The sequence below is a fragment of the Salvelinus namaycush genome, chromosome 1, assembly GCF_016432855.1.
Source record: "Salvelinus namaycush isolate Seneca chromosome 1, SaNama_1.0, whole genome shotgun sequence".
Classification (NCBI taxonomy): domain Eukaryota; kingdom Metazoa; phylum Chordata; class Actinopteri; order Salmoniformes; family Salmonidae; genus Salvelinus; species Salvelinus namaycush.
Genome location: NC_052307.1, coordinates 78783478 through 78855566, shown reverse-complemented (window position 1 = coordinate 78855566; position 72089 = coordinate 78783478). Strand labels below are relative to the sequence as shown.

Genomic DNA, 72089 nt, shown 5'->3' with positions numbered 1-72089 from the left:
AACAGTTCAACATCTCCTTTACAGAGCTCTTCAACATCTCCTTTACAGAGCTCTTCAACAGTTCAACATCTCCTTTACAGAGCTCTTCAACAGTTCAACATCTCCTTTACAGAGCTCTTCAACAGTTTAACATCTCCTTTACAGAGCTCTTCAACAGTTCAACATCTCCTTCACAGAGCTCTTCAACAGATCAACATCTCCTTTACAGATCTCTTCAACAGTTCAACATCTCCTTTACAGAGCTCTTCAACATCTCCTTTACAGAGCTCTTCAACATCTCCTTTACAGAGCTCTTCAACAGTTCAACATCTCTTTTACATAGCACTTCCACAGTTCAACATCTCCTTTACAGAGCTCTTCAACAGTTCAACATCTCCTTTACAGAGCTCTTCAACAGTTCAACATCTCCTTTACAGAGCTCTTCAACAGTTCAACATCTCCTTTACAGAGCTCTTCAACAGTTCAACATCTCCTTTACATAGCACTTCCACAGTTCAACATCTCCTTTACAGAGCTCTTCAACAGTTCAACATCTCCTTTACAGAGCTCTTCAACAGTTCAACATCTCCTTTACAGAGCTCTTCAACAGTTCAACATCTCCTTTACAGAGCTCTTCAACAGTTCAACATCTCCTTTACAGAGCTCTTCAACAGTTCAACATCTCCTTTACAGAGCTCTTCAACATCTCCTTTACAGATCTCTTCAACAGATCAACATCTCCTTTACAGAGCTCTTCAACAGTTCAACATCTCCTTTACAGAGCTCTTCAACATCTCCTTTACAGAGCTCTTCAACAGATCAACATCTCCTTTACAGAGCTCTTCAACAGTTTAACATCTCCTTTACAGAGCTCTTCAACAGTTTAACATCTCCTTTACAGGGCTCCTCAACAGTTCAACATCTCATTTACATAGCTCTTCAACAGTTCAACATCTCCTTTACAGAGCTCTTCAACATCTCCTTTACAGAGCTCTTCAACAGATCAACATCTCCTTTACAGAGCTCTTCAACAGTTTAACATCTCCTTTACAGAGCTCTTCAACAGTTCAACATCTCCTTTACAGAGCTCTTCAACAGTTCAACATCTCTTTTACAGAGCTCTTCAACAAATCAACATCTCCTTTACAGAGCTCTTCAACAGTTTAACATCTCAGTAAAGAACCTTCTAGGCCAAGAACAATAGCACACTCACCAGCCTTGACATTACACACACACACACACACACACACACACACACACACACACACACACACACACACACACACACACACACACACACACACACACACACACACACACACACACACACACACACACACACACACACACCACACACCACACACAGTGTAATGCTCTAACAAGCCTTGTAATGGCACCATTGGGACTAATGTCCCTCCCCAACCGATCCCCTATAACATACACAGACACTCTTCTAACACACACACACACACACACACACACACACACACACACACACACACACACACACACACACACACACACACACACACACAAAACAGATGTACACACCGCACCCATCCCTCTTCATCCAACTCTGATACAATGATCAGATTGTCAGCCGCATCTCCAGGGCTATCGCAGTCACAATGATGAGATTGTCAGCTTCTTGTCTCCAGGCCGATCTATCCCAGCATGCTCTTTCCTGTCCAGCCACATCAACAGGGTGGGCCGTATCCCACATCACACACACTGAACGTCATCAGATCAGATTTCAGATTTCAAACTCATCAAAAACCTTCTGTAATCTTCACATGCAGATGTAATTACAGGCAGACACACACATAGCAACCCACACTTTTACCTCAATACGCTGTTCATCAACGCATGGCTCTACTTCAACTGCTGCACCTTAAATGGCTTATTTATCTGATGTCACCAACCACATAGACCTAGAGAAGAGAGGGGAGGGGAGGTCACCAACCACATAGACCAACAGAAGAGAGGGGAGGTCACCAACCACATAGACCAACAGAAGAGAGGGGAGGGGAGGTCACCAACCACATAGACCAAGAGAAGAGAGGGGAGGGGAGGTCACCAACCACATAGACCAACAGAAGAGAGGGGAGGGGAGGTCACCAACCACATAGACCAACAGAAGAGAGGGGAGGGGAGGTCACCAACCACATAGACCAAGAGAAGGGAGGGGAGGGGAGGTCACCAACCACATAGACCAAGAGAAGAGAGGGGAGGGGAGGTCACCAACCACATAGACCAACAGAAGAGAAGGGAGGGGAGGTCACCAACCACATAGACCAAGAGAAGAGAGGGGAGGTCACCAACCACATAGACCAAGAGAAGAGAGGGGAGGGGAGGTCACCAACCACATAGACCAAGAGAAGAGAGGGGAGGGGAGGTCACCAACCACATAGACCAAGAGAAGGGAGGGTAGGTCACCAACCACATAGACCAAGAGAAGAGAGGGGAGGTGAGGTCACCAACCACATAGACCAAGAGAAGGGAGGGGAGGTCACCAACCACATAGACCAAGAGAAGAGAGGGGAGGGAGAGAGGGGTGAGGGGTGAAGGGCTGGTGAAGTCCTCGTTGAGATGAAGAGGGGGAGAGGGGTGAGGGGTGAGGGGATTGGTGACGTCCTCGTTTTGTGTGTGTGTGTGTGTGTGTGTGTGTGTGTGTGTGTGTGTGTGTGTGTGTGTGTGTGTGTGTGTGTTGTAGGTCTGTGAGAAGCTTTTATTCCTCCCCCAGCGGGAACCATTTAAAGTCTGGTAAGCAAATGTTAGTGCAGTGTTCAGGAAGGAGCTGAGAATAGAACACTGGGGACTGAACCTTTTCAATCCCTTCCTCACAGCACCACTACAGACTCATATGACATCACAACCTGATAAAGACCATTATGACCCCAAAACACACGACTAGCTCAATGAAGACCGTGCCAGACAGCACCAGACGGAGTCGGAGAAAGTTGCTCCTAAGATGATCTAACATCATGTTTTACATTTTCACCCTTAATGGTTAAGGTTATGATTTGAGGATGGTAATCTGATTCTAGATCTGTGTCAAAGGGCACCTTCCACCTGGAGCGTAGGTAGCAGGCAGTGAGCAGACATTCACTTTCCTTTCATTGCCGTAACAGAACAGGTCCATGAGGAAGAAGGTGCTGGATGTCTCCTATCTCCATGAACAGGTTAATGTGTCCCATTCATGTCAAACACAGCTTCCCTCTTCGGACGGCACTCAGACAACACAATATCCTGTACCACTTGGAAGGTTTTGCATATTACTGATGTAACCAATGAACTATGTTGTAACAGGCACTGTCCAGTCACTACAGCTGTTTGACAGACAGCTGATAGCCTGAATAACAGCACAACTCAGGATAAAATAACAATAAAAGATCTTAGCCTGACATGACCATCACAGCATGGTTGATAACCTGACATGACCATCACAGCATGGTTGATAACCTGACATGACCATCACAGCATGGTTGACAACCTGACATGACCATCACAGCATGGTTGATAACCTGACATGACCATCACAGCATGGTTGATAACCTGACATGACCATCACAGCATGGTTGATAACCTGACATGACCATCACAGCATGGTTGATAACCTGACATGACCATCACAGCATGGTTGATAACCTGACATGACCATCACAGCATGGTTGATAACCTGACATGACCATCACAGCATGGTTGATAACCTGACATGACCATCACAGCATGGTTGACAACCTGACATGACCATCACAGCATGGTTGACAACCTGACATGACCATCACAGCATGGTTGATAACCTGACATGACCATCACAGCATGGTTGACAACCTGACATGACCATCGCAGCATGGTTGATAACCTGACATGACCATCACAGCATGGTTGATAACCTGACATGACCATCACAGCATGGTTGATAACCTGACATGACCATCACAGCATGGTTGATAACCTGACATGACCATCACAGCATGGTTGATAACCTGACATGACCATCACAGCATGGTTGATAACCTGACATGACCATCACAGCATGGTTGATAACCTGACATGGTTGATAACCTGACATGACCATCACAGCATGGTTGATAACCTGACATGACCATCACAGCATGGTTGATAACCTGACATGACCATCACAGCATGGTTGATAGCCTGACATGACCATCACAGCATGGTTGATAACCTGACATGACCATCACAGCATGGTTGATAACCTGACATGACCATCACAGCATGGTTGATAACCTGACATGACCATCACAGCATGGTTGATAACCTGACATGACCATCACAGCATGGTTGATAACCTGACATGACCATCACAGCATGGTTGATAACCTGACATGACCATCACAGCATGGTTGATAACCTGACATGACCATCACAGCATGGTTGATAACCTGACATGGTTGATAACCTGACATGACCATCACAGCATGGTTGATAGCCTGACATGACCATCACAGCATGGTTGATAACCTGACATGACCATCACAGCATGGTTGATAACCTGACATGACCATCACAGCATGGTTGATAACCTGACATGACCATCACAGCATGGTTGATAACCTGACATGGTTGATAACCTGACATGACCATCACAGCATGGTTGATAACCTGACATGAACATCACAGCATGGTTAATAGCCTGACATGACCATCACAGCATGGTTAATAACCTGACATGACCATCACAGCATGGTTGATACATACACCATAGACCAAAAGTATTGGGCACCGTATGAGAGATATCAACTGAATAGATGTCAAACAGAGGGAGATTAAGCTCAATTGGTAGAACATGGTGCTTGCAACACCAGGGTTGTGGGTTCGATTCCCACAGGGGACCAGTATGAAAACTCACTAGTGTAAATTGTGTCTGCTAAATGACTAAAATGATTACGTGAAAAACAAAGAACCTACAGGCTGATATTGATGACAATGTAATAGCAGCCTAATGCAGGCCTGGAAAAAGACATGAGGGTGAAATACAATTACACAGGATTACAAGACATTCATTGGTTTAACACCCAGAAAACCCCATTACTGGATAAATTACTGTAAACTGCATTAGAGTGGAATCCTTCATTTGGGGGTTAAGAAAGCGGTATTAGAGGGCGACCATCTGGAAAACCCGTCTGGGGATCCTGGTACAGTAATCCGGATCTGCTCAATGTCAGCATCACTCGAGTTGAGGAGTTCACGGGGTCGATCTGCGGATGAAAACAATCCTGGGAATCGGAATGGTCTGTCACCTCGGTTTTCCCGCCCCGACTGAGACTGGAGCCAGTTTGCATAGCTGTCGCCAAACATTCCACGTCCCCTCCCTCCCTCCCTCAGTCCCCAGCTCTCCTCTCGCGGGCGCGTTGCATCAGGTGGGAATTCGCTGTATTCGGTCAAGGGCAACAGAGAGCGGTGTGTTTGCACACCATGCAGGTAAATAATCCCAATGGGAACAGTATCACCCAAATGGAACGTGTTGACTGGTAGGGGAGACTATCTGCTGTAGCCGTAAATGCACCTATTGGAAAGAATTAGGCTCAGGTAGAATACCTTGGAGTTTTACATGATTATTTTCATGGTTTTACTTTTTTTATATAGCCTATTAAGAAGGAGATTTCGAAGAATGACAAAAAGCAACAGGCATCAGACAGAAAGTAAACTAGGCTTGGTTCTGTGACGTTCATTCCTTCACGCGCTCAGACTAGTCACAACTGATAGAGCCCGAAGGAAAATACTAACGTACATCTAAAACCCATGCAGTTTGAATTTGAGTCTAAATACCTCTCACTGCAGATTATGCCTATAGTCTACAAGAGCTGAGAAACTGCACTGCCATAAATCATTGGGATCGGAAATACTGTTGTTCCTCCGAAGAAAAAAGACCCTCAAAGTAGCCTAATAATGTATGTAGCTATGGTAATGAATTAATTATTTGAAAATATGAACTGTTTATTGTCACATTAGGAAACAATATATAAAATGTTGAGCAATTACAGGCTATATAGTCTAGTTGACTGGGATGTGACCCATCTATGTTACACCTAAAAACGGAGCCATAGGACATTTCAACTATAAACCATTTGGATCTATTCAGCTCCATGGCCTAAACACTTATGTACTGACACATTCATTGAAACTGTAGCCAAATCAAATCACTTTCTCTAACATTTTCTGATAGGCTTATTGGGAAACGAAACAAAGGCTGTGACATGATTTCGTAATAATAATAAAAACATTTCAAAGTTATCATAAAGGATTAAATATATTATTAGGCCTACCTCGTGGTTTGTGCAGCATGAAAAAAAGTTCCCGGAGCGCTAAACGGCTACCTCTCTTTTCCACGGTATCATTTGGCTCCTGCTACTAACGTCTGTCCTCTTGCTATCTCCAAAGTTCCTTCTCGCACCACAGTGACGCAACTGCAAAGTCGACCCGAAACCGCCTCGCTCGCTACAAGTTATTCAGGACGATTACAACGTGAAATAACGCCTCCACCTCCAACCTCATTTACATGATAAGTATTTCGCTTTTTAGACATTTAGAATATGAAAAGACCGAGAAGATTTTTTAAAGTGTTACATTTCCCCCGTAATCTCTCTGTCTCCCCCTCTTGGTCTCTCTCACACTTTCGCGCGCGCACACACACACCATTCATTTTATAGGTTTCAAATTCTTTAACAGAGACCAAAGGTTTATACACTTCAGCTGTTTACATGTTCTGAATTGACATCTTACATTTAGCCTGTCACATGTAAATTACAGGGACATGTTTGATCAGCAGTTAACCAGGCAATAAACTATTGTTAGGCTACCTCCTAAAGAATTCCCACCAGCATGACTCAGATCTGAAAACATCGGAGATGAACACCGTGGTTGTATGAAATTAAAGATTAAAATCACAGCTATAGCTAGCTTCAGTCACATTCAACCAGTGAACCACATTCACTCGTCATGGGTATTCTTTGGTTATGACACCATAAAGGCAAACCATTCAAATGGCAAAAGACAGAGGCAAAATCTGTGCAGAGGTTGTCTACAGTCTCCAGGCTCTGTGGTGCTCCCGCTCCCAGCCTCACCTTGTTAAACATACAGTAGAAAACCGCTGATAGCAGAGCAGCTGATAGAAAGCAACCACTATTTTTCTTTGACGGAGCGTAGGGTGGAGAGCGGAGGCATGTGAAACAGTTGGATGTCAACCTGCTCTGTGTGTTTTTATAAGGCCATTTACTTCTACTGAGTGGAGAGAGAGACAGACAGACAGAGAGAGAGACAGACAGACAGACAGAGACAGAAAGACACAGAGAGAGAGACAGAGAAAGAGAGAGAGAGACAGACAGAGAAAGAGAAAGACACAGAGAGAGAGAAAGGAAAATAATGCATGGAAAAGACAGAAGTCCTTTTTGATTTATTCTTATTTAACCAGGCAAGTCAGTTAAGAACACATTTTTATTTACAATGACAGCCTACCGGGTAACAGTGGGTTAACTGCCTTGTTCAGGGGCAGAACAACAGATTTTTACCTTGTCAGCTCGGGAATTCGATCCAGCAACCTTTCAGTTACTGGCCCAATGCTCTAACCACTAGGCTACCTGCCGCCCCAGGTCCTAAAGTCCTAAGGTCTTGGGTTGCTGACTGAGTGAGAATGACCCCTTATTCAGACCGTCCAAATGTAAATACTGTGGTAGATGATTTATGACTACCACAGTCATAATATTGTAGCAAATTTGGGCAGTAGCCCCGACCGGGAATCGAACCCCAGTCCAACAACTGTCAACCCAACACCTTGGTCAACAGATCTGAACCTCTCGACGAGGTCACCAGGGGTTGGGTTAAGGTCCCTCCACACTTCTCTATACCAAGTCCTTCACATGCAGACGTAGCTAGGTGTTGGGTTAAGGTTGATACGATATGATATAGTCCTATAGGTGATGTGAGGTTTGAGGTCAGAGTGTATTAAGGAGGCATCGTAACAAGCTGGTTACAATGGAATTGCCTCAGCTTTGTGTTATTATGACGTCAGTAACAGATGACTGTCTCTATAGCCCACTTCATGTCCTCTTTCTCTCATGTCAATCATTCTCCCTACAACCCTTCTACAAGCTACTGCAGCCATTTCCTGTACACCTTTATGCTGTTGACATCAACAGTTTCTAACATGTGGGGTAGGTGCCAGGGCTGAGTGGTCACCCAAAGTAACAAGTTACTGAAACAGAACCAGCAGTCTCATGCATAAAACAGCACACACACACACACACACACACACACACACACACACACACACACACACACACACACACACACACACACACACACACACACACACACACACACACACACACACACACACACACACACACACACACACACACGGAGAGAGAGACTATTTGCACATCGTTACAACACTGTATATAGACATAATGACATTTGAAATGTCTTTATTCTTTTGGAACTTCTGTGAGTGTAATGTTTGCTGTTAATTTCACTTTTGTTTATTATCTACTTCAATTGCTTTGGCAATGTTAACATATGTTTCCCATGCCAATAAAGCCCTTGAATTTAATTGAATTGAGAGGCAGGAGGCGCCGAGGACACAGATCTGAAACTTAACACCTGTGCACAGACGCCCTCAGGTGGCAAAGCCTCCATAATGATGTGACTAAACACAGCCCCCATGTTGTCTACAGTTTAGTAAACATCCATTGTGATCGGAATCTCATGATTGTTTGGCAACTTGTCAGAGGCCACACAGACTCACTCACGCTCATGCAGGAAGCAGGCACGCACGCACACACAACACACACACACTTCATCCAGTCTGAAGGGGATAGATCCATTCTGGAGGGGATAGATCCTGTCTTAAGGGGATAGATCCTGTCTGAAGGGGATAGATCCTGTCTGAAGGGGATAGCTAGTCTGAAGGGGATATATCCTGTCTGAAGGGGATAGATCCTGTCTGAAGGGGATAGATCCTGTCTGAAGGGGGTAGATCCTGTCTGAAGGGGATAGATCCTGTCTGAAGGGGATAGATCCTGTCTGAAGGGGATAGATCCTGTCTGAAGGGGATAGATCCTGTCTGAAGGGGATAGCTAGTCTGAAGGGGATAGCTAGTCTGAAGGGGATAGATCCTGTCTGAAGGGGATAGATCCTGTCTGAAGGGGTTAGATCCACAGACTGAGATCCTCACTGGAGAAGCCCCCATTTCTATAGAAATATAATCCATTGTCATGGAAATAGAAATGCATAAAGGTGATACATTGAAGTCAAGGCGTATAGTCCGTCATGAGTACTGAAAGGAAGAGTGAACATTACAGATCATCTCTCAAAGACACAATGCTGTAGAAGAATAAAGAAGGCAACCTGGAAACCGGTTTGACAGAGGATGGTTACATTCTCCAACATTATGTGTGTGTGTGTGTGTGTGTGTGTGTGTGTGTGTGTGTGTGTGTGTGTGTGTGTGTGTGTGTGTGTGTGTGTGTGTGTGTGTGTATGTGTGTGTGTGTGTGTGTGTGTGTGTGTAAGAGAGGGTGTGTGTGTGTGTGTGTGTGTGTGTGTTGGAGTGTGTGTGTGTGTGTGAGTGAGTGTGTGTGTGTGTGTGAGTGAGTGTGAGTAAGAGAGGGTGTGTGTGTGTGTGTGTAAGAGAGAGAGATAGAGAAACAGAGACAGAATGTGTGTGTGTGGGGGGTGCATTTGCTTGAGGCTCCTCCCTGTCCCTGTCACCTAAATTCCTAGATGATTATAGATTAAAAATAAAAATTTCTAGAGAAGAGAGAAAGAATGTTTTGAGAACTTCCAATGAAGAGAAAAATGAAAGGAGGAGAAACATTCAGAGAGATGGATGTTTAAGACAAGTAAAACACTCCAAAGAAGAAAGAGAAAAGATACATTCAGAGACACACATCTTTAGACATTCTCCAGAAGCACACATTCTGGGAGGTCACATTCAGAGGAAACAGTTCCCAGAGCAGTAACTGTTAACCCCTAACCATAAAACCCAATGTAACACGCCTATAAGCAGAACAATACAGACTGCTCCACGGTGTGACTAAATACAGACCAGAGAGCAGGTGAACTCACATGAAAGACAAAGCTCAGGACGATGTCAAACGCTCTAAATGAAATTCCACAACTCCTCCGGAAACTAACAACAGATACCCAAATAGGACTCAAGACAGTGTTATGTTGACAACATAGAACTAAAACTCACAAAGCATGTTGAGAACATAGAACTAAAACTCACTAAGCATGTTGAGAACATAGAACTAAAACTCACAAAGCATGTTGAGAACATAGAACTAAAACTCACAAAGCATGTTGAGAACATAGAACTAAAACTCACAAAGCATGTTGAGAACATAGAACTAAAACTCACAAAGCATGTTGAGAACATAGAACTAAAACTCACAAAGCATGTTGAGAACATAGAACTAAAACTCACAAAGCATGTTGACAACATAGAACTAAAACTCACAAAGCATGTTGAGAACATAGAACTAAAACTCACAAAGCATGTTGAAAACATAGAACTAAAACTCACAAAGCATGTTGAGAACATAGAACTAAAACTCACAAAGCATGTTGAGAACATAGAACTAAAACTCACAAAGCATGTTGAGAACATAGAACTAAAACTCACAAAGCATGTTGACAACATAGAACTAAAACTCACAAAGCATGTTGACAACATAGAACTAAAACTCACAAAGCATGTTGAGAACATAGAACTAAAACTCACAAAGCATGTTGAGAACATAGAACTAAAACTCACAAAGCATGTTGAGAACATAGAACTAAAACTCACAAAGCATGTTGAGAACATAGAACTAAAACTCACAAAGCATGTTGAGAACATAGAACTAAAACTCACAAAGCATGTTGAGAACATAGAACTAAAACTCACAAAGCATGTTGAGAACATAGAACTAAAACTCACAAAGCATGTTGAGAACATAGAACTAAAACTCACAAAGCATGTTGAGAACATAGAACTAAAACTCACAAAGCATGTTGAGAACATAGAACTAAAACTCACAAAGCATGTTGAGAACATAGAACTAAAACTCACAAAGCATGTTGAGAACATAGAACTAAAACTCACAAAGCATGTTGAGAACATAGAACTAAAACTCACAAAGCATGTTGAGAACATAGAACTAAAACTCACAAAGCATGTTGAGAACATAGAACTAAAACTCACAAAGCATGTTGAGAACATAGAACTAAAACTCACAAAGCATGTTGAGAACATAGAACTAAAACTCACAAAGCATGTTGAGAACATAGAACTAAAACTCACAAAGCATGTTGAGAACATAGAACTAAAACTCACAAAGCATGTTGAGAACATAGAACTAAAACTCACAAAGCATGTTGACAACATAGAACTAAAACTCACAAAGCATGTTGAGAACATAGAACTAAAACTCACAAAGCATGTTGAGAACATAGAACTAAAACTCACAAAGCATGTTGAGAACATAGAACTAAAACTCACAAAGCATGTTGACAACATAGAACTAAAACTCACAAAGCATGTTGAGAACATAGAACTAAAACTCACAAAGCATGTTGAGAACATAGAACTAAAACTCACAAAGCATGTTGAGAACATAGAACTAAAACTCACAAAGCATGTTGAGAACATAGAACTAAAACTCACAAAGCATGTTGACAACATAGAACTAAAACTCACAAAGCATGTTGACAACATAGAACTAAAACTCACAAAGCATGTTGACAACATAGAACTAAAACTCACAAAGCATGTTGAGAACATAGAACTAAAACTCACAAAGCATGTTGAGAACATAGAACTAAAACTCACAAAGCATGTTGAGAACATAGAACTAAAACTCACAAAGCATGTTGAGAACATAGAACTAAAACTCACAAAGCATGTTGAGAACATAGAACTAAAACTCACAAAGCATGTTGAGAACATAGAACTAAAACTCACAAAGCATGTTGGGAACACAGAACTAAAACTCATAAAGCATGTTGGGAACACAGAACTAAAACTCATAAAGCATGTTGGGAACACAGAACTAAAACTCATAAAGCATGTTGGGAACACAGAACTAGAATGATTATATTTCTATGGATGAGATTAACTGATCACGTTGTGCTTTTTTCCCCAGGTGGAAATGCACTAGGTTGAAATACACAAGTCCTCAACTGGCAGCTTCATTAAATAGTACCCGCAAAACACCAGTCTCAACGTCAACAGTTAAGAGGCGACTCCAGGATGCTGGCCTTCTAGGCAGAGTTCCTCTGTCCAGTGTCTGTGTTCTTTTGCCCAACTTAATCTTTTCCTTTTATTGGCCAGTCTGAGATATGGCTTTTTCTTTGCAACTCTACCTAGAAGGCCAGCTCTTCACTGTTGACGTTGAGACTGGTGTTTTGCGGGTGCTATTTAATAAAGCTGCCAGCTGAGGCGTCTGTTTCTCAAACTAGACACTCCTTGCTCTTGCTCAGTTGTGCACCGGGGCCTCCCACTCCTTTCTATTCTGGTTAGAGCCAGTTTGCACTGTTCTGTGAAGGGAGTAGTACACAGCGTTGTACGAGATCTTCAGTTTCTTGTTAATTTCTCACATGGAATAGCCTTCATTTCTCAGAACAAGAATAGACAAGTTCTTTGTTTTTGGACATTTTGAGCCTGTAATCGAACCCACAAATGCTGATGCTCCAGATACTCAACTAGTCTAAAGGCCAGTTTTATTGCTTCTTTAATCAGATGGTTACTGACAATGGGCCTCTGTACGCTAATGTAGATATTCAAAAAAAATCTGCCATTTCCAGCTACAATAGTCATTTACAACATTAACAATGTCTACACTGTATTTCTGATTAATTTTATGTTATTTTAATGTTCAAAAAATTTGCTTTTTTATTTTATTTTTATTTTTAAATTTTATCCCATTTTCTCCCCAATTTTCGTGGTATCCAATCGCTAGTAATTACTACCTTGTCTCATCGCTACAACTCCCGTACGGGCTCGGGAGAGACGAAGGTCGAAAGCCATGCGTCCTCCGAAGCACAACCCAACCAGCCGTACTGCTTCTTAACACAGCGCGCCTCCAACCCGGAAGCCAGCCGCACCAATGTGTCGGAGGAAACACCGTGTACCTGGCCCCCTTGGTTGGCGCGCACTGCGCCCGGCCCGCCACAGGAGTCGCTGGAGCGCGATGAGACAAGGATATCCCTACCGGCCAAACCCTCCCTAACCCGGACGACGCTATGCCAATTATGCGTCGCCCCACGGACCTCCCGGTCGCGGCCGGCTGCGACAGAGCCTGGGCGCGAACCCAGAGACTCTGGTGGCGCAGTTAGCACTGCGATGCAGTGCCCTAGACCACTGCGCCACCCGGGAGGCCGCAAAAAAAAAAAAAAAAAAAAAAAAAAAAAAAAATTTGCTTTTCTTTCAAAAACAAGGACATTTCTAAGTGACCCCAAACTTTTGAACAGTAGTGTACCTATATAGGTATATAATATATTGTATGCTAATGAGAAACCTTTATACACACACAAGATTACCTATAACATAATCTAATAGACTAACTCACCACAAATGTGCTACTCCAAACAGCGGTATCAAAAGGTCCAAATGTAGTTATAGGAGAATATTACACTTGAATTCAGAGCTGTCTCTTTTCCTTACTGGCTGTCAACGTCAAGCCCGCAGCGTGAAAACCATGCAGGTTGGCATTTATTGGGATGACTCATGTCATGGAGGCAGCTCTGCAGAGTGGTCACTAGCTGGCACAGCCACAAAGTCATAAAATCAGATTTTAAACCTTACCCTAACCTTAACCACACTGCTAAACCTAATAATGGCTAACCCTAACCTTAAATTAACACCAAAAAGCTAATTTTAGTTTTCATGAATTTTTACAATATCGCCAATTTTGACTTCGCCGCTGGCCAATCTAGCAGAAACCACTCAGTGCTGCCTCCAGGGCAAGACTCATGACAATAAATGTCAACCTGCGAAAAACATCCACATAAACTGGTTCTACTGCACTCCTTAGCCCTGTTTATACCTGATGCTAACATGCATCCTATGTCCTGATCTTGTCCAAATTCTCATTGTCACCCCATTTACAGGTGTAGGCGATTAAAAGACACATTCATCAGATTGTGATCAGATCTTCCTGACCTCCGGATCTGGATGGTCAAACCATTTAAATTATCATTATACCAACCACTAAAATCATTGACAGTAAGCACCATTGACCTAAGTCTTATGGCACCAGTAATTGCCTTAAAGTAAATAAATTCATAATATTTTGAAAGAATTTCTGTCAAATATCAGGTCACAATGTGGACACAGTGGACGGATGAGACACATTTTAACACCAAGTGTAGACGCAACAAAACTTGATCAAAAAGGCATTGGATCATATTCATCAGATCACAAAACTCACATGTTAGTGCAAGGTGTAAACGAGGCTGTTCAGATGTAATTGTGTTTCTTAAACCAGCCATCAACACTGACTGTACAAAACATTAGGAATACCTTCCCCCCATTTGCCCTCAGAACAGCCTCAATTAGTTGGGGGCATGGACTCTACAAGGTGTCGTTCCACAGGGATGCTGCCCATGTTCACTTCAATACTTCCCGCAGTTGTGTCAAGTTGGCTGGATGTCCTTTGGGTGGTGGACCATTCTTGATAGACACAGGACACTGTTGAGCGTGGAAAAACCCAGCAGCATTGCAGTTCTTGACACACAAACCTGGCATCTACTACCATACATCGTTCAAAGGCACTTAAATCTTTTGGCTTGCCCATTCACCCTTTGAATGGCAAACATACACAATCCATCTCTCAGTTGTCGCAAAGCTTGAAAATCCTTCTTGAACCTGTCTTCTCCCCTTCATCTACAATGATTGAAGTGGATTTAACAAGTGACATCAATAAGGGTTCATAGCTTTCACCTGGTCAGTCTATGTCATGGAAAGAGCAGGTGTTCCTAATGTTTTGTACACTCAGCGTATCATAGCTGCAAAACAGAAGACATTTCTCACACACACACACACACACACCTCCCCTCTCTTTCACACACATCATGTGTACACACACATGCACACATACACCTGTGCTGAAATGTCACCAAACAGCTCTTTGGTTAACACACTTAGAGAACTAGTCCACAAGGTGAACGCAATGTTGGCTCTCCTCTTTCAGTTCCTGTTCTGGGAAAATGAACCAACTTTATTTCCTTCACTTTCTCCTTCAAACTTATCACGCATGCAATGTCAGAGGAGAATGATTGCTTTAGGGCTGATGTGGTTATTAATTAGCTAAATGTATTTGGTTAGCGATTGTTCCTGGTATAATGGGTGGATTCAGAGGAGGCTGGTATGAGGAGCTATCGGAGGACAGGCTCATGTAATGGCTGGAATGAGAACCATGTGTTTGGTACCGTTCCATTTATTCCATTCCAGCCATTACAATGAGCCCATCCTCCTATAGCTCCGCCCACCAGCCTCCTCTGGTGGATTGCAGTCTACTCCCTCATTCAGTGTGAGGACAGATGATCTAGATGGACGTCACTGTTTATGACCAACATGAGTCTCTTCTCTATTAGGATACAGTGTTCCCATGACACAGTGCGTACACGGGACATCATCCGCACATCATCAGGCTGGCATCTCCATGTAAACAAATTCCCATTGGCATGGAGACATGGAAACCAGCTCAGTCTCACCCAGTCTCAATGGATTCCACTCTGTTCATCTCCCACATATCAAACTATGTATCAATATTCATATGCTTTTCAGCTGTAGGTCTAGAACAGTGGTTTGTGTTCCACAAGCCCGGCGTCTCTCCCAGTGATGCCCGCACTGGAATCCCAAACGCCCCACACCCCACCCCTGCCCAGAGGACAAGTGACAGGGCCCTCCTTCATAGGGCCGTGGTGGGAGAACAGGGGTGCTTTTGTTTTCGGGAGGGCACAGGGGAACGTTTTCTGCATTGTGGTCATCCGGACAGTCATATTTTATTCAACAGGCCGTTGGCTCTGGGCGGAGGCTAGGCCACAGGCCACAATGTCAGCCGTCTATTGTCAGAGGGAATAGTCTGTTCCAAGACAGGGTGAGCAGCATCACAGTCTGATCTTCCTGCCTCAGTGTGTGCTCTTTCTGTAAGCACCACAACATCTGTCACATAGTGGACACGCAGACAAAGACAGACAGACACCATATTCCCCTTTTCTCCCTCCCTGGCTCTCTATTTCTCTTCCTCACACACATCACAGGGAAGGAGCAGTGCTCTCCGCTTTTAGAGGTTTTCAGTACGTAGGTGACTTACACAAGCAGAAGTAATTGTCCTCCGCCACAGGTGGCTACAGCATGTTTTATGAACAGGTTAAACACCAACCGGCCTCTCCCTGTGTGGTTATGAAAGTGAAGTGTGTTGCCAAGGGAAACCTCTCACTCTCATCTCGATAGTCAAACTCAGATCCTTTGAAGTCTCTGTGGTATTGAAGAGGAACTGAATGGGTACACTAAAGGTCTAAGTGTGACGATGGCTAGAGATGCCAATCACAGTGCTTTTAGGTAGTTTCCTTTCCAGATTTCCATGGCAGGTGAAAAGGGAAATTCTAGTCTAATAACCTTCACACTGTCGAACACAGATTTATTACAAAGGTGAGATAAGATGAGTTTTTATGTATGACTGGGACTGGGACAATACAGTGGAATTATTAATCTACCAGCCAGACCAGGAAAAACAGTCAAACATGCCGTCAAACTGGCCTTTAAATCATGGAGTCAAACTGACCCTTTAAAACATGGAGTCAAACTGACCTTTTAAAACATGCCGTCAAACTGACCCTTAAAAACATGCAAACTGACCTTTAAAAACATGCAAACTGACCCTTAAAAACATGCAAACTGACCTTTAAAAACATGCAAACTGACCCTTAAAAACATGCAAACTGACCTTTAAAAACATGCAGTCAAACTGACCTTTAAAAACATGCAGTCAAACTGACCCTTAAAAACATGCCTTTCTTGTCAGAGATGTGGTTCTAGATTAAATGTAGATTGACCGGTTAAGTGTGCATTTCCAGTAAACGGACCGGTTAAGTGTGCATTTCCAGTAAACGGACCGGTTAAGTGTGCATTTCCAGTAAACGGACCGGTTAAGTGTGCATTTTCAGTAAACGGACCGGTTAAGTGTGCATTTTCAGTAAACGGACCGGTTAAATGTGCATTTTCAATAAACTGACCGGTTAAATGTGTATTTTCAGTAAACGGACCGGTTAAATGTGCATTTTCAGTAAACGGACTGGTTATGTGAATTTTCTTTTTTTCATCCCTTTTTTTCTCCCCAATTTTGTGGTATCCAATTGGTAGTAGTTACAGTCCTGTCTCATCGCTGCAACTCCCGTACGGACTCGGGAGAGGCGAAGGTCGAGAGCTGTGCATCCTTCCAAAACACAACCCAACCAAGCCGCACTGCTTCTTGACACAATGCCCATCCAACCCGGAAGCCAGCCGCACCAATGTGTCAGAGGAAACTCCATACACCTGGCTACCGTGTCAGCGTGCACTGCGCCCGGCCCGCCACAGGAGTCGCTAGTATGCGATGAGACAAGGATATCCCTACCGGCCAAACCCCCCATAACCCGGACAACGCTGGGCCAATTGTGTGCCGCCCCATGGGCCTCCCAGTCACGGCCGGCTGCGACAGAGCCTGGACTCAAACCCAGAATCTCTAGTGGCACAGCTAGCACTGCGATGCAGTGCCTTAGACCACTGCGCCACTCGGGAGTCCCCTTAAGTGTACATTTCCAGTAAACGGACCGGTTAAGTGTAACATTTCCAGTAAACGGACCGGTTAAGTGTGCATTTGCAGTAAACAGACCGGTTAAATGTGCATTTTCAGTAAACGGACCGGTTAAATGTGCATTTTCAATAAACGGACCGGTTAAATGTGCATTTTCAGTAAACGGAGCGGTTAAATGTGCATTTTCAGTAAACGGAGCGGTTAAGTGTACATTTTCAGTAAACGGAGCGGTTAAGTGTACATTTTCAGTAAACGGAGCGGTTAAGTGTACATTTTCAGTAAACGGAGCGGTTAAGTGTACATTTTCAGTAAACGGAGCGGTTAAGTGTACATTTTCAGTAAACGGAGCGGTTAAGTGTACATTTTCAGTAAACGGACCGGTTAAGTGTACATTTTCAGTAAACGGACCGGTTAAGTGTACATTTTCAGTAAACGGAGCGGTTAAGTGTACATTTTCAGTAAACGGAGCGGTTAAGTGTACATTTTCAGTAAACGGCCTGTCAGAGTACTAGTGTGGTACGTGAAACATTTACCCACCATGTGCAGCTCATAATGCCAGTCTCCTGTCATATGGCCTTGTCATAGCTAGACAAAAACCCTGTCTTCTTTACCATAGCGTCTTCTTTACATGTGAAAGGGGTAGGAGGTAAAACATGTTAAATGAAAGCCCGCCACAACACCTAGTCATGGATTGAATCCTGTTTGTTTTAACATGCACTGACATCTCAATGACATCGCAGTACCTTGATGTAAGTAAACAGACACGTACAGATTCATTAAACCATTTCAATGTCCATGTTTAGTAGGAAATGTATTTTCACATCAGAAAAAGAATCGGTGTCTAACACAGCTACACTTGAAAAGAAAAAAACGATTTAAATGTGGTCTGCATAAATCTGTTCAAAATGGAGGCAAACCCTTAAAGAAAAATGATCTTAAAACCCCAGTGCAGTCAAAAATGTGATTTTTCTGTGTTATATATATTTCCACAGAGGTTGAAATAATACTGTGAAATTGTGAAAATGATTATAATGCCCTTTTAGTGTAAGAGCTGTTTGAAAAGACTGCCTGAAATTTCCGACCGTTTTGGTGGGATGGAGATTTGACCTGCTCAAAAGACCAAGACTCATTCTTATTGAACCTAGGTTACACAAAGTTCCAAACCACTCTGCCAATAACAGCTAGTTTTCAGTTTTCCCTTCCCCACTCAGATCACTCCCAGACAGTCCTAGGAACATTCTTGATTGATAAATTGCTCTTTGCTAAGAAGCCATCGATTTCATTTTGACCATTTTAATTGAAAATAATCACAGTAAGGTACTTAACTGTTACCCAGAAATGATTTGATATTGAGACAAAACAGCTGCATTAGACCTTTGAGATATATATATATATATATGTAAGTATACAATATGTAATCGAAATAAACGCATAAGGAATCTTCTCTGAAAAACAATGAAAAGTGCATTGCAAGGTGTAATGAACAAGAAACAATTATGTCCATCATTTTCTTCTGTGAAAAATACATCTATAAGTGAGATCAAATGTACATTTGTAAAGAAAAACACAAGTATAAAGGCTTTTCTTATTATTATTTTACCTCAGATACAGCAGTTAAGGTAAAAGCATTTCATTAGAATAAAAGACAAAAAGCAGTGTTAGAAGTGCACCAACTCTGTTCGGATCCACAACTCATGAGAAAATGACTTTTTGAAGCACAAAAGGTAAGTATCTATATTATATAAAATTCTTCCTGGAAAGAATCAATGTGACAAAACGGCTCTTTTTACAAAATGTACATTATATGTATATAAATTTGGCGATCCATTGTGAGAAAACATGTTTTACATATATATCTATGAATAGAAATTTATATAATAACCCCTGCCCCTTTATTTACTCATCAAATATCTGACTAAGGACTTGATTCAATCTGTAGTGCTGAAGACGATAGAAATTTAAAAGCGATGTTCCCGTGTTGGCGGAGACTGCATTCACTGTAAACTCTGCATGTGTCGGCTCAATCAGTATTTACCTTAAATTGCGCCACCGCTGATCTTCAGCGCAATCGATTGAATCGAACCCAAAAGTTTGCTGTAGGTAGTCAAGGGTCTGCTTTCTGATTGGCTGTCCTCTATTTCCTATGCTAATCTCTGCCTATCTAGTGCATGCTCATTGGTTGCGATCTTTCATGTTTGCAAAACAAATACAAAACTACATAAGAAAAATAAGTCTATGAAAAGGTCCACTAGCAGTTTGCTAGTTAGTTATATGTATATTATTTTTACTACAAAACCCAGATTGTCCTCCTACTCTGTGGTTTCAGAAGTGTCTAGCCAATCAGGAAGTGCTGAAATGCTGGACCCTCCTCTTCTCATCATGGTGACAGCGCTGATCTCCAGACACCTCTGCTTCCTCTGGTCATCCAGTTAGTACATTAAAACAGGAGGGTCAGAGGTTGATGCTCTCTGTCAGCTGACTACTCCCCTGCCGCTCTTGTCTGTGCAGGCTATAGGCAGGCCTCTTATTCCATCTCTCTGGGCTGTAGGAAGACATCGCTCTCTCTCTCTTCACTATAGACCCCTTCCCATCTCTCAGTCTCTGTTTTAGGCAGACCTCCCCCTTTCTGTCCTTCACTCTGTCTCTCTCCCTCCATGCTATAGGCAGGCATCTCTCTCCCTCAATCGCTCTGTCTGTGCTATAGGCAGGCCTCTCTCCCTCCATCTTGCTCGCTCGCTCACTCCCTCCATCCATCCATCTATCCCTCTGTCCATGCTATAGGCAGGCCTCGCTCTCCCTCCATGCTATAGGCAGGCCTCTCTCCCTCCATCTCTCTGTCCGTGCTATAGGCAGGCCTCGCTCTCCCTCCATGCTATAGGCAGGCCTCTCTCCCTCCATCTCTCTGTCCGTGCTATAGGCAGGCCTCGCTCTCCCTCCATGCTATAGGCAGGCCTCTCTCCCTCCATCTCTCTGTCCGTGCTATAGGCAGGCCTCTCTCCCTCCAGCTCTCGCTCTCTCCCTCTTAGTCTGTGCTATAGGCAGGCCTCTCTCCCTCCAGCTCTCGCTCTCTCCCTCTTAGTCTGTGCTATAGGCAAGCCTGCTGCACCTGGTTGAGGAGCTCTCCGAAGCGGTCGAACAGGCCCTCCACCCAGGCTCCGTTCCTCATGCACAGCTGCACCGTCTCCTCCTGCCCCATGTCCCCAGCCTGTACCCGCAATGACGCAATCTGCAACACAGCAACCACAAAACCCACACGTCAACCACAAAACAACCCACACGTCAACCACAACACAACCCACACGTCAACCACAAAACAACCCACACGTCAACCACAACACAACCCACACGTCAACCACAACACAACCCACACGTCAACCACAAAACAACCCACACGTCAACCACAAAACAACCCACACGTCAACCACAACACAACCCACACGTCAACCACAAAACAACCCACACGTCAACCACAACACAACCCACACGTCAACCACAACACAACCCACACGTCAACCACAACACAACCCACACGTCAACCACAAAACAACCCACACGTCAACCACAAAACCCACACCAGCGTTTCTGTACAGCACTTTGTGACGGCAGCTGATGTAAAAGGGGCTTTATAAATACATTTGATTGATTGACGATTGTTGGACTCCCGTCTGCAACAGGAGTCTCACTCCTCAGGCCGTTCTCTTCCGTTTCGTGCCAACTAAACAACCCTGGTAGCACACAACAGTTTTATGCCTGTCATGGGTTAGAGTTGTGCAACTAAACCATACCCATGCACTCAGTGTATGCCAGGGCCCTCACTGCCAGGGCGTGACGTATTGCCTGACAAAGGCACAAGCCGCAAACAATTACACATACAGAGGGGTTGTTAATGAAGAGATAACCTAGGTTCAAGACTATTCTAATCTGAACATGACACTCTGTGGTCATTGCTGATACGGCGTCTCCGTTCTGCAGTCAAAACATCACGTTGGAGGTTAGACCGAGGGCAATGTGGACCAACTAGACAGCTGGTTAGGGTGTATTGTTTAGACCGAGGGCAATGTGGACCAACTAGACAGCTGGCTAGGGTGTATTGTTTAGACTGAGGGCAATGTGGACCAACTAGACAGCTGGCTAGGGTGTATTGTTTAGACTGAGGGCAATGTGGACCAACTAGACAGCTGGCTAGGGTGTATTGTTTAGACTGAGGGCAATGTGGACCAACTAGACAGCTGGCTAGGGTGTATTGTTTAGACTGAGGGCAATGTGGACCAACTAGACAGCTGGTTAGGGTGTATTGTTTAGACTGAGGGCAATGTGGACCAACTAGACAGCTGGCTAGTGTGTATTGTTTAGACTGAGGGCAATATGGACCAACTAGACAGCTGGCTAGGGTGTATTGTTTAGACTGAGGGCAATGTGGACCAACTAGACAGCTGGTTAGGGTGTATTGTTTAGACTGAGGGCAATGTGGACCAACTAGACAGCTGGCTAGTGTGTATTGTTTAGACCGAGGGCAATATGGACCAACTAGACAGCTGGCTAGGGTGTATTGTTTAGACCGAGGGCAATGTGGACCAACTAGACAGCTGGCTAGTGTGTATTGTTTAGACCGAGGGCAATGTGGACCAACTAGACAGCTGGTTAGGGTGTATTGTTTAGACTGAGGGCAATGTGGACCAACTAGACAGCTGGTTAGGGTGTATTGTTTAGACTGAGGGCAATGTGGACCAACTAGACAGCTGGCTAGTGTGTATTGTTTAGACTGAGGGCAATGTGGACCAACTAGACAGCTGGCTAGGGTGTATTGTTTAGACTGAGGGCAATGTGGACCAACTAGACAGCTGGCTAGGGTGTATTGTTTAGACTGAGGGCAATGTGGACCAACTAGACAGCTGGTTAGGGTGTATTGTTTAGACTGAGGGCAATGTGGACCAACTAGACAGCTGGTTAGGGTGTATTGTTTAGACTGAGGGCAATGTGGACCAACTAGACAGCTGGCTAGTGTGTATTGTTTAGACTGAGGGCAATGTGGACCAACTAGACAGCTGGCTAGGGTGTATTGTTTAGACTGAGGGCAATGTGGACCAACTAGACAGCTGGCTAGGGTGTATTGTTTAGACTGAGGGCAATATGGACCAACTAGACAGCTGGCTAGGGTGTATTGTTTAGACTGAGGGCAATGTGGACCAACTAGACAGCTGGCTAGGGTGTATTGTTTAGACCGAGGGCAATATGGACCAACTAGACAGCTGGCTAGGGTGTATTGTTTAGACCGAGGGCAATATGGACCAACTAGACAGCTGGCTAGTGTGTATTGTTTAGACCGAGGGCAATATGGACCAACTAGACAGCTGGCTAGGGTGTATTGTTTAGACTGAGGGCAATGTGGACCAACTAGACAGCTGGCTAGGGTGTATTGTTTAGACTGAGGGCAATGTGGACCAACTAGACAGCTGGCTAGGGTGTATTGTTTAGACTGAGGGCAATGTGGACCAACTAGACAGCTGGCTAGGGTGTATTGTTTAGACTGAGGGCAATGTGGACCAACTAGACAGCTGGCTAGGGTGTATTGTTTAGACTGAGGGCAATATGGACCAACTAGACAGCTGGCTAGGGTGTATTGTTTAGACTGAGGGCAATGTGGACCAACTAGACAGCTGGCTAGGGTGTATTGTTTAGACCGAGGGCAATATGGACCAACTAGACAGCTGGCTAGTGTGTATTGTTTAGACCGAGGGCAATATGGACCAACTAGACAGCTGGCTAGGGTGTATTGTTTAGACTGAGGGCAATGTGGACCAACTAGACAGCTGGCTAGGGTGTATTGTTTAGACTGAGGGCAATGTGGACCAACTAGACAGCTGGCTAGGGTGTATTGTTTAGACTGAGGGCAATGTGGACCAACTAGACAGCTGGCTAAGGTGTATTGTTTAGACTGAGGGCAATGTGGACCAACTAGACAGCTGGCTAGGGTGTATTGTTTAGACTGAGGGCAATATGGACCAACTAGACAACTGGCTAGGGTGTATTGTTTAGACTGAGGGCAATGTGGACCAACTAGACAGCTGGCTAGGGTGTATTGTTTAGACTGAGGGCAATGTGGACCAACTAGACAGCTGGCTAAGGTGTATTGTTTAGACTGAGGGCAATGTGGACCAACTAGACAACTGGCTAGGGTGTATTGTTTAGACTGAGGGCAATATGGACCAACTAGACAGCTGGCTAGGGTGTATTGTTTAGACTGAGGGCAATGTGGACCAACTAGACAGCTGGCTAGGGTGTATTGTTTAGACTGAGGGCAATGTGGACCAACTAGACAGCTGGCTAGGGTGTATTGTCCACAGACACACTCCTGTACATTGTCTTCCACTACAGACACACCGGGGCACACACAGTGCACATGCATGCCCCCACTAGGGGGCAAATGTGGGACAACGGGATGACTTTGCGGGACAGTGCAGCCTGGTGGGAGTGAGTTGTTTTAATCTGTTGATAAAATGTGGGACATGATTGTTTGCTTGCAGGACAAAGGGCCAACATGCAGGGACATGTGGTCACACTAGGCCACTCACAGAGACACAGAGTGCTGTCTCACCTCATCCTTACACATGAGGTATGTGTGGTACTTGTAATGCTGTAGAGAATGGTAGAGGGAGAACCACTGTGGTTTCTGCTGGTCCACTGTGTATTCCTAGAGACAGAGAGAACACAGTTCATTACACTACATTTTCCTAAACACTCCACACAGACTTCACAGTTTGGTCTAGTAAGCATAAAAAACTATATGCAGTCACATCAAGCAGTACTTACAAAAATAGCAGTCACAGAATCAGAGACACAAACTGAGTGCAGGACGCCCTCTACAGGACAAAACCAGAAAGTGCTTCTTCTTTCCCTCTGGCCTGCACTGTAAATAGCAGTGTCAACATAGAGCCTCTTACCAGGGGCAGTTTGCTGGGGGACTTGGAAGGCTTCATGTTCTTCCTGTTGTAGGCCTTCCCACTGAGCCGCACCTTAAAGGCTGGGGTCTCCCCGTCCTTCTTGAGCTCTGTTACCACCGAGATCTCTGGGAAGCTGTCCAGCGCCGTCTAAGGACAGAGACAACGTGAGAGGTACTCAATAAATGTTTGTTGAGGAAGGCAGAGGCCTATATTTCTTTTCAGGAGAATGCTAAAAGGCAAACCTTAAAGAGTTGTCCCACTCGTAGTCTGGGCAGCAGGCGTCTCCTGTTGTCCCACATCATCCTGTCCACTCTCTTCATGTGGGGCAGCAACAGCTCATCTGATCCCCAGAAACAATGTGATCAGCTTCCTACATTCTACAAACAACTATTCCCCTCCCTTCCCCTCTCTCTCTCTCCTCAGGTATGCCCAACCTGATTACTCCTCCGTGAATACACCTGTCCCCTTCCCTAACCCCCCTATGGCAGTCGTTCCCAAATCTTTTTTTAAAGGAACTCAGTCCGGCTTTCATGTTACTGTTGAAACAGTAGAATGCAGAAGGTGTCGTTTAGAAATTGGGTATTGCATCATCAGTTCCTCTTGGCATGTTAGTCATTATATACCTTAGAGAGATATTTATAACTTGGTAGAAATGTCTAGAATAACTAGCCCATGTCAGCTAACGTTTTATAGCCCATAGATAGTTGTCATTTTTTTGTCACTCAAATATCACATACACATTAGACATGGCAAAATGTATAGAATTGCAAGAAATGTTGATTGAAAAACACACAATGTTCTTTGCACCCCATGACAATGTGTAGAAATGCCGGAAATAAGCTTTAAACCTACAAAATGTTCTCTCCACCAACAAGAGGGGTGTGAACAGCGCTTGTCATGAACAGCGCTTGTACCCATAGAAATAGATGTGGCGGGTGCGCGGGATGTTCCCCAATGCTGGAAAGAGGGCCCCCAAGGTGAAAAAGTTTGGGAACCCTTGGAAGGGTACCAACCATCCCCCTCTCCCCCTCTGTTGGGGGTATACCCACCGTTCTCCCTCTCCAGAGCGCTCATCATGTCTGCATCCAGGGCAACGCTGATCAGCAGCTCTACAAAGCTCTTAAACGTCTCCTTCATGGTCCTGGTGTTGAGGAACCGAGAGGAAAACGGCACTGGAGGAGGGAACTCTGAGACAGAGAGAGAAAAGAGAGAGAGGGAATTAACAAAGGGAACGAGAAGAACAAGAGATAAAACAGAGCATAACAGAGGAAGTTGCAAAGCTCCAAGATTTAGTTGCAGAGCTCCATCAAGCCATCAAACCCATGGGAATGAGACTAAATGAAGGCCCTCTAAAGCATCAACCCTCACCATCATCTTCAGCCTCATCCTCAGGAGAGGACTCGGAGGGAGACGGAGAGGACTCCTCCTTCCACTTCCTCCTCTTCTTGGGCGGGGGCTCTGCCTTGGTCTTGGGCTGCTTGGTGCGAGGCTTGGACTGGGACTTCTGTGATGTGGGCGTGGCGAGAGGGTCAGAGTTCACTGAGCGGGGAGGAGTCTTCAGACCGAGCAGTGTCTTCGCCTGAGAGCCTCTGGAGGAGAGAATGAAGGTAGAAATGAAGTAGATTTAGAATGATGAAGACAGATGCAGGTAAATAAGTACTGGAACAGATATCAGTACCTCATGGAGGACATGGGCTTGCAGCGTGGTTTGCGGTTGCAGACACGGACGTACTCCTTCTTGTTGACCGTGTCCAGGAACTTGACATACACCCTCCTGTACATGGTCTTAGCGTCACCAAAGTAGCCCAGATACTAGGACGGATGCATACACACACACACACACACACACACACACACACACACACACACACACACACACACACACACACACACACACACACACACAGTATTGTCATCTGAACAACAGAGTGGATTCATGTTACTCTGCTTACAGAATAATGTTAAGAATTCAAACTCTATGGGGATTTATACACACACACTAATCATCATCTGTGAGTGTGTGTGTTCATGAGTAGTGTGTGTATGTGTATGCATAGGTGTGTGTGTGTGTGTGTGTGTGTGTCTAATCATATGTACACCTGTCCTTACACTGTTAGTGGCTGAGAACACTCTCTTGCTGTCCCTCAGCTCAGGGACAAACTTCTGCAGCAGAGCTTTCTGGACCTTCCAGATGGCTGGGGGTTCCTGTCCAGCTGTCAATGTCACCTACACAAACCACCACATACATACACACACACACACACACACACACACACACACACACACACACACACACACACACACACACACACACACACACACACACACACACACACACGAGTAGAACAAGTCTCAGCATGGATCAAAAGAACAAACCAGACAGACACAAATATGTTTTATATATCTGGACTAACTCTATAAGACTGACTGGCCACAAAAATGGAATCTCAGCCAAGGTCTGCTTTCACACAAATCCCCTCCCATCCCTCCCACCTTCAGGCTCCCTGTGTCCTCGTTTTTGACCACAAACTCGTCCCTCTCGCGGTACATGCCCTCTCCCCCGCTGTCCGACAGTTCTTCGTCCGTCAGTCCTTCTATGGCCACGCTGGTCAGCTGGACGGCCAGCTGGCCTGGGGGCGCCGGCTTCGCCCCCTCCTGCCCCGACGACCCAGTCACCGATGATGACGAGCCGGTTGTCGAGGACTCCTTCGGTGCAGCCGTCTGCTGCTCCTGGGATTTGGAGGCTGAGTGAGGCATGCTGGGAGCCTGGTCTGGCTTCAGGAGAGAGTTGGAGAGTCTGTTGTCTGTTGATGGAGAGAAGAGATGGAGAGGAGAGAGGGGATAGAGGTTGGGCTATTAGATATTAAATAATATGGGTACTAATGAATGCCATATTTTCCTTGATTTATGAAAATGGTTTTGAAGATAAAAAACAAAGCATTTTATTTAAATGATATCCATTCAGGGCACAATGCTGTCTCACACTACACTGATAACTAACAAACGAGATGACTGAATCCTAAGGGCTTGTAAGGGCAGCCTATCCATGTTTACCAGCTTTGTGTGTCCTGTCTGAGGGCTCGTCCAGGGCCGACAGGGCTGAGCTGATGCTGTTCTGGAGGGCCTGGTTCTTTCCAGCGCTGCTCTCATCCTCGTCCGAGCTGAACGATGGCAGTGTCTCCAGGTTCTTCTGGAGCCCTTCCTCCAGACGCCTCTGCTGCTGCTGAGAGCTCCCCGCAACCCCAAGGCCCTCATCGCCTATCAATGGGGCTGATGGAGGTTGTATTTTCAGAGGTAGAGGCGGTATGGCGCACAGGGGCCGCTTGGACGAAGCCGAGGGCTTGCGGGAGCGACTGGGGGTCCGTACGGGGGGCGAGGAGAAGGGCTGTTTGGGACCTGACTTAAGGAAGTCCAGAAAGGAGCCGATGAAGCCTGTTTTGACCTCTGGCTGTTGCTCCTCCACCTCACGGATCTTCTGCCTCATCCTCTCCTGCTGCTGGTAGCTGTCGTAGACCGCCTCTGAGGTGGAGGGGGAGCTGGTGGGGTCGCTGCCCCGGGAGTTCTGCCTCTTGGCCTGGACTGTCTTTTTCCTTTGTTGGATGTTCTCTTCCTCTGGAACGGGTGGCTTGGCCGAAGCCTTGGAGCGGACCCTCTTTTTGGGGTTGACAAAGCCGTCAGAGGGACACTCGTCAAGGCCGTCTTCTCTCTTGATGACTTTGGGCCCTTTGGGGTTCTGCTTATTGGCCTTGCCTCTGTTGAGGTTCCCTGAGGGGTCGTACCCCAGGCCAGCCAGGTGGTACTCATTCTCAGAGTGGCCTCCGTTGGGGTTGCCATCGGCTCTGTTGCTAGGGTAAACAGACTGTCCTTTGGGCGAAATGTTGTTTGTCTCGTCTCCGGGCTTCCGTAGCAAACCATTGTCGGCGCCCATGTCGTGCCTGGGGTTGACTACAGTGGTGTGTGAGTGTGACATTGAGTACTGTTGCCCCAGATGCCCATCCCCTTTAGGGAACTGGTGTCCGTCTGAGGTCATAGGAGAGCCATTGAGTGTCAGGGTCATGGTGTTATGGGAGTTAGTGTTGGTGATGATGGAAGGCTGGGAAGATGAAGAGGAGAAACGAGGTGACTGGTGTCTGGTGTCCCCAGTCTGGAAATGACCCTTGGGGTCGGCCATGTCGCCCTCAGCTGCGCCGGACGTGGCTTTGACAAAGTCCTGCGGCGTGACACCGCAGGCGGCTGCCGTGGCAGCCAGGATGTCGTCCACGTTGGACAGGATGTTCCTCTCGTCCGCCAGCAGCATGGACTCTGGGAAGCAGATGGAGCTCAGGGCGAAATGGTGCTTGGCGTCCTGCGACTGCTGCTGATTGGTCAACTGGCTGTAAGGGTCTTTTGGCGAAGAGAGGTGCAGTATGGAGGAGTCCGTGATGGTGTTCTGTCCTACTGCCCCAGGCTGGCTCTGGCTGCCATTGAGGCTAACGCTGATCAGATGATCTCCCTCCATGTGAAGGTACTGGACCGGGACCTGGCCTGACCCCGGGGTCAGCTGCACCTTGGAAGGGTTGAGACCACAGTGGATGAGAGGCTGCTGGATCAGGACCATCTGCTGGTCCCGATTAGGCTCCAGTAGAACCTGAGAGTTGGGGACCCTGATGTACTGGTTCTGGGTGTTGGTCAGGGCAGACTGGGCGTTGGCCTGGTGATTTTGTTGCCGTGGCTCGGGCCCTTTGAGCAGGAGCGAGTGCTGTTTCAGCTCCTCATGGGAAGACATGAGCTGGGCGTTAGTTCTAGTCTTTGGGCCCATGAGCTGGTCTTCGGCTCGCGAGTTGCTCCGGATCACACTCTGAGTGTTGTAACGGTCATCCATTTTGGAGACTACGTAGACCACATTGTCACTGCCCCCCAGGCTGGAGGTTTCTAAAGAGACCTGCTGGAGAGCCTGGAGGTCCTCGATGGGGATCTCTCCTTCCAGTTCCAGTTTGCAGTAGGCTGGCTTTACGTCCTGCACTGAGGACCTGCAGTTGTTCTGGAAGGCGAGGGGAGAGGCTGAAGAGAAGGGGGTGTAGCCCTGGCCTGATATTGATGTGGGTAACCTCTGGGCGCTGGCGGAGGGGTAGGGGGCGCTGAGGGATTGTCCTGCGGCGTAGCTCTGAGACTGAGTGACCGAAGCCTGCCCCTGAGACAGGTAGCTCACGTTAGGGGCACCCTGAGAGTGGCTGGCGGGGGAGCTCTGAGAGGGGTTGCCCAGACACAGGCCCTGAACCTGGGCTCCATACTGGCCCACATCCTCCTGGCTCTGCCCAGGGCTGGAGCAGTAGACCAGGGACTGACTGACAGACGCTACATTGCCTGAATGGCCAGAAAAGGAGGGCAGAGTCTTATAGAGGGAAGGCCTGAGGAGGTCTGAGGAGGAAGAGGAGTAAGCCTGGGAGGTGATGTAACTCTGAGAGTGGCTGAGAGTGGACAGCAGACTGGGCAGCGGGGCCGATGTGTACGGCTGAGTCTGTTGGCTGGCAATCACCGAACCATGCTTCAGCCCTGGCCCCTGGCCTGGGGAGGTGTAGCTCTCTGGAGATTCACCCTGTGACTGGGGGTGACCCTGTCCGCCATCTGGGGCTAGTTTGGAAGAACAGTCTTTAGTCTTGGCACCCGTGGAGGACGAGCAGTACCCAGAGGGGGAGGGGATGGAGGAGGGGTAGGCCTGAGATTGCACACCCGTCTTGGGCTGCTGCGCGCCGTTGACCCCCTGGGAGGAGTCCGTCCCCATGGAGGTGCTGCAGGGCACTGGGGTCTGCCTTGAGGGGTCCTGCTGGAAGGAGCCATCCCCCTCCCCGCTGCCTGAGCCGAGGTAGCCCTGTAGGGAATGCTGCATGCCAGGCAGCTGCTCCGAGACAGCGTGGCTGCTGCTAGAAGGCCTCTGGTGGTGCTTGATCACACTACATTCCCGCTGAAGTGCTCTCTCGATGGAGCCCGAGAAGACGGGCACCGCGTAAGGCTGGGGGGCTAACTGGGTAGCCAAGGGCAGTAGCCCAAACTGGGGCTGCAGGAGGTGGGGGGCCGACTCCTGGGCCGAGCGATATGTGGATGACTGGGGAGGGAGGGCGGCGCCCAGGGAGGGGGTGGGGAGGCGGTCGAAGGCCAGGGAGGTAGGTAGCGTGGCCTGGCTGGGTTTAAGCTGCAGCAGGGGGTCGAGGTGGGAGGAGAGCAGGCCGTTGGTGGAGGTGCTGAAGGCGTGGTCCTGGAGGGCCAGGGAGGGGGTGGTGGCGTAGCTCCGCGAGGGGAAGGCACCAGGGTGCTGATAAGAGGAGAGGGGGGCAGGGTAGGGGAATGTGGCGCTGGTAGGCAGGGCACCGGTGAGGAACAGCTCTGTGGTGGGGTTAGCGCCTAAGGGAAAAAAGAAAGATGAATAAAGATAAATCTTCGGGCAAGTACACATCCAAACAAAATACAAAACCATGGACAAAAACAAGCCGCTAACATGACAGATGAACAAAACATGAGAGAGGTAGAAAGAGAACAAGGCCAACGATGTCTAATATATGAACTGAGTGGAATGGATACAGCCCTCATTTCCCAATTGAAATCAGCATGGTGCCTCAATTCAAAATGTAATTTTCTTTGGAATTCATGACACAGAACAATTCATAAATCGACAACAAATAATTCACAACACTCAAGAATGAGTGTGCAAAACGGCAGCCATTTGGTGTGTGTATATACTGTGTGTGGCCTCACCGGTCTGCCACGTGGTGGTCCTAAAGGGGGGGAGCAGAGAGGCCCCGACAGGACCAGCCTGCTGCAGGGCTCTAGACTCCATGGCCGACAGGAAGTTCATGACAGAGGTCTCAGTAGTGTTAGTGCCTGAGTCAAACCCCCCCGACAGACCTGGGAGAGGTGGAAGAAGGGGGAGGCGGTAAAGAGAGACAGAGAACATGTCATGAGGTTACTGAGGTTTTGTCTAGAAGGGATACAGATTGTGTCAAAAATGTACTTTTCGGAGCAGGTTAGGTGAATTAGGTTAAGAAACGGGTTCGCTAAAAAAAATGTCAATTTGACAAAAGTTGTATCCATCTAGACATGACCGGTTACTGAAGCAGGCACAGTAACATTCTCCTAATGGTCTTCCTACAATAACAACACAGTGTGAGTGGCAGCCCTCTACAGTTAATTAAACAAGTCCAAACTCTTAGTCCTTTATTAAAGCACCATCTTACCTGTAGGGTGATGGGTAGTGGTGTAGGTGGGCAGCTGGGTGCAGGCGTAGGTCTGCCGATGGAGGAGCTCTGACTCCAGGTGTGTGGCACAATAACTGGCACTGCGGAAAGGAACACACACACACACACATTAGGACACGCACATTTTGCACCTTTACTGTGCAACCTCACCATGCCTGAGGCACTAAACCAGACAAGCTTATTCCATACATCAACAACACGGTGTGACCACCATCACAACAGCACACTGTGCCCCTGTCAGTCCCCTGGACCTTGCCCTGTCAGTCCCCTGGACCTTGCCCTGTCAGTCCCCTGGACCTTGCCCTGTCAGTCCCCTGGACCTTGCCCTGTCAGTCCCCTGGACCTTGCCCTGTCAGTCCCCTGGACCTTGCCCTGTCAGTCCCCTGGACCTTGCCCTGTCAGTCCCCTGGACCTTGCCCTGTCAGTCCCCTGGACCTTGCCCTGTCAGTCCCCTGGACCTTGCCCTGTCAGTCCCCTGGACCTTGCCCTGTCACACAGAGACCCAGACGGTATTTATAGGCCCATGATGCAAGCTTACAAAAGTGTGTCAGGCGCAATGGAGGCCATTAACAATGTGGTGCAGGACAGGTCTCAATCAATTGATATATAAAAAATCTCTCACCCATTGATAATTTTACAATTGACAGTCACATAAGAGCTTATTGTTTTTTTTTTAGCATTAGAAACAAAGTTAAACAGATTATAAAATGATATACGTTGACAGAACTCAAACATAACACGTCCTTATTTTTATAGAAACACTAGTATTGACTATAACAGGGCGTCAGATGAGCTCATATGAAGACTGCTGTACTAAACAGGGGTCACACACAACATGAGAGCAGACACACTTGTTGTTCCCTGCTCACAGCTTAGCTACCACAGGGTAACATGCAGCACGATCAACCTGCACTGTCATGAATAGTGTCACTGTAGCTAGACAGCCAGCTGGTGCTCTCTCATGCCCTTTCCACAGCCCCCCAGAGTGACACAAAGAGACTGGCATCGCCAGAGGTGAATTATTCATGTACACTGTACAGGGGAACCCAAGCAGGGTGAGGAAAGCAAGATGGATTGTTACAAGTCATAACAGGGTTATGAGCTGTGGGATATTTTTATGTCGGCCTCAGTCTTGAAACCTACAAAGGCCTAACCCACACACAGAAGCAGAGGCTATATGAAAGAAGAACAAAGAGCAATGGACTTTTTAAGAGGACAGACTACCTTATGAACCTTGGGTTATATTTGCATCCAATTAAACTTTAATTCCGCACTTTACAATTCACTGGTGCATCAAAACAGCCTTGTCAGTATAAGAACTTGAGAATGAAAGGCCCTGTACAAACAGCTAGCTAGCTACTGCTTTCCATCAAAACATGTGGTAAAAACAACTAGGGCCGGTACGCTACCAGTATCGCAATACTCATTAGTATCTTCACAAAGAAACAAAACCCGAAGCGGACTTAACTTTTTTTTAGGAAAACAGTCCTAATGTTGGAAACAAACATTATGTCATCCTGAGTCACATATTTATTCATTTTCCATCTGTAGCTCACAATATTTTACATACAGCAGGTTTTTAAAGTACCAAAGAGTTGTCTGCTTCGTGTTTTCATTTTCGCTATCAAAGAAATATTGTTATACTGATATCGTCACAGCCCCCCCCCCCCGCCCAAAAACCCCCAGAACGAGTCAGTCTGTCCGGCTCCATTTTGTTTCCATGTGATGAACATGTCCCATTTCCTATTATTCAGATAATACGAAACGTCTCGGTGCAATGAACACAGAGCAGACTGACTGATGTTCTAGTCAGGAGACAAACAGCTGTCTGGGGGGAACGCACAGCTGGAAGGGAGTCATCTCATCTGCTTCTCTCTCTGTCCCTCTGTTTCACTAACACATCCCTACTAATCTACAAAACAAGGGTGAGGGAGAGATAAGCTAGCGCTAGTCACAAACTAGGACCCAAGTCAAAGCTAAATCCCCTGAGTTGATTCTCACTGTGATCAGCTTGGAGGAACCAACCAAAACGCTGATTCTCACTGATCAGCTTGGAGGAACCAACCAAAACGCTGATTCTCACTGATCAGCTTGGAGGAACCAACCAAAACGCTGATTCTCACTGATCAGCTTGGAGGAACCAACCAAAACGCTGATTCTCACTGATCAGCTTGGAGGAACCAACCAAAACGCTGATTCTCACTGATCAGCTTGGAGGAACCAACCAAAACGCTGATTCTCACTGATCAGCTTGGAGGAACCAACCAAAACGCTGATTCTCACTGATCAGCTTGGAGGAACCAACCAAAACGCTGATTCTCACTGATCAGCTTGGAGGAACCAACCAAAACGCTGATTCTCACTGATCAGCTTGGAGGAACCAACCAAAACGCTGATTCTCACTGATCAGCTTGGAGGAACCAACCAAAACGCTGATTCTCACTGATCAGCTTGGAGGAACCAACCAAAACGCTGATTCTCACTGATCAGCTTGGAGGAACCAACCAAAACGCTGATTCTCACTGATCAGCTTGGAGGAACCAACCAAAACGCTGATTCTCACTGATCAGTTTGGAGGAACCAACCAAAACGCTGATTCTCACTGATCAGCTTGGAGGAACCAACCAAAACGCTGATTCTCACTGATCAGCTTGGAGGAACCAACCAAAACGCTGATTCTCACTGATCAGCTTGGAGGAACCAACCAAAACGCTGGTGCTTTCACACAGACAAGAGAAAGTGAAAAGGTCAGGAAGACATTATCGCACTCAGGGATGATGAGGAGGAGGTGATCTCCACCTCCTCCCTGAGTGGGATAGTCTATTTTCTAGAGTGAAACCACCGTTCTCTCTAAAGACAGACACTGGCCAAGTCCTTTTTCCTGGCGGTTACAACACTCACAGGGACAATGAGCAGTTGGAGAGAGAACTCAGGAACAGGCATGTTCAGTCTAGCCTACTTTCATAATGTAATGACATAGTACTAGTACTAACAGCTTCACCATAAAACAACTACAAACTGCTTTAAAACCCACCTGTCTGATATGCTACCTTCACTGATTTAACTTACCTACCCCTAAAACTGTTCAACTAAACATCTGCTGGTGAGTAGGTTAAAACAAGACCCCACGCACCCCCCTAAGTGTGTCAATCCCAGTTTCCCTCCATAACCTGTGAAGTGACTGATCTCTAACCAGCCCCTTGCTCTCCCTTTACTTCTCCCTCTCTCCTCTGACCCTGGGGGTGGAACGAGGAGGGTGGGTGGCAGTCTGCTCCGAGGCACTGTGTGGGGCTCCACAGTTCATGTCTGGACAGAGATTCCCACTCACACCACTAACGAGGGCTCCTCTCTTCATCCAGATGGAAATGAGTTGAAGAGCCCAGTCTGCCAAGACGAGAGACATGATGCTGTCAAATGTGTTTAAACGTAATGTCAGAAAACAGGTAGTTATGGTTTAGCTAAAGACTTAACCTCAATATCCACATATCTGATCAACTGTTATGGCACGGACTAACTTCCTTTTGTCTCTCGCTGTGTGTCTGTACTCAGCAGATACCATAACTAGGGCAGCTGGTGTCCCACATTTTCAGCGCTATCCATTTATAAAACAGGATATTTTCACAGGCAATTCAGGTTAACTCCACACAGAGAGTGGAACAAAAAAAATACACATTATCAACCACACCACTGAGCCTCCCAAATATACGTGTGACAAGCACGACTTTCACATTCGTCATTTTGTTCAACGGTCAATGACAGCAATGCTCTGAAGAAGTAAACATTCAGAGTTGCCCACGATGTAGACGTCAGACAACTGTCAACAAACTGTACAAAACACCAGTCTTTCTGTGACATCTCTTTCAGTCAAAACAGAATCCAAACAGTCAGGCTACTTCCTAAAATGTGAGACCATGTCAATGACCAGTTTATCTGCGAATTAAACACCTCCGATTTGACAACCTTACGCGCAACAACGTATCTAGCTAGCTATGCAAATATACCCGTACATCAGTGTGATTAAGCGGATCTGTCTGGTGACTTCTTTCCTAGTTAAAGATGGTTCATTCTACGCGATCGAATAATTGATTGAACTATTCGACATAATTGCATTCTTGCATGTAGATAGTTAATGTGCATATTGACAATTAACGTGCAACATAGCTACGTAGCTGATGGCGTGCTACAGATTGTAGGGGTGTCCAACATTTCCAAAACACTGTTCAATGAGTGATCAGTAACTTTCTATTCATACGTCAAGCCCTCGACCCAATTGTTCCATAACACGACGCGTTAACTTTAAAAACTCGTCACATTTCTGTTTGTTGTGCTAGGCCTTCCATCACCGGAATTTTCCGTGAAAGGTGACCCGCCCTCTCCTTCATCTCATTTACCTTGGCTTTATGCTTGCGGTGCTCCGCTCATAGGCCCAGGCTACGGTCTGTGCTGGTGGGGCCAGCGGGTCTGCGAAACTGGAATTCGGGTAATTCCGGTCCATCATCCGTCGAAGGCTGGGAGTGATGCACTTCCCCGATGGCGCTTTGTGAAGCAGTAGGCACACATACGAGCGCGGCGCCGGACAAAACAATCACATTCTCCCGGACCATAGATTGCTAGGCGCCGTCAAGTTCAGCTGTTTAGTCCTGCAACTTTTTAACCGCTTCTCTTTAGCATGAGGTTATGATGATAATCATTGTTCGTTTTCCTTAATCAAAAACTGTGCAGGCACTGCATGGTGGTTTGGTACTTGGATCAGGTCCCCATGTTGGTTTATTTCCCATGATGCACCGCCAACCCTGCTTAAATTGGAAGAGTTCTTTCTCATAATTTTCCTTCAGTATAATAATGGAGCAATATTTCTTTGTGTGAAACGTTTTATACCTGTCTGAAATGGCATCAATAGTCAGTCATATCACTGATCATATATTTATTAACACGACCTTTGCACAGACTTTTTTTTTTTACCTTTGCACGGTCACAGAATTATGTAAGAATTCATGATATAATTTGCAGACAATTTAATGATCAAAATAATGATAGCCTTTGGTTTTGCTGTAAACATTAACACTTCACCATTCAAACATTCTTCAGAGAGACAAGACAATCATTAAAATGTCAATTTATGAAATTATCCTTTCGGACAGTTAACATGTTTCATAGACTTAAAGTACACAATCAGTCATACCAAGCATCACCAGCACACATACAGTACATTGTCCCATGATGTCAACCTCACTATTGACATCATTCATAGATCTAAAATCCAAAGACACTATACCTCCTAATCCTTACAGAAGTCATGCTCAGATGTGAGCAGTATTAATTCAATATCCTATTTTACAAATGAATGGGTAAAGAAACAGCCCACTACTCAATAGTGTCCAGAAATAGAAACATAATTATCCCAACCTGTGGTTGTAAAACCCTATAAAAAAGAAATGTGCACCCTGTTATGACAATTTAACAGGCACTTCATTAAATATCATGGATAGGTTTCTTCTTCATTAATGAATGGAGCTTCAGAAAAGAGCATAGACTTCCTGGGACACTCATAATAGCATGTGATCAGTGCTTGACGTGGGCAGGAGCTCACCGGAACTGAGTACTGGCACCACAAATGTCCTACTGCTTCAGTTTCTGCACCGCCTATAGAATATTAGCTCAAATGTATTGCAGAGTTCCTGCACAGACATACATATATATAAAATATAATATAAATTATATTATAAACAACAGTACAGGTAAATGAGTACCGGCACATACAGTATTTCAGTCCAAGTCAAGCACTGAGTGTGATGTCATCAAACTCACACAGTCTACTTGAGCAGTTACAACACATACAGTGAGTGCCAAAAGTATTGGGACAGTGACACATTTTGTCTATGTACTTTGGTTTTGAAATGATACGACTAGGAGGTTAAAGTGCCGACTGTGATCTTTAATTTGAGGGTATTTTCATCTATATTGGCTGAACCGTTTCGAAATTACAGCACCTTTTGTACATGCCCCCCCTCCTCCCCCTATTTTAGGGGACCAAAAGTATTGGGACAAACTCACTTATATGTGTATTAAAAAGTTAATTATTTGGTCCCATATTCGTAGCACTCAATGAATACATCAAACTTGTGACTCTATAAAATGTGTTGGATTTATTTGCTGCTTGTTTTGGTTGTGTTTAAGATTACTTTGTGCCCAATAGAAATTAATGGTAAATAATGTATTTTCTACTAATCACTTGTTTTTTTCTTAACTTCTTAAAGCATTGTTGGTTAAGGGCTTGTAAGTAAGCATTTCACTGTAAGGTCTACACCTGTTGTATTCGGCAAATGTGACAAATAAAATTTGATTTGTGTCATTTGGGAGTCACTTTTATTGTAAATAAGAATATAATATGTTTCTAAACACTTCTACATTAATGTGGACGCTACCATGATTAAAGATAATCCTGAAGGAATCGTGAATAATGAAAGTTACAGATGCACAAAGATCATACCCCCAAGACATGCTAACATCTCACCATTACAATAACAGGGGAGGTTGGGGGGAGGATGATATTTGTGCATCTAACTTTCTCACAAAAAAAATTGTCACTGTCCCAATACTTTTAGAAGCCACTGTACATCTAATATGATTCAGAGAATGTGGAAGTGTCAATTCTCTCAGTCTGTCCTAACACTATGCTCATATTGTGTCATTAACCAACAGGCTACAGGAGTAGGCAGACTTGTGTGTATACCACAGGTTGGTGGCACCTTAATTGGGGCAGACGGGCTCGTGGTAATGGCTGGAGCGGAATCAGTGGAATGATATTAAATACAAAACGCATGGTTTCCAGGTGATTGATGCCATTCGCGCCGTTCCAGCCTTTATTATGATCCGTCCTCCCCTCAACAGCCTACACTGGTATATACTCAATACGGTTTCTCATGCTTCATTTTCCATTCATAAAAGCAGAGCAGTTGACAGGTTACAGTTAAACTAAGATATATCATGTCAAGTATTACGGGTTATGGGTTAAAGCAGGTCCAACTCAAAAGTTGACATAAGTGAGGAATAAATTAATTTTGGCACATGCAGAGAAATTGCTAAACATTTGTACAAATAGATAAATATGCTAAACATCTGGAATTGCAGGTAACGGAAGAGGTAAAGAGGTAATCAGTCACACAGATCTACAATTATCACAAGGTATTACAATAAAATCACATCTGGAACATGCACGGTGGAGAACAACCATGTAAAGTAAATAGATCTAAACCTCTTTAGTAGCATTTGATGATGCTCAATATGGAGACATTCATCCAGCGAGGTCAAAGGTGCTATCGTCGAATACTTCCAGGTTGAGACCTGTGGGAAAGAAATAACAAAGTAAACATGTTGTTCCCCCAACAAGGCAAGGTTAGAAAGATCTCTACTGTCTATAAACCAAAATAAAATTGTACAAAAAATGTTTTGAAAAAGATTTTAATGTATGAACATTTTTGTAGTTATAATTAAATGTAGATAGGTAGAGCAAGTTTTTGGGGTATGTGTAACAGTGTTGGTTGCGTCAACCTGGGCTCGAACCAGGGAGGACACTGAAACCATCGACAACTGTTACCCGCAAAGCATCATTACCTGTCACTCAACAAAAGCAGTGGCCCTTGCAGAGCAAAGGAAACAACCAGCTCAAGGTCGCAGAGCGAGTGACGTCACCGATTGAACGCTAGTAGCCCGCACAGCTAACTAGGTAGCCATTTTACGTCAGCTACACTCACTCTTAAGCATCAGCTGTCAGAGCAGCTCACAGATCACTGCACCTGTACATAGCCCATCTGTAAATAGCCCATCCAACTACCTCATCCTCATATTGTTATTTATTTTTATCTTTGCACCCCAGTATCTCTACTTGTAACGTTCATCTTCTGCACATCTATCACTCCAGTGTTTAATTGCTAAATTTTAATTACTTCGCCACTACGGCCTATTTATTGCTTTACCTCCCTAATCTTACCTCATTTGCACACACTGTATATAGATTTTTTCTATTGTGTTATTGACTCTGCGTTTGTTTATTCCATGTGTAACTGTGTGTTGTTGTTTGTGTCGCACTGCTTTGCTTTATCTTGGCCAGGTCACAGTTGTAAATGAGAACTTGTTCTCAACTGGCCTACCTGGTTAAATAAAGGTGAAATAAAAAAACTAAAAAAAACTCCCCTTTGACCTCCTCCTCTGCAGCAACCGGCACAATCATGTGTATGTGTATACATTAGCATGCGTGTGTATACCCAGGGTAAGGAGGAGGTGGGGCGTCGTGCGTTCCGGTTTTGCCGATGGCGTCCTCATAGGAGGGCAGGCCTGGGGGGTCAATCTCCTCTGGTGGGGGCAGGAGCACAGGCTGCAGAGAGACCTCGTCCAGTCTCCGCATGATCAGCGAGGCATTACTGCGCCTTGGACGCACCCTAACAGAGCTGGAAGAGACAGTCAGGAATGATGCAGTATCCCTTTGAAGAATGTGTGCGTATACACACACACACACACACACACACACACACACACAACCCACCCGCACACACACAGCACCCACACAAACAACTTTTTTTAGGAAGGCACCAAAAATTACCAAAGGCTCCAGCCACCCAAGTCAGACTGTTCTCTCCGCTACCGCACGGCAAGCAGTACCAGAGCGCCAAGTTTAGGTCCAAAAGGCTTCTTAACCGCTTCTACCCCCAAGCCATAATACTGCTGAATAGCTAATCAAATGGCTACCCGGACTATTTGCATTGACCCCTCCCCTTTTTACGCTGCTGCTACTCACTGTTTATCATCTATGCATAGTCACTTTACCCCTATCTACATGTGCATGTTACCTCAATTACCTCGACTAACCTGTAACACCGCACATTGACTCGGTACCGCCTGTATATAGCCTCTTTATTGTTATTTTTTTACTTTAGTTTATTTAGCAAATATTTTCCTCAACTCTTATTTTTCTTAAAACTGCATTGTTGGTTAATTAAGGGCTTGTAAGTAAGCATTTCACGGTAAAGTCCACACCTGTTGTATTCGGCGCATGTGACAAATAACATTTGATCGTATTCAAACTATTGATCCAGTGACCACTGTCATTCAGGCAACGTAATGCCCCTCATCTAACTCACCCTGCACGTGAGAGGTTATCCTTACAACTCCCCTGGCAGAAGTACCAGACCAACAGGCCGAAGATGACGATGGCCACCCCTGCCGCGATCAGACCCACAAGCAGGGCAGTCACATCCAGCCGCGATGGCCGCGTGTCCTCATCTGTGCGATCACACAAAAACAACCAATTTAAGTATTTTTGCATGTATGACACACTGCAAGATTCCTAAAAATGCTGCTAACTCTCCTTAAGATTCACAGTGTATGGTGCTTTTTTAAACTAGACTGATTTCTACCAGAGTAACCAGGTTTCTCTCCAGCCATCCTGTAACATTTATGGACTAATAAACCTGTCAAGGAGAAAATAAACTGTACTGCAGAACTTAAGGGCCTGAGTTGCACCGCTGGGCTAAAGGCTGCATTAGGTTTTGCATTTCGTCCTCCTGCTTGAGGGTGTCTTCCGCCATCCTGTACCCATCAGTGTAGTTAGAAAAGTCTGTGCGATTAGTAGTAGTACAAAGGCAAATAGTTGACCTGCGACATACATGTAGATATACTTAGCCATACTTCTCTTACCCTCGGTGTACTTTTTCCAGAAGTCCTCCTGCGAAGTAACAAAGACAACATCAGGTTGTGGTCATGAGACTGGGCCTACCACACAAATTCTGTCTGAACACCATCTCAGCATCACTTACAGTCTGAGGGACATTTTCAAAGACCTCTCGTGCTTCCTCATAGCTGCAGACTTCTTCAAAGCACTCCCTCTCCAAATTCCCAGGAGTGAAGAGCTCAAAGTCAAATCGGTTGGCCAATAGATGGCGTCCTAAGAATGTATTTGCCTGCTCCTCTTGCACAAAAACTAGGGGACCCAATCACACGAGTGGAACAAAATGATGAAAACTTTTAAACACAATACTTTAATACCATAATTTAGGAATATCACAAAATTATATTTGAAGATGTTTGGAAACTCACGTCTCACCTTCTTTTGACTGGTCCTCCGTCCCTGTGGTGTGTAATAACTTTCTCATACAAGCAAAGTTTCCACAGGGAAGCAGTTGATACAGTATGAATAAATGCAAAAGCATCGCCATTCACCTGCGGATAATGATTTGAGCATAGGTCATAGAGATTAGATAAGAAGTTAGAACGTGCATTTCACAAGTGAGCAACAACAAGACACACCCAGTTTTTATCAGAAAGCTGTTCAGAAGCCTATACAATTTATCTGTTGATTGCTTAGCAATTCTTTCCTTAAAAACGTGAGTTTTAATTTTACATCTTAAATTGTTCACACTGAAATGTCACTTTTTGGGCGACCCGACCAAATTCGCATATAAGTATGAATTGTAGATCTGTAATTCTCATTGAAAGCAAGTCTAATAAGCGGTAGATCTGTTCTATGTGCTTTATTTATATGTTTCCTGTTTTTAAAAATGTCGGGTTTTGCCTCTTTTACTTTAGGTTTCGTACACCAGCTTCAAACAACTGAAAATACAATATTTTTGGTTATGTAAATTATATTTCACAGCGGTTTAGATACAATGATTCTCCACACTATACTTGGCGAACTATTAGAATTTTAGCAACCAGGAAATGGCAGAGCAATTTCTGCATAGTGCACCTTTAACTTTAAAACGTGTGTAAAATCCAAGAAGAGTGGAAGAAAACAGGCTACTGCACGAAATGAAGTTACTGAGCAGGTATGAATGACATTGTTTGTTGACAGGTGAAACTGAAATGAAACCACCTACCTTGAACGTTCGCCGATAACAGCTGTGTTTGATGTTATATTTCCTTATAAAAACACTCAGAACACGTATCGTCAATAATCAACAACACCGCATTACAAAATATTATAATTCGTTAAATCAATACAAGTAAAATATTCCAGGAAGCGCGAAGTTTCTGTTTACTCCCAACAATTATTTTTTTTTTACTCCCAAGAACTGTGAGCTCACCTCCTGTTCTGTAGTAGTTACCTACCTGTACAGACCTGACTAATCAAGCTTTTCACCTGGATACACTGATCTACAGTGCAGTAGGAACACTAGGTGGCACTTGAAACCACTAAACAAGAGAGAATCAGCACAGGAGTGAATCAAGTCGAGTAGTAGACTTCCCAGAGCCTTTAAAAACGTCTCCTTTACATTTAGCTGAGAACAAATAAACAGACATATTATTAATTGAAGGGATATGCCTACTCATGCTCCACTGTCGAAACAGGCACTTCACAACCAGGGAAGTGTGGGAACTAATGGATGTCATTATGGCTAAAAATACCATGTAATGTCACACCAAAACATGAAATCACATTCTACTGTAAGGCTTGGTTTCCACTCTCAATGTACTTTTGTTGTAATATTTACTTCAAAGAAAACATAAGTCCATATCTACGAGAGGCCAGAGGCATATATGGTACTAAACATTGTATTACACGTTGTAGAAAGGGAAACATGTACTCTCTGAATCTAACGGATGTGTCCCAGTTCTCCACAAGACCTGTTCAAGTGACGCACATTTCCTTTTGCGACCATGACTTCATGGCCTGGATTCTCAATGTGTCTGCCTCGCGACCTGTCTCAGCAAATTGACCTTTATCCCTGAGATTTACTGGGATTGACTTGGATAGCCGAGTTTAACGACCTCTTAATGGGAAAGAAACCCGTGCATGTAATATTTCACCCCAAATGGCTAAACATTTTATCCAGAGTGCTCTTTGTGGTATCCACAATGCTGCCTCTGCCCTTTCAATGTGAGTGTATAAATTAGCCAGGTTAAAACCCACAGGTTCATGCTCCTCTCAGACCACAGAAGAGCAGAGGTGTGTGTTCTCGCTACGACAACCTTCCTGTCACAACAGCAACCCCCAAGACACGCTGCAAACGTATCACAAACCCCCAAGACACGCTACAAACGTATCACAAACACCCAAGACACGCTGCAAACGTATCACAAACCCCCAAGACACGCTGCAAACGTATCACAAACCCCCAAGACACGCTGCAAACGTATCACAAACCCCCAAGACACACTACAAACGTATCACAAACACCCAAAACACGCTACAAACGTATCACAAACCCCCAAGACACGCTACAAACGTATCACAAACACCCAAGACACGCTGCAAACGTATCACAAACCCCCAAGACACGCTGCAAACGTATCACAAACCCCCAAGACACGCTGCAAACGTATCACAAACCCCCAAGACACGCTGCAAACGTATCACAAACACCCAAGACACGCTGCAAACGTATCACAAACACCCAAGACCCGCTGCAAATGTATCACAAACCCCCAAGACACGCTACAAACGTATCACAAACACCCAAGACACGCTGCAAACGTATCACAAACCCCCAAGACACGCTGCAAACGTATCACAAACCCCCAAGACACGCTACAAACGTATCACAAACCCCCAAGACACGCTGCAAACGTATGACAAACCCCCAAGACACGCTACAAACGTATGACAAACCCCCAAGACACGCTGCAAACGTATCACAAACCCCCAAGACACGCTGCAAACGTATCACAAACCCCCAAGACACGCTGCAAACGTATCACAAACCCCCAAGACACGCTGCAAACGTATCACAAACGTCAACAAAACATCCTGTGTCAACTCAGGTTTCTGCTAAGGCTGATGTAACGTGTTAGTGTTATTATCAGAGCAAATAGCCTGCTCCTGCCAGGTCAACACTCCTGTCGGTGTCCTTACACTTGTGTTTGTCTTGTGCACTCTGTCTAAATAGGTTTATCTCCATCATGGGTGCTAGGCCACTATTTATGTAAAGTAGTGATATGGTAGTGATATGGTAGTGATATGGCGAGAGAGAGAGAGAGAGCGAGAGAGAGCGATAGCGAGAGAGAGAGACATACATAAAGAGAGAAATGTTGCTAATTGAAAGTTAATAGGATGTCTTCTCTTGTCCTGTGCTCTGTTGTGTGTCTGGACACTGTCACGGCTTTAGATTTGCTATAAGGAATGTTCATACAGAGAATGAAAGGCTGATGCAAAAGTGAAATTCCTGACTTATCTAGTGTCTGACGCTAGATGATATTACAGAAAGGCTTTAAACATGCACTCTGAGGCAAGGCTGTGATGATTGAGCACCATGCTCTGGAAAAGCGATAATATTCTCAGCGTTGGGAAAATTCCAAGTCAGCATGATCTGTCGAGAGTCTGTCCTCTTACACACATCCATAGTCTTTAAGGCATAATGAACTGTATAACATTCTAAAAGTCACTGCTGTCCATATGCATACTGTTCATATTTAGTGGAGTACACGCATTTCACATAACACACGAGAGATCAAATTCACCTTCAAACTGTTTTATGGTGAGTAGCCAGGTTACCATATGAGTCTCAGCTCATTTGCTTTTCAGCACTGAACTGCGTGGAACTACCAGCTTCCAACCGTGATAAGACGGGTCATGAAAGCAGATAAACCAACTGGAGAATGACGTGAAAGTTACAGCTGGGAGATCTCACATGACACACCATCCATGAAGCAGTAACTTAGGGCCCCGAGAGACAAATTAGAGAGAGTGAGAGGGGAGAAAGGACGAGAGAAAAACAATGTGAGAGAAGATAAAGAAACAGAGTTCAAGAAAGAGAGGGAGATAGAGAGGGAGAGAGAGAAAGGGAAACAGAGTTTGGGAGAGATAGAGGGAGAGAAAGAGAGGGGGAATGAGAGAGGGAGAGAAAGGGAAACAGAGTTTGGGAGAGATAGAGGGAGAGAAAGAGAGGGGGAATGAGAGAGAGGGAGAGAAAGGGAAACAGAGATTGAGAGAGAGAGGGAGAGAAAGAGAGAGGGAAAGAAAGGGAAACAGAGATTGAGAGAGAGGGAGAGAAAGGGAAACAGAGAGAGAGAGAGAGAGCGAGAGAGATAGGAAAGGGAAACAGAGGGAGAAAGATTTGAGATTTGTTTTATTTGATTAGGATCCTCATCAGTAACAGCTAGTCTTACTGGGGTTCGACATATAATGACAAATACATTACAGACAAAAGGCTTTACAAGTTACATGTAGTGTGTGTGTGTTCATCTATCAGATTCACATATGTCAGTACATACACACTTAAAGCCGAGAGGGAGAGAAAGAGAGGGATATGGGGGTAGAGCAGGAGAGATAGAGAGACAGGTGGAGAACGACTCGTACAGAGAGAGATGTGGGGCAGGTTAATGGGGACTTCCACAGTGTTCAGTAAACCTAACTCTGTCTCACTACATTAGTCTAAACCTGCTTTCTCTGTACCCCACCTTGCTGGTGGTGACCATGATGAGGAGTGTTGTGTGATTTACTCCCTCTGAAAAGACCAGGGGATGCTTCTCCCAGAGGACTCTGGGATAGAAGTGAGCCTTGAGCTTCTGCAGACGCTGCTGGGGCAGAGCTGTGACATCACCATTAACACACAGGTTTCTGTTTGGTTTTGGCTCTGCCCAGTAGACTGGCAAACACTGGTGTTGCTCCCTTCCTCATGCTCTCTTCAAAGTAGACTTTGTTTTGACTGACAAATAACCGTTGTATTTCTGCTGTCTAAATGAACTGTGCAGTGATGCAAAATATTTTTGGAAAAAGTCCATTACAATGTAAAGGCACATTGTCTTGCAATTTGTTGTCTACAGTGTGACAGCAGTGGTGTTTTAGCAAGGAGTTTGACACTACTTCTGTGCTTCATCAACTACATTTCATCAGTCCCCGAGCGAGAGAACCTTTCATATCTAATGCCTGATCCAACACATGCACCAGCACAGTCCACAACATAATGCTCTGGAATGCTCTAGAGATGAGATTTTAACACACCAGTGTAACAGCCAATCATTTGTCCTCTTACAGCATTAGGAGGGAGTGGAATTCCATTCTGGTCAGCTCATTAGTGTATTTTGTGGACATTTTCTCTTTTATCATTCAGAATTGTCCAACAGTGTCCAGGGCTGTTGAAGTGTTTTAACGTTTCCTGTTGACGTTTTGCATGAAATAAGATGGACCAGGCTTGTGCACGGAATGTGGTCAATGCCAGTCGCTAGTCTTCTGTGGAAGTGGCACAGATAAAGAGAAGACCAGTCATACCATAAATATTACAGAAAATGTTTAATCTTGAGTGAAATCATTCAACTGCTTTGTATTAGAGGTGGGAGACCATTGAGATAGGACACGGTATTCCTAACCTGTGTAACAAGGTCAAACTGACACTGGATCAGTTTCCCAACACCTCACCCACAGTGTAAAAAGATAGCGCTGAAAGTAACACTGCTCTGACCTCAGCTGAGGAGTCAGGTTGATAGCACTGATGAGAGTAGGGTCTATAAAGTTCTTAATCAGGTGACCCATTTGTCAACCTCAGTAACAGGCCCCGTCACCCCCCCATCTCACATTGCCACTCTGGGTCTAACTAGAACCAGATGCTCCGGGTCGCCAGGTGAAGAGCAACCATTAACACAACAGACAGCAGCTTCTCTGGAGAACAAGGTCACTGCTGATGTTCGCATGTGATGCTGAAACTTCTGCGATACCACTTGCCCCTGTAAACAGCTAGACATGATTTACATCTGGTATTAAGACAAGCAAAACCACCATGGAAGATCTCAATTAGTCTTTTATTGGGTGAATATAAAAATGGTGACAGAAGATTCAACCAAGGGAGTTTGACAAAGGAAAGGGGGAAGTTTTTTTAAAGAGGGTTTTGGAGAGAGAGAGATCTTAGGCGGAGGGGGACAGGGTCTGGAGGCTAGTCTTCACAGTTGCCAAATTGCCCTTCCAGGAGCTGAGACTGTCGTAGAGCTGCTGCCACTGCTGCTTGCCGAAGGTGCGGTGTGTGCTGTGGCTGATGGGGGCAGAGATGAAGACACATGGTTAGGGAAAGGGAGCATAATGCCATTCCTGGCAACCCTGAAAGGTATCATTGGAAATCTTAGAGCTTTGAGTCTCCCTCTTACAAAGTAGTGCCTAATACGTCTGAAGTACCTAGAGGGAAGACATTTTCCTTGTCATACACACAACCAAACCCTATGATTCATAGGTATGCATAGAACATACCACAACCGTAAGCACCAATCAGATCAGAGTCAAACGGAACCTGCTTTGTAGCACAGAATAAAAATAGATGTCTAGATTTCCTTTGCGGAAACCCATCAACAATAGCATTTATACTCAACTGGCAAAACAAAAGCCTCCAAAGGTGAAAAAAAGTATTTCTGTACAGCAACACAAGAACAAAGACCAACTGTATGGTTTTATAGTGGGGAGCTCTGAAGAACGCTTGTCAGAAACCTTGAGCTGATTGCTACACAGTAAAGAGTGTCTCTATTACAGGGTCGTTCATTAGGTACCAAACGGAAGAAAAAGGGAGGGACTACTACAACGCCAGTTTCCGTTTTCTGCTGCAAAATGTTTCGCTACATTGCGCCTTAATGAATACGACACAGCTTTAGCCTGCCAAACGCAGCCGCTAACGTCGCAGAATACACTTGATTAGAATGCCACGTTTTTTTATTATTATTATTTTTGGCTTACCTCACGATAACCTTTCGCTGTGTCTGGTCAATCTTGCAGTACACCATCTTAGTCCGAACGGCTACAGACAAAAGAGACAGGAAGACATTGAGAGAGGTGGGCGGCAGACAAGAGGGAGTATCCGGGTGTCAAGGCAACCCTCAAACACATTAGAGACTTCTGAGAGAGCGACCAACGTCACAGTAACAATAAGGATACTAACTCCTACATGTCTGCTGCTGTGACAGTTTGGTTCCTCAATTTGTCAAAAAATTATAATCTACAGACAACATCCTGTTTATACCGTTTTAACCATTTGTGTTTCTAGATGTTAGGTGGACTGTTGCATTGAGGGGGAATTCCAGCGTTGTCAGAGGGGAGTATAGTATTATTAGAGAGAGTGTGTGGGTCAGATTGAGGCGGTGCTGGTACCGTCGATGACGAAGGCTTCTACTTGGTCTTCTTCTAACTGCAGCTCCTGCTGCATGGTGTCAAAGGAGATCTCTTTAAACTCCACCGCCATGCCCATGAACGTCAGCAGACACATCTTAGCCATGTTCTGCTCATGGTTCAGACCTGGGGACAGGAAGACGGTCAATAACACACAGGACTAACATCATAGTTCAGACCTGGGGACAGGAAGACAGTCAATAACACACAGGACTAACATCATGGTTCAGACCTGGGGACAGGAAGACAGTCAACACACAGGACTAACATCATGGTTGACACCTGGGGACAGGAAGACAGTCAATAACACACAGGACTAACATCATGGTTCAGACCTGGGGACAGGAAGACAGTCAATAACACACAGGACTAACATCATGGTTGAGACCTGGGGACAGGAAGACAGTCAATAACACACAGGACTAACATCATGGTTCAGACCTGGGGACAGGAAGACAGTCAATAACACACAGGACTAACATCATGGTTGACACCTGGGGACAGGAAGACAGTCAATAACACACAGGACTAACATCATGGTTGAGACCTGGGGACAGGAAGACAGTCAATAACACACAGGACTAACATCATGGTTCAGACCTGGGGACAGGAAGACAGTCAATAACACACAGGACTAACATCATGGTTGACACCTGGGGACAGGAAGACAGTCAATAACACACAGGACTAACATCATGGTTCAGACCTGGGGACAGGAAGACAGTCAATAACACACAGGACTAACATCATGGTTCAGACCTGGGGACAGGAAGACAGTCAATAACACACAGGACTAACATCATGGTTGAGACCTGGGGACAGGAAGACAGTCAATAACACACAGGACTAACATCATGGTTCAGACCTGGGGACAGGAAGACAGTCAATAACACACAGGACTAACATCATGGTTGAGACCTGGGGACAGGAAGACAGTCAATAACACACAGGACTAACATCATGGTTCAGACCTGGGGACAGGAAGACAGTCAATAACACACAGGACTAACATCATGGTTCAGACCTGGGGACAGGAAGACAGTCAATAACACACAGGACTAACATCATGGTTCAGACCTGGGGACAGGAAGACCGTCAATAACACACAGGACTAACATCATGGTTCAGACCTGGGGACAGGAAGACAGTCAATAACACACAGGACTAACATCATGGTTCAGACCTGGGGACAGGAAGACAGTCAATAACACACAGGACTAACATCATGGTTCAGACCTGGGGACAGGAAGACAGTCAATAACACACAGGACTAACATCATGGTTCAGACCTGGGGACAGGAAGACAGTCAATAACACACAGGACTAACATCATGGTTGACACCTGGGGACAGGAAGACAGTCAACACACGGGACAAACATCATGGTTCAGACCTGGGGACAGGAAGACAGTCAATAACACACAGGACAAACATCATGGTTCAGACCTGGGGACAGGAAGACAGTCAATAACACACAGGACTAACATCATGGTTCAGACCTGGGGACAGGAAGACAGTCAATAACACACAGGACTAACATCATGGTTCAGACCTGGGGACAGGAAGACAGTCAATAACACACAGGACTAACATCATGGTTCAGACCTGGGGACAGGAAGACCGTCAATAACACACAGGACTAACATCATGGTTCAGACCTGGGGACAGGAAGACAGTCAATAACACACAGGACTAACATCATGGTTGACACCTGGGGACAGGAAGACAGTCAATAACACACAGGACTAACATCATGGTTCAGACCTGGGGACAGGAAGACAGTCAATAACACACAGGACAAACATCATGGTTCAGACCTGGGGACAGGAAGACAGTCAATAACACACAGGACTAACATCATGGTTCAGACCTGGGGACAGGAAGACAGTCAATAACACACAGGACTAACATCATGGTTCAGACCTGGGGACAGGAAGACAGTCAATATCACACAGGACTAACATCATGGTTGACACCTGGGGACAGGAAGACAGTCAATAACACACAGGACTAACATCATGGTTCAGACCTGGGGACAGGAAGACAGTCAATAACACACATGACTAACATCATGGTTGACACCTGGGGACAGGAAGACAGTCAATAACACACAGGACTAACATCATGGTTCAGACCTGGGGACAGGAAGACAGTCAATAACACACAGGACTAACATCATGGTTCAGACCTGGGGACAGGAAGACAGTCAATAACACACAGGACTAACATCATGGTTCAGACCTGGGGACAGGAAGACAGTCAATAACACACAGGACTAACATCATGGTTCAGACCTGGGGACAGGAAGACAGTCAATAACACACAGGACTAACATCATGGTTGAGACCTGGGGACAGGAAGACAGTCAATAACACACAGGACTAACATCATGGTTCAGACCTGGGGACAGGAAGACAGTCAATAACACACAGGACTAACATCATGGTTGACACCTGGGGACAGGAAGACAGTCAATAACACACAGGACTAACATCATGGTTGAGACCTGGGGACAGGAAGACAGTCAATAACACACAGGACTAACATCATGGTTCAGACCTGGGGACAGGAAGACAGTCAATAACACACAGGACTAACATCATGGTACAGACCTGGGGACAGGAAGACAGTCAATAACACACAGGACTAACATCATGGTACAGACCTGGGGACAGGAAGACAGTCAATAACACACAGGACTAACATCATGGTTGACACCTGGGGACAGGAAGACAGTCAATAACACACAGGACTAACATCATGGTACAGACCTGGGGACAGGAAGACAGTCAATAACACACATGACTAACATCATGGTTGACACCTGGGGACAGGAAGACAGTCAATAACACACAGGACTAACATCATGGTTGACACCTGGGGACAGGAAGACAGTCAATAACACACAGGACTAACATCATGGTTCAGACCTGGGGACAGGAAGACAGTCAATAACACACAGGACTAACATCATGGTTGAGACCTGGGGACAGGAAGACAGTCAATAACACACAGGACTAACATCATGGTTCAGACCTGGGGACAGGAAGACAGTCAATAACACACAGGACTAACATCATGGTTGACACCTGGGGACAGGAAGACAGTCAATAACACACAGGACTAACATCATGGTTGAGACCTGGGGACAGGAAGACAGTCAATAACACACAGGACTAACATCATGGTTCAGACCTGGGGACAGGAAGACAGTCAATAACACACAGGACTAACATCATGGTTGACACCTGGGGACAGGAAGACAGTCAATAACACACAGGACTAACATCATGGTTCAGACCTGGGGACAGGAAGACAGTCAATAACACACAGGACTAACATCATGGTTGAGACCTGGGGACAGGAAGACAGTCAATAACACACAGGACTAACATCATGGTTCAGACCTGGGGACAGGAAGACAGTCAATAACACACAGGACTAACATCATGGTTGAGACCTGGGGACAGGAAGACAGTCAATAACACACAGGACTAACATCATGGTTCAGACCTGGGGACAGGAAGACAGTCAATAACACACAGGACTAACATCATGGTTCAGACCTGGGGACAGGAAGACAGTCAATATCACACAGGACTAACATCATGGTTGACACCTGGGGACAGGAAGACAGTCAATAACACACAGGACTAACATCATGGTTCAGACCTGGGGACAGGAAGACAGTCAATAACACACATGACTAACATCATGGTTGACACCTGGGGACAGGAAGACAGTCAATAACACACAGGACTAACATCATGGTTCAGACCTGGGGACAGGAAGACAGTCAATAACACACAGGACTAACATCATGGTTCAGACCTGGGGACAGGAAGACAGTCAATAACACACAGGACTAACATCATGGTTCAGACCTGGGGACAGGAAGACAGTCAATAACACACAGGACTAACATCATGGTTCAGACCTGGGGACAGGAAGACAGTCAATAACACACAGGACTAACATCATGGTTGACACCTGGGGACAGGAAGACAGTCAATAACACACAGGACTAACATCATGGTTGACACCTGGGGACAGGAAGACAGTCAATAACACACAGGACTAACATCATGGTTGACACCTGGGGACAGGAAGACAGTCAATAACACACAGGACTAACATCATGGTTGACACCTGGGGACAGGAAGACAGTCAATAACACACAGGACTAACATCATGGTTGAGACCTGGGGACAGGAAGACAGTCAATAACACACAGGACTAACATCATGGTTCAGACCTGGGGACAGGAAGACAGTCAATAACACACAGGACTAACATCATGGTTGACACCTGGGGACAGGAAGACAGTCAATAACACACAGGACTAACATCATGGTTGAGACCTGGGGACAGGAAGACAGTCAATAACACACAGGACTAACATCATGGTTCAGACCTGGGGACAGGAAGACAGTCAATAACACACAGGACTAACATCATGGTTGACACCTGGGGACAGGAAGACAGTCAATAACACACAGGACTAACATCATGGTTGAGACCTGGGGACAGGAAGACAGTCAATAACACACAGGACTAACATCATGGTTCAGACCTGGGGACAGGAAGACAGTCAATAACACACAGGACTAACATCATGGTACAGACCTGGGGACAGGAAGACAGTCAATAAAACACAGGACTAACATCATGGTTGAGACCTGGGGACAGGAAGACAGTCAATAACACACAGGACTAACATCATGGTACAGACCTGGGGACAGGAAGACAGTCAATAACACACATGACTAACATCATGGTTGACACCTGGGGACAGGAAGACAGTCAATAACACACAGGACTAACATCATGGTTGACACCTGGGGACAGGAAGACAGTCAATAACACACAGGACTAACATCATGGTTCAGACCTGGGGACAGGAAGACAGTCAATAAAACACAGGACAAACATCATGGTTCAGACCTGGGGACAGGAAGACAGTCAATATCACACAGGACTAACATGGTTGAGACCTGGGGACAGGAAGACAGTCAATAACACACAGGACTAACATCATGGTTCAGACCTGGGGACAGGAAGACAGTCAATAACACACAGGACTAACATCATGGTTCAGACCTGGGGACAGGAAGACAGTCAATAACACACAGGACTAACATCATGGTTGACACCTGGGGACAGGAAGACAGTCAATAACACACAGGACTAACATCATGGTTGACACCTGGGGACAGGACTAACATCATGGTTGACACCTGGGGACAGGACTAACATGGTTGACACCTGGGGACAGGAAGAGAGTTATTGAAACACAGGAATAACAAGACATGACAATGAAATAGATATCAATCAATGACAGGTCACCAACTCCTAGGTACCATTAATCATGAGATCATTAACTATAATTACTGAATGTACATTAATTGTCAGTTGGCTGGGTGATGAAGAATGTAATTGACTAAGGTTCAAACTCTCAGGGCGACCTTGGAGGGAAACTCCAAGAGGTAATCATTCTGTGATGAACACACAAGCACACTCAATTCCACTTGACTCGGGGAGGGTCCCTTGGCTAATTGCCTCTGTGCCCAGCAGTGTGGAACTACAGTGACTAGGCATATTAACACAAACACCACCATGTCTGCAGTGAGAGCCAATACCACCTGACTTATGTGGGAGGACCAACCATGATAATTGGACCACTACATTCTCAGCAGCGTGTGTGTGTGTGGACAGAGAAACACTGCTGACACACACACATTCCAACCCTGTATCCACAGAGGTCAGCGATTTAGGCTAGGCAGGGTGTGTGCTAGGCAGGGTGTGTGCTAGGCAGGGTGTGTGCTAGGCAGGGTGTGTCCCTCCCGGGGGATTTGATCTCTGCAGTCAGGTCACTAGCCGCGAGGTAGCCCCATTGAGTCTTGATCACTCACCGAGGGAATCGATGAAGTCTTTGTTGCTCTGGTAAAACTTCACGTAGGCAGCTAGCTTTGCACTCACAAAGATGGTTAGGAGCTGTGAACGAAGGAGAGAGAGCGAGAGAAGTGTAAGGCAATGTAGTCACTGTTAAAACAATCAGGTAATAATGTAGCATCATTGTTATGAATGGATTCATATGAACCTATTAAATCCTCCACTGTGGCGCCAACAACAGAGTTCAAATGTCACGGCCTTGTTAACAGCAGGATGAGCTGTTCCCTGAGCTGGGCTTCAGTACTCACATCGTGGAGGAGTTCTCCCTCTAGGAAGCGGACAGGTTTGAGGGCCAGGAGGTGGTCCAACAGGAAGGTGTTGGGGTCTTTCAGGGCTCGTACAATGCATCTGGAGGGAGGAACCACAGAGGGGTGAGTGACAGCAAAGACAGCCAGTCATGTGTCAGATCTTGCAGTTATGATGGTAGGATAACAGTAGGATAGAGGTGTGTATGTGTGTACCTGTGGGCATCAACGCGTGCTTGTGAGGCGTTGTCCTCTGTGTAACTCCCCAGCAGCTCCACCATCACCTTAGCTGCAGCCTCGCTGCAGAGGAACACACACACTCAGTGTTACAAGAACCAGCTCAAGAAAAATACAAACACATATCCCATTGTACTGAGGAATTACTTTTAGAAAAATATGGAAAACAAACAATCATAACAGAGAGTGACTGTGTCGGCGACACCACCAGGCACCAGACTGTGTCGACGACACCACCAGGCACCAGACTGTGTCGACGTCACCACCAGGCACCAGACTGTGTCGACGACACCACCAGGCTGTGTGTAGTTAGTTACCTCTTCTTACATTCGACCAGGGCCTCGTACACCAGCCTTAGCAGTGTGTGTTTCTTCTCTGTGTTCAGGTTCCAGTCTGTGATCCACTTACGCACCTGAACCACAAACACACAAGCAGAGCCATGGAAACGTCAATCATCCTTCCTCTACAATGTCTTGTTCCTGCACAGAGCCCTTACATGTGACTGGTAAAGTGTGGTCTGAGCGAATTGGATGAGCACATCGGTGAGAGTGACAGTGTATGACGCGTGTGCATGGTGAGAGTGACAGTGTATGGTGCGTGTGCATGGTGAGAGTGACAGGGTATGGTGCGTGTGCACGGTGAGCGTACCTGGTCGAGGTCCGTGGGGATGAAAGCGATGGCGTTGCAGGTGGTTGCTACCTTGATGAGGCTGCAGTAGACTGTGTACCTCACTGGGGCTGTCTCATCCATACCATGGAACAGGTTACTCAGCCTACACAACCAAAACTATACACGTTAACTTGACCATTAAGACATGGCTTACGGTTAGTGTTTACAAGGGTCCCACTTCTTCCATAGTGCATAAACAAACCCAAATCTTGGGTCGCTGACTCCATTAACTTGTTTGGGATAGGGGGCAGCATTTTCACTTTTGGATGAATAGCGTGCCCAGAGTGAACTGCCTCCTACCCAGTCCCAGATGCTAATATATGCATATTATTTTTAGTATTGGATAGAAAACACTCTGAAGTTTCTAAAACTGTTTGAATGATGTCTGTGAGTATAACAGAACTCATATGGCAGGCAAAACCTGAGAAAAAATCCAAACAGGATGTGTTTGTAGTTTTTGAACTCACCCCTATCGAATACACAGTGGGATATGCGTTATTTTTCACTTCCTAAGGCTTCCACTAGATGTCAACCGTCTTTAGAACGTTGTTTCAGGCTGCTCATGTGAAGGGGGGCGGATGGGAGCTGTTTGACTAAGGGGTCTGCCTACAGCCTCGTTCTCAGTCACGTGCTTTCACTTGAGAGGTTGCTCTCGTTCCAGTGCTTTTCTACAGACAATGGAATTCTCCCGTTGGAACATTATTGAACTTTTATGATAAAAACATCCTAAAGATTGATTCTATACTTAGTTTGACAAGTTTCTTCGACCTGTAATATAACTTTTTGAACATTTCGTCCGAAAGGACCAGATCACGCTTTTGGATTGTTTACCAAACTCCCCAACAAAAGAAGCTATTGGACATAAATGGACATTATCGAACAAAACAAGCATTTATTGTGGAACTGCGATTCCTGGGAGTGCATTCTGATGAAGATCATCAAAGGTAAGTGAATATTTCTAATGCTATTTATGAATAATGTTGACTACCCAACATGGCGGATATTTCTCTGGCTGTTTTGGGCTCTGAGCGCCGTTCTCAGATTATGCTTTTTCCGTAAAGTTTTTTTGAAATCTGACACAGCGGTTGCATTAAGGAGAAGTGTATCTAAAGTTTCATGTATAATAGCTGTATTTTCATCAACATTTATTATGAGTATTTCTGTGAATTCATGTGGCTCTCTGCAATATCACTGCATGTTTTGGAACTACTGAATCTAATACGCCAATGTAAAATAAGATTTTTGGATATAAATATAAACTTTACCGAACAAAACATACATGTATTGTGTAACATGAAGTCCTTTGAGTGTCATCTGATGAAGATCATCAAAGGTTAGTGATTAATTTTATCTCTATTTGTGCTTTTTGTGACTCCTCTCTTTGGCGGGAAAAATGGCTGGGTTTTTCTGTGACTTGGTGGTGACCTAACATAATCGTTTGTGGAGCTTTCGCTGTAAAGCATTTTTGAAATCAGACACTGTGGCTGGATTAACGAGAATTTTATCTTTAAAATGGTGCCTAATACTTGTATGTTTGAGAAATTTGATTTATGAGATTTCTGTTGATTTGTATTTGGCGCCCTGCAATTTTATTGGCTGTTGGCGAGCGGAACCCCAGTCCTAGACAGGTTAACTATGTCCGAGTGCTCCAGGCATCTAGTGGGTGGCTGCATACTTCACCGGTCAGGGAAGACTAGTAGAGAACAGAGATAGATGAATGTGTGGACTTACAGCTGCATCCTGAGGGAAGGCCTCTCTCCCTCTCGGGACTTGACCAGCTTCTCACACAGACTCTCGATCAGGGTCTCCTGTTTCTCCGCCTCCAGGATGAGTAGCAGCGACACTATGCTGTTCATCACACTCTCCACTTCTACAGAGAGGAGAGAGAGAGACAACTATCAATCACAATGACACCATTCATTATGATTCAAGACTCATTCATACAAGCCACTTTTAGGAGGAAACAGAAAAACAAACATAAGTGGGGGTCCAGGAGAAAACAAAAGGACAGGATGGGTAGGGAGATGGAAAGAAAAACAGCAGAGGTAGAAACAGCAGATGAATTAAGGGAAAGAGACAAGGAGGCTGCTGACAGACAGAAAGACAAGAGTGAGAGACGACCGTTTACAGTTCATGTGTGTGCTGACATCACGCAGACAGGTGTATCTGTAGATGCCTTGGGCATGTTTGCCTTCTCTACATGGATACGTCACCAATGTGAGCAGTCCTTTAGAAGTGCCTCTGGCTATAGGTTAGCGTTTCCCTGGTGTCACTCACCTTTATCGTCGTCCTTGAGGCAGACGTCACAGGCCTCGATGATTTGAGCCAGGTCCACATGGAGACCGCCTTCCGAGTTTTCCTCTGAGATCTCTGCTCCTTTGGCTTTGATGTAGGCCCTGAGCTCTGAGGCCTGTCAACAACAACATGTTATAAAAGAACAGGGGTGTATTTATTAGTTGGATTCCGTTGCAAAACATTTTGTCTGTGAAACCAAACGTAAAACGTTCTGCAACGAAAACTACAGTTTCTATTGGGTCCTTTCCCATTTCCTTCTGTTTGGTTCCCTGAGTAAACAGTAAATGTTTTCCGTTGTAAAACGTTTTTCAACGGAATCAGACTAATGAATACACCCCAGATTAAACAAACTACAGACACAGCGATGACACTTAGTCCAATAACAAAACATGCACTACTTAACAGCTGTCATTAGAGATATTTAAATTGTACATTTGATTAAGGCTGCACAATGACGTATTTTCCTTCTCCAAGCCTTACAGCTGGCAGTTAATCAATACATTACAACTAGCATGTGTCTTCATCCAAAGCTAGTCAACTATTCTAACCAGTTAGCTAGCTACATTGGGTGCAAACACTGATTCTTTTTTTGATGTTGTAGACTGCAACTGTTAGCTAGTTACCTAACGTACATTCCTAGTTACGTGTAAAACAAATGCATCAGCTGGCAATACGTTGCATTAAGTAAACACACATCACGGCGATATAGCTAAAGTTTACAAAGAGATCTAGATCCATTTAACTGGGGGTAAAAATGGAACCAGCTGTAAAGTTAGCATGCTAGCTAACAAACAGCTAGGCTAACTAGCTAGTGTACTGATCATAGTCATTGGCATTGACTCATTATATGGCTAACGGTAGCATGCTAATGTTATCTGGCATGTCACCCTTTGTCGTAACGTTACATGAGTCGACATGAGTGTGCTCATTCTTTTTTTCTTTTTTTAACTATTACTAAAACACTTCAATCGTACCTGGTCCTCTTCGGTTATGTCGATAAATGCTGGGACACTCATTTTACAATTATTTTAGTGAGCCTAGATCAAATCCACGCTCGCACTACCGCTGAGGACACCGGAAAAGAAAACGCTTTACTACAGGCAAACATGATGCACTTCCGGGTCATCCTGTTAAAGTGACCGTAGTGATAATTCAGTTGGACTGGACTTTTTCTCATGTTGTTTCATACAAAATGCTTAGGTAGCCTAACCTCTACATTTACAACATACGGCCAAACGATGTAATGTTTATTCGTGTTTGATTATGTAATTATGATACAATGTAACCATTTAGTTTTTGTTCCCCCCACCAGTTGTTACATTTTTAAATGTAAACTTTATTTAACTAGGCAAGTCAGTTAAGAACAAATTCTTATTTAGAATGATGGCCAGCCGGCCAGACGACGCTGGACCAATTGTGCACCGCCCTATGTGACTCCCAATCACGGCCGGTTGTGATACAGCCTGGATTCAAACCAGGGTGTCTGTAGTGACGCCTCTAGCACTGAGATGCAGCGCCTTAGACCGCTGCGCCACTCGGGAGCCCCGAGCCCCAGTTTCTTTGAGAACATCCTACAATCTCGTTGATAAACACTTTTATTGAAGGATTTCAATAAGGACTCCCGAGATACTAAATGTGTGAAACAGGTAGTGGAATCATATAATTCTGTTTATTTTGCTAGATGACTTATGCACCATCTGGAAATGGATAACCTCAGCTTGAGCGCTCCAAAAAGAACAGACAGGGTTCAAAGTGTATGGTCAGGGTCACAAGTTAACGAGACCCACTGCCATGGTCCATGCCATCCTTTCTCCTCTTCTTATCCAGGTATCAATCTGTCATCTGGGGGGCTAGTCCCAGGATGTCTTGGCTGAGAGTTACAGTGGTAGAGGTGATCCTCGGACGGAGGTTATCTGGCTGAGTTACCTCTCTGTTTGGACCACCATGACTTTCCCCAGAGTTGACACCGGAAACAATGTGAGCATCAGAGGGGAGCACATTTACACAGCCCTCCCACTGACCCAGCGATATGGCACCAGGGCCTGTATATCAAGTGGGATGCTGTGATTTAGTCAGCCGCAGTGGCAGGCCACTTTCCCCTGGAGTGATTGAGGTGGGGGGGCTTAAGAGTAACTGGAGATGCAATTGCCCCTAAAAGCTGGCTCAGGTTACAAGCTATTGGGGTGTAAAGCCATACATCTTCAGGTTAAGAGTAAAGCCAAGCACCCTCCACACCCAAACAATGGTGGTCTCTTCTTTCCTCTTCACTGTCTCATAAAACGGATACTATCCTGACCTTGGATACCAAGTCTTGGTGGGTTAACTGTCTCAACTTTACTCAGCCATACAGTACTGTTTCCTCTATAACCTGAAGAGCAGTTTGCTGTAATCCATGTCTACGTATGTTGCCCATTTGAGACACTTTGACGTGGCATAGAAATGGCTTTTAAACTTATCTAATAGCAGTGAGATATGAACTGCACATAGGTCACAGTTTGCTTATAACAAGTCATTCCTGTTTGATTACAGGAATATTTCACGTTGTATTTCATGTCACGTTGCAGTTACAGTTTAGACCAAGTTAGACCAACCGAGTTCATTTTTATTATGATTAGTAGGATAAGGATCTTAAAATAGGGAGCTACGGGTAAATGGTCGGTGGAGTGTTTCACCATGGCCCCTGTACAATGTGTAACACTCATCAACCTGAGAGTGCCTGGTACCAAGCACCAAGCTCCCCCCTCACTCTCTCCTTGCCCTCTTTGGCTGTCACAGCCAGGAATTTATGGCCGCTTCTACTCCCAAAGTGTGCTTGCTTGTGTAACTCTGAGCATTTCATTAGGTGATTAACAACTGTTGTCAAGTGCCTGTTGTATTTCAACTGCAGAATAAAAGTGTATTTTTTATGGTTTTGAAGCTCCAGATGCATACGAGACATTGTTTGTCTTTTTTAGGAGAAGCTTTATAACGCCAGGTTTTGATATGATCCTCTGTATGTAACAGAGAGGGCATGTCTTCCTATGGTTAGATCCCGCTGGGCAGAAACTGGTTGAATCAATGTTGTTTCCACGTCATTTCAACAAAGAAATTCAAAGCGATGACGTTTAATCAACATGGAAAACTGATTGGATTTGCAAAAAGTCATCAACATAAGGGAATTTTGTATGTTTTTTCACCCAACTTTTAACCTAAATCCAATGATCTGGTGAAATGTTTTGTTGAATTCACGTTAGTTGAAAATTAAACCAAAATTTGACCGCAAAATGAAGTATGTGGTCAGGGTATAAACCGCAGACATTATGAGGCATGGTCTTACAGGTTCATTGGACTGAAACATTACTTGGTCCACTGTGTAATATTGTGTCTGTCTTATTTCTCATAGCCAGGCTGACCTCACTCTGACCCAATATACCTTGTGTGTGTGTGTGTGTGTGTGTGTGTGTGTGTGTGTGTGTGTGTGTGTGTGTGTGTGTGTGTGTGTGTGTGTGTGTGTGTGTGTGTGTGTGTGTGTGTGTGTGTGTGTGTGTGTGTGTGTGTGTGGGTGGGTGGGTGGGTGGGTGGGTGTGTGTGTGTGTGTGTGTGTCTGTGTGTATTGAAGTGTTAGTGCACATTTCAGTAGAAAATGACTGGTCAGTCAGCCTTATTAGCTATTGCAGTATGTGTGTGACTCATCGTCAGAGTTTGATCGCAGGAAATGGTTGGTACATGACTGTTTCAGAGTAGCAGATCATTTAGGTTTGTTGTGCCACACTGCTATCAGAGTGTGACTTATTCAGAAATTCAGCATAAAGGAATGTCCTAAATGACATCAGCTATAGCAATGGCAGAGATGAACCCGTCCTCTCTTTGACATTATGGGGGTGTGAAAGGAAAAGGCTGTATTAGGAGAGGATTTAGTTTAGGTGTCTGTTTTCTCAGCCAGGTGTAGCCTACCCACCTACTAACCCTAACCCATCAAGTAAATCGCTCTCATGATCATCGTCACACAACATGGCCGCCCAACTTTATCCCTCTGGTTCCCACTGTCCTCCTCACCTCCCCAACCACTGTCCAATCCCCTGCCCTGGGCTCATCTATCAGACTAGCAGTGACCTCATCAAAGAGCGCCTCGCTTGAGTGAGCACTGGAATAAGACCAAGTTTCCCCTAAAAAACGGCTATATGGTCAGTTTTGCCATTTCATCCTGTATGTAGGTACCGGCTCGCCAAGTCTTGGTCCAAAAGGCTTCTTAATAGCTTCTACCCCCAAGCCATAAGACTCCTGAACAGCTAATCAAATAGCTACCCAGACTATTTGAATTGTTGGTTTAAGGGCTTGTAAGTAAGCATTTCACTGTAAGGTCTACACCTGTTGTATTCGGCACATGCGACAAATAAAATGTGATTATATTTTTTATTTGAATGGTTCAGGTTAGGATTTGAGGGTGGTAAACTAATCCTAAATTGTAATGTATGCCATTGTGTGCCAGTCAGAGGTCTATCTTGGTGTAGAATTGTAATGGTGAGAAGCAGATGTATTCTATCAGAACTTTTCAGTGTTATGATAGAAGTATGCAATGATGCTGACCCCCCTAAATATTCTACCCCTCCCTACACCTCTTGCACACACACAATGTACTTCATCTAAAATAAACATGTGGACCTTATGTTGTTCATCTAGTTGATTACTTGTTTTCTCTCAAAGCATCAGACATGACCCTTGGCGTAGTCGGAATGATTTCCCATGACGATCTGCCTCCCTGTGTGTGTGTGTTTTCACATGCATGTTTGTCTGTGCTCGCCTGTGTGTATCTTGATAGATGCTGCATGTCTGTGGTCTGCTTAGATAGCGGTTCAATGACTGTGATCCATTATCTGGCCAGACACTAGATAATCAATACTGAAAGGGAGTCACGATCTGATGGACCTCTGACCTGCCAGACTGGGAAAGAAAAAAGATACCCTAAACGAGGTGACAAAATATTTTAAATGTAAATATTAGTTTCCTATTTCACACACACAGAAGCCACATGTGGACTTTTATTTTACACCTTCAGGAGAATAGCATTTCACACCATAATCTGGCACGTAGGACCACTGTTTTACCAGGATTCATTTACATACTGGGCATAACTATGTCCACAAAAGAAACATACGGTATAAAACACTGACATCAGTCACATGCCATATCTCTTAATGAGCACATACCAACTCCATATCACTAACAAGTTGGCTAACGATCAAACTGCGGGTGAACAGTTAGCATTCAGCTATCTGAGGTCATTAATTCCCCTTTGTGGAATATGTGTGCTCTGTTTCAACCTAATGTCATGAACAAGGAGCCACAATCTGCTAAGAATCCCATCTGAAGGACCCAGTCAGTGCAGCGGAAATGGGAAGGGGGCTTTGGGAATGATAGATTGGCCTCTTGTCATCATAGAGTGTTTACACAACATACACTCATTGACTACAAAGAGAGACTGAGTTTAGAAAGGAGAAGGAAAAAGGAATATGTTTTGATTTTTTTGTGGGGGGGATACTATGTGACTAGAGCGTATTGTGGCACGCATACGATATCATCACAGATCACAGACGTTGGGGTGGCGGTCTATGTATATTTGTAACCAACAGTTGGTGCACGATATCTAAGGAAGTCTCGAGGTAGAGTATCTCATGTTAAGCTATAGACCACACTATCTACCTAGAGAGTTTTTATCTGTATATTTCGTAGCTGTCTACATACCCCCACAGACCGATGCTGGCACTAAGACCGCACTCAATGAGTTGTATACAGCCATAAGCAAACAGGAAAATGCTCATCCAGAAGCGGCGCTCCTAGTGGCCGGAGACTTTAATGCAGGGAAACTTAAATCAGTTTTACCTCATTTCTATCAGCAAGTTAAATGTGCAACCAGAGGGAAAGAAATTCTAGACCACCTTAACTCCACACACAGAGAAGCGTACAAAGCTCTCCCTCGCCCTCCGTTTGGCAAATCTGACCATAATTATATCCTCCTGATTCCTGCTTACAAGCAAAAATGAAAGCAGGACACACCAGTGACTCGGTCAATAAAAAAAGTGGTCAGATGAAGCAGATGCTAAGCTACAGGACTGTTTTTCCAGCACAGACTGGAATATGTTCCAGGATTCTTCCGATGGCATTGAGGAGTACATCGCATCAGTCACTGGCTTCATCAATAAGTGCATCGATGACGTCGTCCCCACTGTGACTGTACATACCCCAACCAGAAGCCGTGGATTACAGGCAACATCCGCACTGAGCTAAAGGGTAGAGCTGCCGCTTTCAAGGAGCGGGACTCTAACCTGGAAGCTTATAAAAAATCCTATGCCCTCCGACGAACCATCAAACAGACAAAGCTTCAAAACATGACTAAGATCGAATCGTACTACACCGGCTCCGATGCTTGTCGGATGTGGCAGGCCTTGCAAACTATTACAGACTACAAAGGAAAGCAGTGACACGAGCCTACCAGACGAGATAAATTACTTATATGCTCGCTTCGAGGGAAGCAACACTGAAACATGCATGAGAGCATCAGCTGTTCCGGACGACTGCGTGATCATGCTCTCTGCAGCCGATGTAAGTAAGACCTTTAAACAGGTCAGAGTCAGACGGATTACCAGGACGTGTACTCCGAACATGCGCTGACCAAATGGCAAGTGTCAGATCCACAGATGATGCAATCTTTATTGCACTCCACACTACCCTTTCACACCTAGAAAAAAGGAACACCTATGTGAGAATGCTATTCATTGACTGCAGCTTAGCATTCAACACCATAGTGCCCTCAAAGCTCATTACTAAGCTAAGGACCCTGGGACTGAACACCTCCCTCTGCAACTGGATCCTGGACTTCCTGACGGGCCGCCCCCAGGTGGTAAGGGTAGGTAACAACACTGATTCTCAACACGGGGGCCCCTTAGGGGTGCGTGCTCAGTCCCCTCCTGTACTCCCTGTTCACTCATGACTGCACGGCCAGGTACGACTCCAACACCATCATTAAGTTTTCCGATGACACAACAGTGGTAGGCCTGATCACCGACAACGACGAGACAGCCTATGGGAAAGAGGTCAGAGACCTGACCGTGTGCTGCAAGGACAACAACCTCTCCCTTAACGTGATCAAGACAAAGGAGATGATTGTGGACTACAGGAAAAGGAGGACCGAGCACACCCCCATTCTCATCGACGTGGTTGTAGTGGAGCATGTTGAGAGCTTCAAGTTCCTTGGCATCCACATCACCAACAAACTAACATGGTCCAAGCACACCAAGACAGTCATGAAGAGGGCACGACAAAACCTATTCCCCTCAGGAGACTGAAAGTATTTGGCATGGGTCCTCAGATCCTCAAAAGGTTCTACAGCTGCACCATCGAGAGCATCCTGATGGGTTGCATCAGTGCCTGGTATGGCAACTGCTCGGCCTCCGACCGCAAGGCACTATAGAGGGTAGTGCATACGGCCCATTACATCACCGGGGCCAAGCTCCTGCCATCGAGGACCTCTATATCAGGCGGTGTCAGAGGGAGGTCCTAAAAATGGTCAAATACTCCAGCCACCCTAGTCATAGACTGTTCTCTCTGCTACCGCACGGCACGCAGTACCAGAGCACCAAGTCTAGGAGGCTTCTAAACAGCTTCTAACCCCAAGCTATAAGACTCCTGAACATCTAATCAAATGACTACCCCAACTATTTGCATTGCCCCCCCACTCCCTCTTTTACGCTGCTGCTACTCTCTGTTATTATCTATGCATAGTCACATTAATAACTCTACCTATATGTACATATTACCTCAGTAACCTTGACTAACCGGTGTCCCCGCACATTGACTCTGTACCGGTACCCACTGTACATGGCCTCACTACTGTTATTTTACTGCTGCTCTTTAATTATTTGTTAGTTTTATTTCTAACTTTTTAAAAGTATTTTTCTTAAAACTGCATTGTTGGTTAAGGGCTTGTAAGTAAGCATTACACCTGTTTTGATTTGATCACAAATGTTATTAAAGCAGATATATACCCTGTTGTTGAGTGGTGTATTCATTTCCCAGTATACCTTGATGCATGTTAAAGTACTTGACTTTGAGATTTTCTCCCGAACTGTGCCATTTATTTAATCAACTTCCACTGGTGAATGACCTCAGGAAACTGGTCACACTAAGATAAGAATCAGACCCAGAAGTACAAACATATCACCCTGTTACGGCTTTCATATTCCTCCTCCTCGGACGAGGAGAGGCGAGAAGGATCGGACCAATACGCGGAGTGGTTAGTGTCCATAATTTATTAGCATTGAACTGAACACTATATGAAGCTAGATAACAAAAAGAAAAATCAAACCGACAAACAGTCCCGTGTGGCACAACGACTACACGGAAGACAAACACCCACAAAACACACGTGAAACCCAGGCTGCCTAAGTATGATTCTCAATCAGGGACAACGATTGACAGCTGTCTCTGATTGAGAATCATACCCGGCCGAACACAAACATCCCAACATAGAAAATCAAACATAGACAAACCCACCCAACTCACGCCCTGACCAACTAAATAAATACAAGAAAAAGGAAAACAGGTCAGGAACGTGACATAACCCCCCCCTTAAGGTGCGAACTCCGGGCGCACCAGCATAAACTCTAGGGGAGGGTCTGGGTGGGCGTCTGTCCACGGTGGCGGCTCTGGCGCTGGTCGTGGTCCCCACCCCACCATAGTCAAACCCCGCTTCTGTGGCCTCCTCCCAATGGCCACCCTCCATGTCAATCCCACTATACCAAAGGGCAGCACCGGACTGAGGGGCAGCTCCGGACTGAGGGGCAGCTCCGGACTGAGGGGCAGCTCCGGACTGAGGGGCAGCTCCGGACTGAGGGGCAGCACCGGACTGAGGGGCAGCACCGGACTGAGGGGCGGATCCTGGCTGGCCGGCTCTGGCGGATCCTGGCTGGACGGCTCTGGCGGATCCTGGCTGGACGGCTCTGGCGGATCCTGGCTGGACGGCTCTGGCGGGTCCTGGCTGGACGGCTCTGGCGGGTCCTGGCTGGACGGCTCTGCCTGGTCCTGGCTGGACGGCTCTGGCTGGTCCTGGCTGGACGGCTCTGGCGGATCCTGGCTGGCTGGCTCTGGTGGATCCTGTCTGGCAGAAGGCTCTGAAGGCTCAGGACAGACGGGCAGCGCTGGGCAGGCAGACAGTTCAGACAGCGCTGGGAAGGCAGGCAGTTCAGACAGCGCTGGGAAGGCAGGCAGTTCAGACTCAGGCTGCGCTGGAGAGGAGGAAGGCTCTGACAGCGCTGGACAGGTGGGAGCAGCTGGAGAGAGAACCCGGAGAGACAGCCTGGTGCGGGGGGCTGCCACCGGAGGACTGGTACGTGGAGGTGGCACCGGGTATACCGGACCGTGAAGGAGGACACGCGCTCTTGAGCACCGAGCCTCCCCAACCCTACCAGGTTGAATGGTCCCCGTAGCCCTGCCAGTGCGGCGAGGTGGAATAGCCCGCACTGGGCTATGCTGGCGAACCGGGGACACCATCTGTAAGGCTGGTGCCATGTACGCCGGCCCGAGGAGACGTACTGGAGGCCAGATATGTTGGGCCGGCTTCATGGCACCCGGCTCGATGCCCAACCTAGCCCTACCAGTGCGGTGAGGTGGAATAGCCCGCACTGGGCTAAGCACGCGTACTGGGGACAGCGTGCGCTTTACCTCATAACACGGTGTGTGACCAGTACGACGCCCTCTCACTCCACGGTAAGCACGGGGAATTGACTCAAGTATTCTACCCGGCTTTGCTACACTCCGCGTGTGTCCCCCCCCCAAGAAATTTTTGGGTCTGACTCTCGGGCTCCCAACCGCGTCGCCGCGCTGCCTCCTCATACCAGCGCCTCTCTGCCTTCGCTGCCTCCAAATCCGCCTTGGGACGGCGATATTCCCCTGGCTGAGCCCAGGGTCCTTTGCCGTCCAGAATCTCTTCCCAAGTCCAGGAGTCCTGGGTTTTTTTCCGCTGCTGTTGCCGCCCTTCTCCACTCCGCTTGGTCCATTGGTGGTGGGTGTTTCTGTTACGGCTTTCATATTCCTCCTCCTCGGAGGAGGAGAGGCGAGAAGGATCGGACCAATATGCGGAGTGGTTAGTGTCCATAATTTATTAGCATTGAACTGAACACTATATGAAGCTAGATAACAAAAAGAAAATCAAACCGACAAACAGTCCCGTGTGGCACAACGACTACACGGAAGACAAACACCCACAAAACACACGTGAAACCCAGGCTGCCTAAGTATGATTCTCAATCAGGGACAACGACTGACAGCTGTCTCTGATTGAGAATCATACCCGGCCGAACACAAACATCCCAACATAGAAAATCAAACATAGACAAACCCACCCAACTCACGCCCTGACCAACTAAATAAATACAAGAAAAAGGAAAACAGGTCAGGAACGTGACACATCCTCACACATAGTCTCTGGATGACCGTGCTGACAACCTGTCTCATGGGTCTGAATACTCGGAAAGCACTGATTTAGAAATATCAATAACATCATCCTCATTTTCACTATCAGTCAGGATTTCTGAGAAATAAGCTTAGTAAAAGGGGAGGGAGTGGGTGGATCTATATGTGTGCTGCTTCCTTGGCACTCTAGGTGGGGTCAGTAAGACTGGCCTCTTACTGGAACACAGTAAACTGATATGTGGTGAGCCATCTCCTTCACTGTGACATATGGACCACTTTTAAAACCACATCTGACATTTTCCAACACACTTCCCCCTAGCCATCATTATCTTCATCATCTTAATCATCACCACCATCAACATCATTGTCACCATCATCACCACCATCATCATTGTCACCATCATCATCACCATCATCACCACCACCACCACCACCACCACCATCATCATCACCATCATACCCATCATCATCACCATCATCATCACCACCATCATCATCACCACCACCACCATCCCATCATCACCATCATCATCACCACCATCATTGTCACCATCATCACCATCATCATCACCATCATCATCACCACCATCATCATCAAAATACATCCAAACTCCCTGTAGGTAACAGGTAAAAGGACTTTGCAAAAGAAGGAAAACCACACAAGCTATCTCAGATACTTGTTGATGTATAGTATATTACTGCACAATGTCTATTTAGTATTGCACAATACCCCGGAACATGTATAAATATCCTACTTCAATTCGTTTCAGTGCCTTGTTGTATTATATTAGTATCCTATTATTATTCATCAAGCTTTTATTTTCTACTACTCCTTTATTCACTGAAGTACTTTTCTATTTTTGCACTTTGTACTTCACGTATATCATGTGTATATGACTACTAAACAAAGTTGAACTTGATGGGTGTGTTCCTCAGACAGACACATCTGTTGGGGTGTGGTAGGGTGACGACAGTGGGATGTTACTGTAAAGAGCTGATGATGGGCGTCTGTATCCTCGCAGAGCTCTGACTCACTAACACCTGCTGTGGTAAATCAGTGAGCGTCATAGGTACTTTAGCCTCATAGGCACTGTAGCCTGACAGGCACTGTAGCCTGACAGGCACTGTAGCCTGACAGGCACTGTAGCCTCATAGGCACTGTAGCCTCATAGGCACTGTAGACTCATAGGTACTGTAGCCTCATAGGCACTGTAGCCTGATAGGCACTGTAGCCTCATAGGCACTGTAGCCTGATAGGCACTGTAGCCTGATAGGCACTGTAGACTCATAGGCACTGTAGACTCATAGGTACTGTAGCCTCATAGGCACTGTAGACTCATAGGTACTGTAGCCTCATAGGCACTGTAGACTCATAGGTACTGTAGCCTCATAGGCACTGTAGACTCATAGGCACTGTAGCCTCATAGGCACTGTAGCCTGATAGACACTGTAGCCTGATAGGCACTGTAGCCTGATAGGCACTGTAGACTCATAGGCACTGTAGACTCATAGGTACTGTAGCCTCATAGGCACTGTAGACTCATAGGTACTGTAGCCTCATAGGCACTGTAGACTCATAGGTACTGTAGCCTCATAGGCACTGTAGACTCATAGGCACTGTAGCCTCATAGGCACTGTAGCCTGATAGACACTGTAGCCTGATAGGCACTGTAGCCTGATAGACACTGTAGCCTGATAGGCACTGTAGCCTCATATTCACTGTAGACTCATAGGCACTGTAGCCTCATAGGCACTGTAACCTGATAGGCACTGTAGTCTGATAGGCACTGTAGCCGTATAGGCACTGTAGCCTGATAAGCACTGTAGCCTCATAGGCACTGTAGCCTGATAGTCACTGTAGCCTGATAGGCACTGTAGCCTGATAGTCACTGTAGTCTGATAGGCACTGTAGTCTGATAAGCACTGTAGCCTCATAGGCACTGTAGCCTGATAGGCCCTGTAGCCTGATAAGCACTGTAGTCTGATATTCACTGTAGTCTGATAGGCACTGTAGTCTGATAGGCACTGTAGCCTGATTAGCACTGTAGTCTGATAGGCACTGTAGTCTGATAGACACTGTAGCCTGATAAGCACTGTAGTCTGATAAGCACTGTAGCCTCATAGGCACTGTAGCCTGATAGTCACTGTAGCCTGATAAGCACTGTAGCCTGATAGTCACTGTAGCCTGATAGTCACTGTAGTCTGATAGTCACTGTAGTCTGATAAGCGCTGTAGCCTCATAGGCACTGTAGCCTGATAGGCCCTGTAGTCTGATAGTCACTGTAGTCTGATAGGCACTGTAGCCTGATAGGCACTGTAGTCTGATAGGCACTGTAGCCTGATAGTCACTGTAGCCTGATAGGCACTGTAGTCTGATAGGCACTGTAGCCTGATAGGCACTGTAGCCTGATAGTCACTGTAGCCTGATAGGCACTGTAGCCTGATAGGCACTGTAGCCTGATAGGCACTGTAGCCTGATAGGCACTGTAGCCTGATAGGCACTGTAGTCTGATAGTCACTGTAGCCTGATAGGCACTGTAGTCTGATAGGCACTGTAGCCTGATAGGCACTGTAGCCTGATAGTCACTGTATTCTGATAGGCACTGTAGCCTGATAGGCACTGTAGTCTGATAGTCACTGTAGCCTGATATGCACTGTAGCCTGATAGGCACTGTAGTTTGATAGGCACTGTATTCTGATAGGCACTGTAGCCTGATAGGCACTGTAGCCTGATAGGCACTGTGGCCTGAGAGGCACTGTAGCCTCATAGGCACTGTAGACTCATAGGCACTGTAGCCTCATAGGCACTGTAGCCTCATAGGCACTGTAGCCTGATAGTCACTGTAGCCTCATAGGCACTGTAGCCTGATAGGCACTGTAGTCTGATAGGCACTGTAGCCTGATAGGCACTGTCGTCTGATAGGCACTGTAGTCTGATAAGCACTGTAGTCTAATAGGCACTGTAGTCTGATAGGCACTGTAGTCTGATAGGCACTGTAGCCTGATTAGCACTGTAGTCTGATAGGCACTGTAGCCTGATAGTCACTGTAGCCTGATAGGCACTGTAGCCTGATAGGCACTGTAGTCTGATAGGCACTGTAGCCTGATAAGCACTGTAGTCTGATAAGCACTGTAGCCTCATAGGCACTGTAGCCTGATAGGCACTGTACTGGAGTATGGAGCCTCAGTATTAGAGTACTGGGAGTCAGAAATGTTAGT

At 45.6% G+C, this 72089-nt stretch overlaps 4 protein-coding genes across 6 annotated transcripts in view; all 4 read right to left on the bottom strand.

Moving 5' to 3' along the window:
• The window catches only part of depdc7a (DEP domain containing 7, paralog a), an 18209-nt gene extending 11615 nt beyond the window's left edge, over positions 1 to 6594 (bottom strand). The window contains exons 1-2 of one of the 2 annotated variants that reach the window (XM_038995867.1): positions 6273 to 6594; positions 1823 to 1910 (exon numbers count right to left, since the gene is read on the bottom strand). Coding sequence is in view for 1 of the 2 variants with exons in the window: in XM_038995859.1 (XP_038851787.1) it covers positions 6273 to 6291 (19 nt within the window). In the remaining variant the exon portion in view is untranslated. The remainder of the gene's footprint in view (positions 1 to 1822; positions 1911 to 6272) is intronic. The other variant, XM_038995859.1, reaches the window with a different exon arrangement.
• Positions 6595 to 19356: 12762 nt separating this feature from the next.
• On the bottom strand, positions 19357 to 36719 carry qser1 (glutamine and serine rich 1). The gene is made up of 14 exons (XM_038995816.1): positions 36345 to 36719; positions 31933 to 32033; positions 31454 to 31603; positions 27779 to 31102; positions 27218 to 27528; positions 26834 to 26950; positions 26403 to 26536; positions 26093 to 26313; positions 25774 to 25911; positions 24967 to 25064; positions 24725 to 24871; positions 24379 to 24474; positions 20828 to 21009; positions 19357 to 20735 (listed from the first exon to the last, which is right to left on the bottom strand). Exons 1-13 carry the CDS (start codon positions 36449 to 36451, stop codon positions 20869 to 20871), a joined length of 5085 nt encoding a protein of 1694 aa, XP_038851744.1. The 5' UTR covers positions 36452 to 36719; the 3' UTR covers positions 19357 to 20735; positions 20828 to 20868.
• A 1583-nt stretch (positions 36720 to 38302) lies between these two features.
• Positions 38303 to 43042, bottom strand: prrg4 (proline rich Gla (G-carboxyglutamic acid) 4 (transmembrane)). Its single transcript, XM_038995920.1, has 7 exons — positions 42825 to 43042; positions 42053 to 42168; positions 41766 to 41929; positions 41647 to 41674; positions 41091 to 41232; positions 40218 to 40400; positions 38303 to 39297 (listed from the first exon to the last, which is right to left on the bottom strand). The coding sequence occupies exons 2-7, from the start codon at positions 42162 to 42164 to the stop codon at positions 39270 to 39272; spliced, it is 657 nt and encodes a 218-aa protein (XP_038851848.1). The 5' UTR covers positions 42165 to 42168; positions 42825 to 43042; the 3' UTR covers positions 38303 to 39269.
• A 4621-nt stretch (positions 43043 to 47663) lies between these two features.
• On the bottom strand, positions 47664 to 59525 carry eif3m (eukaryotic translation initiation factor 3, subunit M). Of its 2 annotated transcripts, XM_038995898.1 has the most exons (11): positions 59399 to 59525; positions 58407 to 58539; positions 57861 to 57999; positions 56109 to 56232; positions 55778 to 55872; positions 55440 to 55523; positions 55227 to 55326; positions 54939 to 55020; positions 49010 to 49153; positions 48599 to 48659; positions 47664 to 47909 (listed from the first exon to the last, which is right to left on the bottom strand). In XM_038995898.1, the coding sequence occupies exons 1-11, from the start codon at positions 59438 to 59440 to the stop codon at positions 47786 to 47788; spliced, it is 1128 nt and encodes a 375-aa protein (XP_038851826.1). In that variant the 5' UTR covers positions 59441 to 59525; the 3' UTR covers positions 47664 to 47785. The 2 variants fall into 2 exon arrangements, with proteins under 2 accessions (XP_038851826.1, XP_038851836.1); XM_038995908.1 differs by lacking the exon at positions 49010 to 49153.
• Between the last annotated feature and the right edge of the window lie 12564 nt (positions 59526 to 72089).

Coding starts and splice junctions, on each gene's coding strand:
- qser1 (XM_038995816.1), bottom strand. CDS start 36,451: ATGATGGACCGGAATTACCCGAATTCCAGTTTCGCAGACCCGCTGGCC. Junction 31,604..31,932: donor CACTACCCATCACCCTACAG/GTAAGATGGTGC, acceptor CACCTCTCCCAG/GTCTGTCGGGGGGGTTTGAC. Junction 27,529..27,778: donor AGACAGGACACACAAAGCTG/GTAAACATGGAT, acceptor CTCCATCAACAG/ACAACAGACTCTCCAACTCT.
- eif3m (XM_038995898.1), bottom strand. CDS start 59,440: ATGAGTGTCCCAGCATTTATCGACATAACCGAAGAGGACCAG. Junction 56,233..57,860: donor CCTTCCCTCAGGATGCAGCT/GTAAGTCCACAC, acceptor TTGGTTGTGTAG/GCTGAGTAACCTGTTCCATG. Junction 48,660..49,009: donor AGAAGCCTTCGTCATCGACG/GTACCAGCACCG, acceptor TTTTGTCTGTAG/CCGTTCGGACTAAGATGGTG.
- prrg4 (XM_038995920.1), bottom strand. CDS start 42,164: ATGGCGATGCTTTTGCATTTATTCATACTGTATCAACTGCTTCCCTGT. Junction 41,930..42,052: donor GGAGGACCAGTCAAAAGAAG/GTGAGACGTGAG, acceptor TGGGTCCCCTAG/TTTTTGTGCAAGAGGAGCAG. Junction 39,298..40,217: donor CCACCTCCTCCTTACCCTGG/GTATACACACGC, acceptor TCTTTCCCACAG/GTCTCAACCTGGAAGTATTC.